Genomic DNA, 72,089 nt, shown 5'->3' on the forward strand with positions numbered 1-72,089 from the left:
CTCTCTGCCTCACAACTCCAAATCCTGTTCCTCATCTTCACCATGATTTCCAGTTCCTTAATACCTTAGTTCTTTCCCTGGCCATCACCGCTGCATTGACTGTACTTTTTTCCCTTCCCCATGAAAACCAGTTCAACTCTATACTATTCTCCTCTCTTAAATTCCTCATTCCCTAATCCCATTCAAGGTCTTTCCCTGACAAGCATTAGACCTGGATTACTCCCACCACTCCAACTCATGTGATGCTAAATAAAGGTGCAACAAAACCATGCTGAGTAGATCGATTGCAAATTTATGTAACACAATCTGAACTGGGCCCTCACTATATCAAGGCAATCTTTTTACAATCTCATCAACTCACTATCCCACTCACTGCAAAGGCTTTTCCAAGCCTTTTTATCCCTTCTTAGGCCTCCCACAACTTCCCTTTTCCTCACTCAGTTGAGAAGTGTCATATTTACCTGGGGGAAAAAATGAAGCTGTTCTCTGAGAACTCCTTCTTCTTCTGCTCATCTCACATCACTCAAATGCCTTCTGCCACTATTTATGCCTTCACCTCTATCTTACATAAAGAGGTGGCCCTTTTCCTTGTTAAAAAAAGCAAACTCCTTTATATGCACATAACCACATTTCATTCTACCTCGCCAGAAAATTATCCTCTCAACCTTCCCTGCTCTCTCGCCTATCTCCAATATCTCTCTGTCGGTCTGTCTGTCTATTTGTCTGTCTCTTTCTGTCTCTGTCTTTCTGCCTCTCTGTGTCTCTCTGTCTCTTTCTGTCTCTCTGTCTGTCTGTCTCTCCCTCTCTTTTTCTCTCTCTCCTAACTACTTCCTTACTACCTACACACATACCCATGTCTCCCTCATCCTCAAAAAAAACCTCTCACTTGATCCACCCATCTTCACTAGCTATTATCCTATATTTCTCCTCTCTTTTGAAGCTAAACTCCTTAAGAAGGCAATCTACAATGAATTCCTCCCATTGCTTTCCTGCTGTCCTAAAGAGCTCTTTCCTGAGCCCTCTTTTCTTCTACCTTTAGATTGTTTCACTTGGTGATCTCACCAGCTCACATGTATTCAGTTAGAATCTGTATGCCGATTATTCTCAAATTTATTTATTCAGTGCTAACTTTTCTACTAACTTCTAGCATTATCTCCAACAGCCTATTGGACATCCTGAACTGGGTGTCCTACAGACATCTTAAACTCAACATATCCCAAACTGATCTTTCCCAGCAACCTTTCCTCTTTCTCTAACTTCTCCATTACTGTCAAAGGTACCAGCCTCTTCTTAGATACCCAGGCTTGCAACCTAAGTGTGAACCTTGACTAATCACTTTCTTTCTCACCTCATCTCCAATCTGTTGCCAAGTCCTATTGATTTTATCCCCATCATGTCTTTGTATATTTCCTCTGCTATCCTCTGACACTGCTACTACCATGATGTGAGCCCTTATCACCTCACATTTAGACTTTTGCAATGGCCTACTGGTTGATTTCCCTGCATCTTCTCTCTGCATCTAATATATTCTCTACTCAGTTGTAAAAGATCTTCCTAAAGCCCAAATTATAACCTGTGCTTTATATTCTAGATATAATTTTATTTTCTATATTTATCTTGTTTATCTGTAAATTTCTAAGGCTTATATCTGGTATATAGTATGTGTTATATAAATACTACCTACTTATCATCATCATGATCCTCAATCTTATTTGAACATTCTTTCAATTGTTTCAGTCATATCCAATTCTTTATGACTTTATTTGGGGTTCATTGGAGTAGCTTGCCATTTCCTTCTCCAGCTCATTTTACAGAAGAGAGAAGTGAAGCAAACAGGGTTAAGTGACTTGCCCAGAGTAAGTGATTTGCCCAGTTAGGGAGTGTCTAAGGCCAAATTTGAACTCAGGCCTTTCTGACTCCAGACCTGGGACTTTATCTATTGTGCTACCTAGCTGGTCCTGTTTGAACACAGTTGCCTGCATATTGTCTTGCACACTAGACTGTGAGCTCCTTGAGAATAGGGACTTTTGGGGGGGCTTATAAAAATAAATTTTTATTGACTGACTTTATGTTAAAAATTCTTTTCCCTATTTCTTCCTTTAAAAAAAAACTATTCATCCTTCAGGGTTTAGCACAAATGTTACCTCCACTTGGTGTATCTCTGATGAATTTTGCCAGGTTTATACCTTCTCCTGCCTCTGGTTTCCTAAGAATCAAGATCTCTGATGTATGCAAGTTCCTTTCATTTTAAGCTCTCTAGTATTTCTGTACACAGTAGGTAGTTGAAGAAACTTGAAATTGAATTGAACTAAATTGTGCTTGAAGACGCTATGATTGTGAAGCCATTAAAATACTTTGTGTAGTCACTATAAGAGATGTACCCTTTGAGAACTTTAGGACCTTTTCAGAGAACATCAGTTCCAAATGTGTGGCAATGGTGACTAGGGCCTTGTTGGCAGAGCAGTATCATTTGCTTAAGTCTTTCCTCCACTTGTCGAGAAGTGAAGTCATCTCTTCTAGGACAGATCCTTTGCAGTGGAAGAATGAAGGATAAAAAGAAGCAATTTTTTTTGCTTGTTTTGCCATTTTTGCAGTTTCAGATTTGAGGGAGCTTTAAAGGAGCTTCACTTTGGCACAATGCATACTCCACCACCGTGCCTTCATTCTTTGCTAACTTGACTTATGGAAACCTACTTCAAATGAATCTGCCCTCTCTGGTTATGTTGGGAGGGCAAATTAAAGCCCAGTTAAACAACAGTTAGACTAACCTTGAATTTTGATATGATGACTGTAACTTCATGAGTATGCTGCTATATAGGAGACCTAAAGAATTAGTCATAAACTATATTGTAATCCCCTCCTTGCTTAAATTCTGTTCCAAAAGCAAGAAGACTTTGAGTTACCTTTGCTATATAAAGTTATATATGTGTATGAGATGAGAAGCCCTACAAGATCTAGGTGTTGTAAAACCCCAAAGAACCAAACATGAGTAGGTTCAGTCTGGTCTATCCAACTGAAATGCTGAGAAACCCCAAAGGGAAGATCAGTAGCAAGGAAATGGAGATACCACTTTATCTTCTCATCACAAGATATAGGGACAGAAATACATCAACTTGATATGTGGACTCTGTCTATGCCCTACCTAACCTTTGAGTAAAACAAATTTAATAGTGGCCTTCTGGGGACAATCTGGCTCAGCCACTATCCCTAGATAACATATGGAATATTTCTGTCTTACACTAAGATAATTGGAATAGAGTCTTAATCATCCATGTGTCCTTTTAAATAAAAGTCTTCCTCCAATAATATGGAACCCCTCCATGACTAAGCTCTTTAACAAAGAGGACTACCAATTCGTTCTAAATCAACTTTTTTGTTGTTGTTTTTCCTAAATTTTAGAGCTATGATTTTAGGATCCTTGCTCCTTAAACACAAGGGCCATTTAGTTTTAGGGTGTTTTTTTTGTCTTTTTACGCCCAGGGCCTATCACACCGCTTTGCACATAGTAGGCACTTGAGTACTTTTAAAATTAAATTTAAATGAACCATAATAGTTAGAGGTGAAGATCACCATATCAATCATCTACCAACACTTTCATTTTATAAGTGCAGAATTGACACTATTAGAAGAGAAAAGATATGTCCAGGGTCACACAAGCAAGAAGTAGAACTAGAATTTGAATCCAAGTTTTCTCCTTACTTCCTATCCAGTGCTCTTTGGGGGAAAAATAGGATTCTGGCAATTTCTGAAGTAACTAGATTCCAATATTCTATTTGATTCTATTTATCCCTCAATGTTTCTATATCCTCTTCATGGGAATGGAATAGTTGCCAATCATCTCTACAATATCATGAAGTCACTATACCTTATTTTTATTAATATAAATCTAGAGAGAATGTAGTAGAATAAATGAATCGACATAACAAATGAATGTTGAGAGATTTTGTTTCTTTTTTCAGTACAATTTTTTATCACAAGGCACAACCATATACACAATGCATAATTTATCACCATTTTAGAATATAAGTATGTACATGATATATGTATATATTTCTATCAGAGCTTGGAAAAGAAACAAGAAAATACTTTTGTTTTGAAGACTAGAAGAATTCATTAGGGCCAAACAAGCTTCTTTTTTTAGACATTGTTTTCAAGTTTCTGCTAAATCAAATAATTCTCATGAAAAGACTACACAGCCCAGTCACAATTCTCTCCTTGAGAAAGTGCTAGTAGAAATCCAGCCACATGTATTCCCTTTACTGCAATTATATATCCTATCATGCTACACTATACATAATAAACAACTATAGAGGGGATGAGTGTCACTATAAGAGATGAAGGCCAAGTTTTGCTCAGAGATACAGTCCTAGATAGCACTTGATTCTTCAGAATTAAGCGACTGTCCTTTGAAATTTTCCGACATTGCTTTTTAGTTACTACTATAAATCAATAGACTAGAGGGCTAGAGATTATACCTATGATTTCATTAGGATAGGATATCCCCAGGTGAAGAAATTCCCTTTGACAATTTAGGATGGCACCTTGTCTGTAATGTATAAGAGTTGTCTAGAGCACTGAGAAGTTGTTATTTGCTCAGTCACATGGATAGGATGCGTCAAAAGGAGGCCTTTAAACTAGATTTTCTAGTAATCCATTACACCATGGCTGCCTCTCAGTTTCAATAATTGTAATTTTTTAAAAACACTATTTATGAAGGGCTATTCTAGACAGGGTCACAATAATGATTTTGGACACTCAAGAAGACTTCTGTTCATTTTTCTATCTATCCTCTATCTATCCTGACTGATTTATCTCACTATACCTCTCTCCAAATCCTTAATCCTCTGTAACAAACCCATGTGACAGAAAAGATCACTGGGAAAACTAGGAGGAATTGAAACTGAAAAAAAACTGGGGTCGCAGTCCCTAAGGTTGGACAGTCTAGTTCTGACCTAAGAGAGACACTCATGTATTTTGCTATGCTTTCTTGTTGAGATTAGAGGGGTGGAGCATCAAAATATTACATGAAGCGGATTAATAGAAGAAGACCCTTGGTAATGCCATTATCTGACAGTATGTACTTAGCACAATTATTATTTCTTCTGCCACACATCAAAAAATATTTCTGGGAGAGAAGCATAAAAATCCAGGCTATGTTTTTGACAAAGAGGTTTTTATGCATCATACCCTTCTTTTATTATTATATCCCTAAGCTTCACATCTTTCTACATACTTTGTTTCTTCCTACTGTTATTCTTATTGCAGAAATCCCCTAGAAGTTTTGGGGGGAAATATTGTCAGCACTAGCAAGGGAACATCCATAGCCCTAATGAGTGCCATAAGAATTCTCTGAGCATCCCTGACACAAGAGAAGGGCAGATGTCCTACATTCACACACAAGGCTCAGATAACCCTAGTGCCGATGAAAGCATTAGCGTGAGAATGCTTCATGTGCACTTCATAGAATCTCATCCCATGTTTGTTGTTCAAGTTTGCATTTGCTCCCAAGGGTAAAAACAGCAATGGGGAGCCTGGAATATGAACAGGGGAGTTTAGTGCTCCAGGAAATAAGAGATTACTTGGATATTTATAAATATTATGTATAATATGCTTAAGAAAGGAACATACCACTTTACCACTTCCTTAGTGTTAGTTCCTCAAGCCACTGTGTACATACATATATGTATATGTGTATATATATGTGTGTGCATACACATATCCATCTAGTTCTGCAGCTGAGGTATTGGAGTATATCACACTATGGTCAATAAATATTAAAACTGCCTATGTATATATGTCTATAAAAGCACAAATGCGCTTAAATATTTCCTTGAAATATGATATAAAAATTTCTTAATTTTCAGTTAGAAATATATCCAGTCACAGAGTCCAAAGAATTTAGGAACACTATGTTAGGTACTGTGCAGATCTAAGATACAGACAAGCTAATATATTTGAGGTAAACCTTGAAAATATTTGTTTAACTCCTTAAGTGCCAAGTTTTAGTTTCAACAAAGCACAGACAGAAGATGATAGGAGAAAGAGAATATCCCCATAAGAATTAAAATACCTTAGAGTTTCAGAGATGTGTATATGTCCATGTCTCTGTAAACCCTAGATGGGTCTCATCTGGTACCTACCTGGAAAAAAAAGCCTTAGTCCCAAATTTACCCCTTGGCCCAATGCATATGTCAAAACAATGAACAAGGGAGAGGAAAGTACCATAGCTTTTGGAGATGAGAGAATGAACAAATGAGGTACAACTCCCATTACACCTATACTATTTTGAAATTTTCCTCACTTTAGAGCCTTGAGTCCAAATGGCAAGATCATAATGCATGGAATGCTAAGGCTCTACCTCAACTACTCCTTTAAGTGGTGTCTGATCCAAGCTAAGGCATAATAAAACAAAACGATATCATTTCCATTCTCTGCCTGGGGATGAAATTTCATTGACTGTCTGTCCCACCACAAGAAGAGTGAAGCTGGGCTCTACATGTAGATAATTGCTGGAGTATACTGATGATGGGATCAATCCAGGTACTTTATAGGGCTGAATCCCAAGGGTGAGTTAAGCTTTTCAGGAAGCTTTAAAAATTGACTCTTTGGGAGTAAGCAGGTATACTTGTGCTTCCAAAAGTCCTATGATTAATTCCCAGGAAATACCTTAATGACTAGAGAAATGTTTCAACTACTATAATGATTGCCAGCAATGTCATCACTCCAAGTGAATGAATTAGCTGGTTGACTTATTTTCAAATTAGGCACACATGTCAAGAAGAGCTAGTGATAGGGCAGCCCATTCTTTATCTACATATACAAAATATTTCAAGATGAAGATCTGGTATATTTTAATCAACGAAAGGCTTTCTGACTCCAGTTCTCTTGTTGTACACAAATGATCAAGGGAAGATTTTCCTAACATATTTTCCAAGGCATGACTTAACATCTAATCATTTGTCAGCTTAAATACCAGAGAATCATAGCTAAAAGCAGTAAGCATCATCTGTAGGTGCCAAATACACTAAAATATATTAGAAACTATATTCCTGGCATCCTAAGAATTTATTTTTATTTTTAAAATATTAAAAGACTTTCACAATACACAGAAACAATGCACACTTTAGGTGTAAATTCAGGCCATGCTTAAGCTGAAATTTTTGCCACACAACCAAAGGAAATGCTTATTATTCATGAAGAGTAAAGGGAAATAGGGTGAGAAACTTTACAGTGGCCATCATTTTTCAAGCTACCACTGTGCAAGAATCTGGATTTACAATATTCACTTTCATTCTGAAGCAAATGCTTTTTCTTTTTTAAAAAACACAACTATAGGAACAATATCTCTCCATATAAGGCCATAGCAAATGTTGGGAAGCATAGTCTAAGCCTCAGAAGATCGAAATCTGACTTTCTTTTCCCTAGCAACACAGTCAGATAGTCTGACCTCCTAGGTTTAAAGAAGGTACCTTCCTACTTAGATTTTTTTTTGTCCTCAAACCCTGTCTTAAACTTTGGTGAGAACTGAGCTTGCCTGCCATAGCAGCTTGCCCTTGCCATAACTCCACAACATTAGAACTTCTAAAAGTCTTTCCAAAAATAAAATTCTATGTTTCCAGGCTCAGACTGCTGTGGTAATCTGAGTTAATCCTAGATCATTGAACTCCTCTCTTCCTGGAGAACTATAGGACGACATTTCCACGACTAGTCATACAGGTTTATTTATCCCATCAACATCTCTCATGTAGGGAGTGTCCTGAACTGTGTTTTGGACTCTAGTAGTGCTCTGTCGCTCCATCCTGGCCTTAAATGGGAAACAAAAGTCCCTAAAACACCTTTTGAAGTTTTCATCCAAGAAAGCATAAAGAATGGGGTTTAAGCTACTATTGGTGTACCCTAAAGCAATGCAGAAATAATAGCTAGAAAGGACTGCTGTGCTATGGGAGGTGCTCCCCAGGGCCTCAACCAGTACAAATATGTGGATGGGGGTCCAACAGATGATAAATACTGCCACCACTACCAGAACAAGCCTGGTGATTCGGCGGAGGTTGCGATCTTTCTCTCGAGAGCCCGAAAGTAGCCTCACACTCTTTAAGCGTAAGATCATCAAAGTGTAGCAAACGATGATGATGAGAACTGGGATCACAAATGCAAAAACAAAGACACAGATTTTCATGAAGAGATCCCACCAGGAATAATCAACATCTGGGAATTGCAAAGAGCACTCGATGGCATCTATATCTGAAAGAAATAACAGAAAAAAATAATGAAGAGAAGGTTAGAACATCCCATAAATTATTTTAGATACATGGCTGTGATTATTTAAAATGTGCCCAGTAGCCTCTCTATTTACATAAACGAATTATGCTAAAATATTATCACACAAAGTAAGCCAGCAAAGTACAAATAAAAGCGATACCCTATGGTGGCAATTATCTTTCAGTAGAGACCAAGAGTACCAAATAGCCAATTATACACAGGTCACATAATGTACTTTAGTTACAGTGTAAGTCAATATATAAGATTAATAAGCCTTGTTAATTTCCTCAGAATATATAAAGCTTTTAATTACAAAAATGGATTTTTCTTTACTAATTTTCATATGGAACTGAAGTGATATTTTTCTAATGGAAAGCTGCCTTTATAAAGTTCTTTTAAGGTATTTTTTTCCAATTTTTAAACCACAGACAGTATGAGATAATATCCACTTGTGTTAAGTAATAGAACTTTGAACCCTGCCATGCAACTTTGCAAAGACTTACAAATGTGAAAGAAACTCGACTAGGTTACAAGACATCTGGTAATGAATCAAATATAAATGTAATCTATGGCTCAAAGTCCACTTATATGGGACTCTCCTTATTGGTGAAAATCAATGTTCTTCAACTGAATGAGGAAAGAAGAAAATGAGAGCTTGAAGGAGAAGAAAGATCCTGGTTTTCTGGCTTCCAGGCTTCCAGATTTGAAAGAGAAGACACTCAATTCCAGCTTCTCTCCAGGGAGAGGCCCCTGAAGGGGAAAAAAGACTCCAAAAAGAAGCTAGCTTTTAAGCTATGACTTACATTTTTTTATAAAAATAATTTTCAGCAACTAGGATCCCATATGATATATTTGGGTTGTTGCCTAAAATGCAAACAAAATAATTTGGGCTTAACTAAAAATTTAGGAAATTATCTGAATAATGGTGGCAATTTTTTTTTTACTTTTTTACTACAGTATGTGACAAGAAGGCTATGGTGAATTTTCTTCTTTTAACATAGAAAATTACTTCTATTTCCCTGTTTCATTTTGGTTAAATAGATTTGGTTCAATATTGGAAGAAGCAGAAACCTAGTCCTATCCTTAATAAGGTTATATTTAGAGGGTGTTTGCCCAGCTCCCTTCTTTCTCAGCCCTATCTGCTAATCCTTTTCCTTTGGTATATGAGAAAACAGTTGAGATAGTACAGAGAGGGACTCTTTTCTTTACATTTTCAAAACAAAATCTTACTAATGAACAAAGGAATTGTTAACAATAATGTCATGGAATGATTTTTTTATCTTTTCTGACATAAGAAAATTTTATTCCTTAAAAAGTTTCTTAAAAATATCAAAATACTTTCTACAACAAATAACTCACAAGAAAGTAAAGCATGCTATGTTCAGCATGCTATTAGTCATCCCATAAATTACAAAGCATGGTATTATTGTGAATACTAATAAGGATAAATATTTTGGAGGCAATCCCTTTTGCTGACTCAGAAACAAGTCAAAGAGTAGTAGATGAAAAGCCAATAGAGTAAATTGTAATTTTTGGCCTCTAAAGAGAGTTGGCACAGTGAATAGAGTACCAGGACTGGAGTATGGAAGACTCATCTTCTTGAGTTCAAATCCAGCCTCAGACACTAACTAATTGGGTGACCAAAGTCAGCTAACTCACTTAACTCTGATTGCCTTGCCTCAGCTAAAAATGAGCTGAGGAAGAAAATGGCAAACTCCTCCAATATCTTTGCCAAGAAAACCTCAAAATGGGGTCACAAAGAGTCAGATACAACTGAATAACAACAAATATACTTTAACATTAAAACTTATAAACACTAAATGGAATAATCTCATCTGATTGTGAAAGGAAATTGCTTTTTCCCCCCCTCTTAAATAGAAGCAATTATCATAGACAAGATAGATTTGCCTCACTTTATAAAAATAATTTCTGAAATATATGAATGAAGTTAATATAATTAAATGAAAAAAGTGGCAAATATCCATAAAACCATTAAAATTTACAAGGGCAACTCTCAGTCCATAATGTATAAATGGTCAAAGGAAATGAATAGATATTTTTTTCAAAAGGAGGAAGCTGAATTCTTCATAATCACTAAAAATATATTAATCTCCCTATTAATTGCAGAGGTACAAATAAGTATATAAACAAAAAAACCTCAATGTATGTAGGGGTGTAGAGAGACAGGCAGACTCATTGGCTGCTGGTAGGATTTCAAGCATGGACACTTTGTAGGAAAAACCTTGTAGTACATAGTGAAAGTTAAAAAAAAATCAACATACTTTTGACTCAATAATTCTCCTACTTGAAATATATACTGAAAGTGTTATCAAAAACAATGACAAAAAATAGCTGATTGCTCAAAGATTTTCATAGTGCTATTAGTTGCATTTAGAATAATAATAATTTTAAAAAAGAACTGGTAACAACCTAAATTTCTAACAATAGAAGATGATTAAATAAAATTTTAGTGCACTAATATTATATAAAACTATAATCCAACTAATATAGTCAAGTATAAGGAAAATGAAGAAATATGGAAATAATTTTATTAAATAATGCAAGGGGGAAAAGGTCAAACTAGAACAAACATACACATTTAATTATAATCATATAATAGGAAAAGTAAATAAAATGAATACAAAAATGATCCTTTTGGGAGACTTAGGTGAAGTGACTGAAAAGTTATATTTCATATATTAAAATTCATCTTTTTAGGCATAAATAGTATTTAAAAGAGTTTAATTAGTTGTATTGAAGTGTCACATTAAATCATGAATCATATATCAAATAATTTTAACAGGAAGAGAAAACTAAGGCAATTACTATGAAAATTAAAGCTAAAACATGCATTCATTTGTCTGAACATTTTAGGCATAAATATTTTAGCCAGATATTTGTCTACATTCTAGTTTAGATTGTCTACATTTTTCTTAATCTCCAGAAGGAGCTTCAAAGCCTTCCTTCATAATCTGTTGTCTTGTCTTGTAATTTTAAACCTCATGTCTAAAGGTTTTTTCTTAATTGTCAAATTTAACCTTTTAGTCTATTCTCGGATTTTTGTTTTAACATAATTCCATCTATGTAAGGAATACATTGTGTGAAAACTCCTAAAAATTGCCTTGAATGTTGAGAGGTTAAAAAACTCATCTAGATTCACTCATTAAACTAAGTCTTCTTGTCTCCAAGGCTGGTCGTCTACTCATTACACTAAACTGCCTCTGTTCTTTGTTACTACACATATAATATGTCATTTCTTTGTTACTACACAAATAATATGTCAGTTCTATAAAGGCCCTTCTGAGGTTCATCATTGGTGGCACTCCCTCCACCAATTTTCTTCAATAATCAATAGATTACCTTGTCCTCTTCCTCCCTTCTTTCTTTTTCTTTCTTTCTTTCTTTCTTTCTTTCTTTCTTTCTTTCTTTCTTTCTTTCTTTCTTTCTTTCTTTCTTTCTTTCTTTCTTTCTTTCTTTCTTTCTTCCTTCCTTCCTTCCTTCCTTCCTTCCTTCCTTCCTTTCTTTCTTTCTCTCTCTTTCTTTTTTTTCTTTCTTTCTTGTCAAATGGGGATAAGTGACTTGTCCAGGGTCACACATCTAATAAGCGTCTGAGGCCAGATTTGAATTCTGATCCCCCTAACTCCAGAGCCAGTTGCCCTATCCACTGCGCCACCTACTTGTCCCTTGCCTGGACACAGCAGCCAAAGTGGAATTCCTAAAGCATGAGTCTAACTGTGTCACTCCCTATTTAAAGGAGCTCCCTTATTTCCAGGACAGGTTCATAAATTGTTTTGTGTCATGAAGCTCTTCGAAAATATGATTGATAATATTTAGGGACACCTCAAAATATTTTAAAATGAATAAATACATAGGATCACAAAGGAAACTAACTATGATTAAGCACAGTTAAATTTTTTACTTAGGTTCACAAACACCAGGTTAAGAACTCCTGGTCTTGGATAAATATAAGTCCTCTATTTGGCATTTAAAGCCCTTCAGAATTGGCTCCAGCCTACCTTTCTAGAGACAACAGGCTATCTCTCATACTTGAAATACTTTTCCTCTTTACCTCAACCCCTTGGAACCCCTAAAGTTCAGCTCAAATGTCCCCTCTTTGAAGAGATTCTTCCCGAAACCCCCAGTTGCTGGTGCTCTCCCTGAAATCATTTTCTATCTGTTTTGAATATCTCCTGTATTTACTTATCTGTAAACTTTTTTTATCCTACTGCAGCCCCTTGAGGGAATACTTTTGTATTTCTATATCTCATGCCTACAGGTATTTGGGAAAGGGACTGAACCTATGATTTCATTGATTTAGGAAACTCCCTCTGCCAGTGAAGACTGCTACCTTCTCGGCAACTTTAGAACAAAGTTGCCTAGAGCACCAAGAGTTTAAGTGATTTACCCAGGGTGACTCAATCAATAAGTGTCAGAAATATTACTTGAACCTAGGACTTTCTGGTCCCTAGGCTGGCTCTCTACCCACTACACCAAGTTGCCTCTAACCTACTAGCCAGGTAATAAATGATTTTTAAATGGCTAAAGCATTCCCATGCCCCAGGAGATTATTTTCACAAGTTTCTGAAACCAAGAAAGTCAATGACCTTTGTCGACTCTTTATTAACGATCTCTTCCAAACCTGTCTAGTTCAATACTCAGACAGCAGACACACAAGTTCATCACAAAGCCCACACCTGAAAACATTCCAACTGAGTAGTTAACCTGAGTTCAAGACCTGCTGTCATAACTTTTGGTACAATCCTATCCATGCCATGATGAGTCATAGTTGTAAGATTCCAGTGCAAGTACACTAATCTTTGTAGTAATTATTATTTTTGTTCAGTATCTGACTCTTTGTGACCCCATTTGGAGTTTTCTTGGCAAAGATACTAGAGTGGTTTGTCATTTCCTTCTCCAGCTTATTTTACAGATGAAGACCTGAGACAAATAGGGTTAAGTGACTTGCCCAGGGTCATCCAGTTAGTAAATGTCTGAGGTCAGATTTAAATATAGGTCTTCCTGACTCCAGTTCCAGTGCCCTATCTCCTGTACCACCTAGCTGCCAATCATAGTAATAAAGGGTACTTTAAAGAGTTTAGTAGGGGAAAGCCTATGAGTTGTGGAAATACATAATTTTAATATATCATAATAACTTGTTATAACGCCGTATGATTTTTGAAGCCACTGAGTCTACCCTGCATCTAAGCAAGCACTATCTCTATACAACCTTTCACCCAAGTGGTCATCTGGCCTTAATTTTAAAACCTCTAGGGAGAAAGAAGCTTCTACCACCCAAAACAGGTTGTACCACTTTTGTAAAACTCTCACTGTTTGGAAGATTTTTTTTCCTCCTACCAGGTCTTAATCTGTCTCAGAAATATCCACTAGTTGCTCTTAGACCAAGCAGTATAATCCTGCTCACATATGACAGTCCTTCAGGCACCTGAAAGATGCCTATGAAATCTCAAGTAATTTATTTTCCAAGCTAAACACCCACCATTTCTTAATCCATCCTCATTTAGCATTAATTAGAGTGCGTTCATCATTGTGGGTGCTCACCAGCATATCCCTAACATTCCCAAAACATGTTGTCAAGAACTTAATACAAACCTCTAGTTGTAATCTGACCATGGGAGAATCAAGATAGTGAAATTATTAACTCCCTGCCCCTAGATACTGTACCTCTAAATGCAATCTGAGTGTTCATTACCAATCTTAGTTTGATGAATTGCCTTGATTTACACAGATAGTAAGTATGAGAGCCAGGATTCAAACCCAGGTCTTCTGACTATTTTTCCAGGACTTTTTCTACCACATCTTGTTGTCAATTTCCAAAACTTTCTAACAGGCTTAATATTCAATGCAATGTATAAAAACTCTTTTCTTAGAAAATTTTTATAAAGGAAAATTTCTTATGGACTGCCCTACAAAAGCAATATTTTTTTTCTGTGCTGATTTGGTGTCCAGTAAAAGTATATTCTTCTCCTATCACTTAGCCCATTTCTTCACACACTATAGGAAATTTCTATCTGTAATTCCTTACCTTGACTCTGACTTCTAATTATACACAAAGATCTAAGATTTAAAATAGACTCTTAACGAGTTTGTTTCTCTGAGGACATAAGAAACAAATGTCAAATATGTTTGAGCCTATAATATGTCTTCTTTTTAAGAAAGAGTTAGGACTAGATGTGGTTGTGCACATCTGTAATGCCTGCTAATGGAGTGGCTAAAGCTGGTGGACCTCTTAAGCTTGAGATTTCCATCTGAGCTTCAGTGGGTTGAGTCTATCAGGTACCCACACTAATGTCCAGCATTAATATGATAACCTCCAAGGAGCAGGGGACCAGCAAGTTTTCTAAGGAGGGGCAAACTGGCATAGGTAGAAAGAAAGAGGAGAGATAGGAGATAGGAAATAAGGAGAGAGAGAGAGAGATTGAGATTATTTGGATATCTTGAAATAGCTATCAATTATAACTTCTGCGACTATGTTGGAAATTCAGTTCACGGTTTTATAAGAGAAAAACATCATGTGCTTTATTAAATTACTTTTACTATATTAGATATGTTATTATTTCAGGACATGTACCGGAGCCATGACCTTGGAAGTATTTTACAGCCATATGTAGTCAATTATCTGTGCCCACAGGTATTCATGAACTATATCACTTACACAATTGCTGGGGAGAGAAACATCATCTATAATTTTCAAAGTGATTGTTCTGCCAGCAAAAATGAAATTCTATTAAGAGCAGAGTTCTTTTCATAACTGTACCTTTTACCCTAGAGATGCAAAAACCTAGAAATAGAGTGAAAAGAATAATGATCCAGTTTGGCTAGGGATATGAGCTAATGACCTAAACCTGAACAGTTTGTCTATCTCTCACTTCACGAATTCTATTACTGTGATTATGAGTGGACTGGACCTTTACATGCAGGAAACTAAATAAATGGTGCTGCTGAAGAGGTGCGGACTTGTTACTGAGGAGGGAAGGGGAAAGCCCCAGTCTATCTTATGAGGGGTTTAGCATTTGGACTTGTTCTGTGGGGCACCAAACATTCAGCATGGCCTTTGGGTAAGCACTCCAAGTAATTATGTTGTGTTTGTCAAATCCATTTCCTTTTGTCTTTTATGTGTAGAGCAGAAAATCAGTGTGTGTAAGAATGATCCTTCTCACTCCTGGGGGGGATAAAAAGGATTTCTTATCTTTACCTATTTAGGTGCTATTTTTCTTCCTATCTTCTGTTGTTACTGGTTTTTTTTTTCTTATTGTATCTATTTGGTACTCAACAAAATATCATTCTAAGGATTCACTTTCCTCTTGTTCTCTTCTAGTAATCAAATGGTTTAATATAAACTGAATTTTCATGTAAACTGAATAGAATAATGACTAGTCATGAATTAGTTTAGTGCAAGCCGCTTGTCCGAATTACTTGTTCTTAAAAAAAAAATCTAAAGTGATCATGATTGATTAAAACTTATTTTGTGTCTTAAGAGTCTTTTCCATCAATATCTCCACATATGCAGTATCTAAATGTATTTGCCTTAGATACTAGGTGTATGACCTCTAACTGACCCAGTTTCTTCATCTGTAAAAATAGTGATAATAATAGCACCTACTTCTCAGGGTTGCTGTGAGGATAAAATATAATAATATTTGTAAAGTGTTTTGCAAGCCTACAAGTGTTATCTAAATGCTATTTTTATTATTACTTTACTCATTTTATATTATATTTGATTTATACATTATTTATAAAGTATAAATAAATTATATATAAATATATATAATTTAATAATAAATATATAATTTTATATAATAAATTTATATAAAATTTGAATAAATTATAAATTATATTTTCAGATCAAATCTATTGTACAAAGTTAAAATAAAGCATGTAAACAAATATCATTTCAAATACCCTTTATTCCAGCCAATGGCATGCTATCCTATATTTTATCTCCTCTATTAAGGCAGTATATTATAGTAAGAAGAATGCTGGATTCAGAAAAAGGATTTCTCTGGATTCAAAGTCCATCTCCATTCTGTGACAATGGGTAAACAAAACCTCTCTGAGGCTTATTTTTCTCATCTATAAAATAGGATAATATCTGCAACACCTACTTCCCAGGGCTGTGATAGATAATATAAGTAAACTGAAACCTTAAATTGCTATAGATAAATTTCAGTTACTTTTTCTAAAGCATACTTCATGTCTACCTGCACTTAAGTCTTATTCTGATGTCTTATTCATTCAGTCAATTAACATTCATTAAAAGTATTCTATGTGCCTGCCAGACTGTGCTGAGTGCTGGGAACACAAAGAAAGGCAAAAGACAGCCTCTGTTCCCAAGAACTTTACAGTCTAATGGTAGAGAAAACTTGCAAACAGCCATGTACAAACAATCTATATACAGGATAAATTGGCAATAATCATAGTGGAGTTGACCCTAGATTTTCAAGGGTTATATCAGAGGAGTATAAGGTCTATCAGATCCTACCAAGCAGAAGAGGTTTTGAGTCTAAATCAAGCTGGTAACAGAACGGATATTTAGCATCAGAGGACACATCTAGATAAATTCAAAAGGACTTGGCAACAAAAGTATGGCTGCTGGATAATGTTTTGTTATTGTCATTGTTTGGGTTTTTTTATTAGAGCAATTCATGACAGCAACCAGTTGAAGAACTGTAGGAGTGTCCACACTGAGGAATCATGGATGTTTTGAAATAATGAAATAGCTTAAACTTAAATATTTTTTGTTTAATGACAATAAGTAGCAGATATAGATTTAAATAGCACTCCAAGGTTTGCAAAGTACTTTACATCCCCATTTTACATATAAGGAAACTGAGTATGAAAGAGATTAAATGACTTGCCGAGGGTCACATAGCTAAGCAGGTTTCGAATTCAGGTCTTCCTGACTTACAAATGCAGCTCTCTATCTAATACAACACCTTGCTGTCCCAACTAGTCAGTGGTACCCCTTACTACAGGTTATGCTGAATACTGAAATAAAAGAAAGTCACTATCTCCCATGTCTGGAACTGTCTCCCTCCATATCCCTATCTCTTGGTTTCCTTCAAATCCCAGCTAAAATTCTACCTTCTACAAGAACCTTTTTCCTGATTCCCATGAATTCAAGTTTGTTCCCTCAGTCAATTATGTCTGATTGTAATCTGTACCAGAATTTTCTGTTGATGGAGGAGGAGGAAGGGAAGCTTCGGTAAGACTGAAAGAGTTAAACACTGAACACACTTACCTTCTCTGACCTTGGTGCCCCCTAGGACTATAGCAGATATACCAACAGAGGAAGATAATAACCAGATACATATGTTGATAATCTTTGCCTTCAAGGGAGTACGGAAGTCCAAAGCCTTGACAGGGTGACACACTGCAATGTAACGGTCAACACTCATCATGGTCAATGTGAATATGCTGGTAAACATATTGTAGTAGTCAATAGAAATCACAATTTTACACAGCATATCTCCAAAGGGCCAAGAATTCATCAGATATTCAGTGCTTTGGAAAGGTATAGTGGTAGTAACCAAAGCATCTGCCATAGCCAAGTTAAATATATAGATGTTGGTTGCTGTCTTCATCTTTGTATACCTGCAATACAAAAGAAAATTCAATTTTTCAGTGTATATGTCAGATTTATGTATTAAATCATAGAACAATAGAATTTTAGAGCTAGAAGGAACCAGAAAGACTAACTCCTTAGAGCTGTGGAAGCTAAAAATTCTGGGACAGATTTAACATAGTACTTTATTCTGAAGTTGAGCTAGTCCTGAGTCATTAACATGAAGATAACTATATAAATATATACCCACACATATTCATATGTATATGTGTATTCCAAGTGTTCTTCCAATAAATAAATTTTTAGGCTGCATTTTTTTTTGCTTTTTGGCAGGGCAATTGGTGTTAAGTGATTTGCCCAAGGTCACACAGCTAGTACACGTGTCAAGTGTCTGAGGCCGGATTTGAACTCAGGTTCTCCTGACTGCAGGGCCAGTGCTCTACTGACTGTGCCACCTAGCTGCCCTGAGGTTGCATATTTTACAAAAAAAAGTAACATATCTTTTTTGACTATTTCATAAATTCCTTCTTCCAAAGGGAAGCTACCAAAGCCTCAATCAACCAAAGATTATCATTTAATGATAAAACTAGTTTACTATGACTAATAGTTTTAGGGGCTCTTAAGTCTTAGAACATGAGTCAAAAGCAAATTATAATATAGGAAGTAACAGCAAATTGGCACATCCCTTACATAAAGCTGGGCAAACTGTTCATGAGAGATGGAGGAAATATTATAGAAGTTGAAAAGAACCTAAGAGACTATCTAATTCAATTACTTCATTTTATAGCTAAGAAAAGTGAGCTTAAATGACTTGTCATGAGTCAATAATGAGTCCCTACCATGCTAGCTAGGGATAGAGGCAGAACTGGATTCCAGATTTCTCGATTCCCTGGTCAGCAGTAGATAAAGTGCTAGACTTGGAGTCAGTAAACTCTGAGTTCAAATCCTAACTCAGACACCAAAATGTGGTCCTGGGTAAGTCACTTAACCACTACCTGCCTTAGTTTCCTTATCTGTGAAATGTGGATAAGACTAGCACCCATCCCCCCAGATTATTGTGAGGATGAAATGAAATATTTGTAAAGTGCTTTGCGAATCTTAAAGTGTTATATAAATGCTATTTGTTATTATCACTATTATTACATCATTAAGCCTTTGGTTTTTATCCTATGAAGCAACGGTGATATGGGAACGACATGACATATTGGTAATATACTTGTTTAATTAAGATAATTTTATTAAAATATAACTGGTCACATAAATAGAGGGATGTAAGAGGTAGGAGATTCCTGGTGAAGGTTAAAAAAAACCTCCTTTAAAACTTCTAATAAATCCATTTCATAAGAGTAGAATGAAACCTCAGCGATCCTTTTGAGAAGGATAAAATGTAGCACACAGAGAACAAAAGGAGGCAGCGTGGAACAGGAGAAAGAGCCCTGGAGTCAAAGGACCCGGGTTTACATCCCACTGTGTGGTTTGGGGCAAGTCGCTTAACCTCTCTTGGGCTTCTATTTCCTCATCTGTAAAATGAGGCAGTTAAGCTAGATGGCCTCTGATCTTCTTTCTGATGGTAGATCTAAGGTACTAAAGAGGAGCAGAGGGAAATATAAAGCAATATTTCTGAATACTATTAGGATCCTATAGGATGAAGGCATATCTCTCCTTATTGCTTCTCTCTGTCTCTCCATCTCTGCTTCTGTGTGTGTGCCTGTCTGTCTCTCTGTGTATCTCTGTCCCTCTGTGTCTTTTTGTCTCTCTGTCTCTGTCTATCTCTTTCTCTCTGTCTCTCCCCTCTCTCTCACTCTCTTTTCTCTGTGTGCATCTTTGTCTCTGTGTCTTTTTCTGTCTCCATCTCTCTCCCTGTCTCTCTGTCTCTCTCCATCCCTGTCTCACTCTCTATCTCCATCTCTGTCTCTTTCTGTCTCTGTCTCTCTGTGTCTCTCTATCTCAATGTCTATGTCTCTCTGTCTTTGTATTTATGCATATATGTCTACATAAAATGAATGGTCAGTATATTCAACCTCTCCATCTTCTATTTCCCCAGTCCCTCAATCTACTTTGTTGTTCTCTCTCTCCAATTCAATATATGAGAACATTTAATAAATAACTACTGTAAATAATCATCCTATCAAGACTTGGCCTGGCTGCCTTATAAAAGGCACCTAACTAGCTAAAGTATTGCACAAGGTGTCTCAAAAGTCGAGCTGAAGCTTAAGCTTAAGACTGCACTAAGATTTTGGGGACAACCTGTATTTCTTCCCAACCTGGGATGAAAAGAAGCTAGAGAAGGCAAGATAAAGACTGAAAAGCAGAATTTTCTACTACAGTGGCAGCTTTGAAATTTCTCTGTAGAGGAATGTAGACAGTGAACAGCAGCAAGAGCTATAAAAGTAACAGCAGAAAGAATATGTTTTCCAGGAGACTCACTCTAAGCAGCTGGAGCCTTTTCCTTCCCCTGGATCAACACTACGCTTATTAACAGTATCCAGCAGAGAGTGACTGAATTATGCCACTTCAGAGAAACCACTGAAACAATGGCAAAATTACTTTATTCTCTGTGTCTCCCTTCAGTTTTATTGCCACAAGCAATGAGTGGCAAGATACATTATTAAGTATATGTATGTTATTTCAAATTGTGCTTAATGGTCTTTTGAATTTTAAATGGTTTTCTAAATAAAGAATTTTATTTACCTTCTGAGTTGATATTTTTACTATAGTGTGACAAAGAGATGTGGAAGGGGAAGGGAGGACTTGCAAATAATTGATTTTACTAAAGTCATCTGTCTAGGAGACCACCAACATAGCTTGTCAATCAACAGATTTCCAAGGTATTCAGAGTATGTATGAATTTTATTTATTATCTGTGCATTTAAGATATCTCTATTGTCAAAGAAAAGAAGCCACATGAAACCAAGGCCTCCCATTTCACCTCTAAGTAGGCCCATCACTCAGCCCTAGGGGCCTTTGGGTTTTCTCCTCCTCACTAGTGGCAAGAGAGAGGTTGGAGAATGAGTAACTATGCTGAGAACTCTGGAGAAGTCAGCTTACATATTGGAGCCAGGTGAAAGAAATTATTATTTTTCTCTTATATTAATAGCCAATTATTGAATTAGGACCAAGGATTTTCCCCATTTCTATTTCCTCATTCAGAAATCAGCCCCTGTAGGTTATTCAGGCAGCCTTTGAAGTACAGAGCTGATAATGAGAGGGAAAACTAAGATCTGTTCAAAAGGTAAATACATTTTAGTTTAGGTAAATTGATGGATGCTGGGGCACTGCATTTTACACAGACAGGCCTGGGGAAAAGTGGATTATCCCTTTTGTCTAGATTACCACAGGTAGGGCGATATGGCTATAGGTAACTCTCTTTGACCAAGACTGAGTGATTGGACTAGAGTCCCCCAGACCCTCATTAGAATAAGCCCATCTGGCATTATAATATTCATTCTCTCATTACTTGTTAACCAATCAGAGTTGAATGCCACCCTCAGAAGCATCCACTCTTCCAAGGGCATATAAACGTTGAGTGGGTTCCATTAGGGATCTTTGGCATTTGGGAGTGCCACGGACCTTTTTATTAATTATATGCTAGCATGATTAACAAAATGATTAATTATCCAGAAACTATGTCTCTCAAAATTTTTACAAGTCACACGGGCATACTTAGAGAGAGTGAAACCCACCCATTCCTCCTCATCCAAAATGCCTTCCACAATGACAATTGCTAGCTGAGCATCATTACTATCTGCAAAGGCCTCTGAAAGGTATTGAGGGAGATATAGAGATAAATGAGTTGTAATACCTACTCCAAAAGGGCCTACAAGATGAAAATGGACATGCATAAAAGTAAGCAGAGCAAATATAGGCAGTGAACAAAAGCACAAATTACCGGCAAAGTTCGAAGAAGAAAATGGTCAGTATCGTCTCTAGTTATTCATTTCAGTTGAACTGGGATTACTGCCTTAGAGCTAGAAGGGACCTTAGACATCATCTAATACAACAGCACCCCCCTTATGGACAAGGAGACAGGGGCTCAGAGAAGTTGAGAGACTTGCCCAAGGTCACACAGCTGGTAACTAACAGCTGGAATTTGATGCCAGGTCTTAACTCCAAGTCCAGTATTCTACCCACTACAGGGTTAGGTATGCATTATTAATATTCCTTTAAAAATAAATAACATCTTGGTCACGGATGCGGCATAGAGCAAGAAATAGGATTCATGTAATTAAAAAAAAGCTAAAAACACAAGAAATATGAGTGTGGCATATGGGAAATACAAGGAAATAAGATTAATGAGATTAAAACAGTAAAATACGTAACACAGGTGAAAAAAATGGATCCATTCATTTGTCTCTTTAAACATAAATATCAGTGGATACCACAGGACATAAAGTGGAATTTTTTTTCCATTGCTCTTACAGTACTTGAATACACATCACACTAAAGATAGAGGTTAAAAACTTTAGAATTAAACAATAAAAACTAGAAGAATAACGATCCTGTTTTATGCCATCTAAAAGAGATTATTCCTTTATCTAAGAAGAATAGCTGTGAATGAAGTGCTACATACTTAACTTGATAGAGAAGAGTAAAGACTTATGAAACTGCATAAAAGACTGACAGGCTGCTTGGGATAGTGGATGGTGAGGTGGCATGGTAATCAGGAAGATCTGAATTCTAATCTCGCTTCTGACATGTGCTGATGGTGTCACCCAGGGTAAATAACTTAACCTCTCAGGACCCCCCAACCAACTTTAAGACTATAAGTTTCTGATCAGGTCCTACGGCAATATGCTTTGGATGGCTAGGTAGCATAGTGGATAGAGCTCTGGGCCTGGAATCAGAAAGACCCAAGTTCAATTATAGCCTCAAACACTAGCTGTGTGTGCCTGGGCAACCCTGTTTGACTCAGTTTCCTCACCTGTAAGATGAGGTAGAGAAGGAAATGGCAAACCACTCCAGCATCTTTGCCAAGAAAACTCCAAATTTGGTCTCAAAGAGTAAGACATGACTGAAGAAGACTAAACAAGAACAAAATGTGTTTGTAGAGTTTCTTCACTGGAAGCTCCCTATGCTAATGAAATCATAGGTATGGTAAAAAAAAAAAGACCAAAATCCTTCTGTAGTTCTTTATATCAGTGATCAGCCATCAGAACAAGACACACTATTGGATGGAATATGAGGAGAATATCTACAATGCTAATAAATTTCATAAACTTGAATTACAAAGGCTGACATTTTTGTGCACCAATTAAATTCAATTATACCACACACACACACACACACACACACACACACACACACACATACACAAAAAAACTTAATTCTAAGAGTGTCAAAAGCTCCCTAAGGGCTGATAAGAACTACTTTCGCTAGGTCTGCTATTATAACCCCAGGGGACAAAAAGGCATTTACAATCACCTGTGGGGTAAGCTGAACCTCTCCTCTAGTGTGGAAAAAAGACACCTGTTAAACCTAAATGTGATTGGCCACCCATTTAGCTGTATTATATAGTCTGAGCACTATTTGTTTTTCATCCACTTTTTGGTTTTTTCCCAATAAAGGATAATTTCTCCAATAAAGATAATTAGATTGATGCCTGATCCATTGCTATATATTTCAATAAGGAAGCTGTTTAGTATTATGAGATTCGAAGCAAAGTACTATAGGATTCAGGACAGCTAGGTGGCACAGTGGGTAGACTGCCAGGCCTAGAGTCAGGAAGATTCATGTTCCTGAGTTCAAATCTGGCCTCAGACACTAGCTGTGTGACCCTGGGCAAATCACTTAACCCTCTTTGCCTCAGTTTCCTCATCTGCAAAATGAGCTAGAGAAGGAAATGACAAACCACTCCAGTATCTTTGCCCAGAAAATCCCAAATGGGGCCATGACGAGTCAGGCATGACTGAGACAACTGAACAACAACAAATTATGAGATTCAGTTGCTTACTGTTCAGCATATTTGGAAAACTTTACCATCAGTAGGGAATTCTTCCTTTGTACTCTGCACAAGATATTTCCCATGGAGAGAATGCCTGCTTTCATGGTTTCAACAAGGATACCCTCAGTGCCTACATAGACCAAAGATGACCATGAAGATTTTATAGAAATAAGAAAATCGGCATATAGGTAAGTAATTGCTGCTAATCATCCTGGTCATCTTTTCTTGGTTAAAAGCACCATCTGTGATCTCTTCTATTATAGGCAGCTAGGTAAATAGTAGATAGAGTTTTGGATCTGGCCTCAGGAAGACCCTGAGTTCTAATCTGGCCTCAGCTCCTTAACCAGATATGTGACCCTAAGCAAGTCACTTAACCTGTATCTACTTCAGATTCTTTACATCTGTAAAATGGGGATTATAACAGCACTTACCTCCCAGGGTTGTCGTGAAGATCAAATGAGAAAATACTTGAAAAGAACTTTGGAAACCTTAAAGTGCTATATAAATGCTAGCTATTATTTCAAATCTTCCCTTCTTTGAGATAACTTAAGGATCTGTTGCATAGTACCTGAAAAGCTTAAAGACTTCTTGTGTATGTATTAAGTGACACTTAGCCCTTCTCTTGCCTTCATTTTCTCAAGTGCCATTGGGTACTTCTTTGCCTAGTACATCATATATGGAGGTGGCATAGTCCAGATGTGAGAGTTCTACTACATCAATGATAAAAATAAATTCCTTCAAAAAGTTGAAAGGTGTATTCCATTTCACATATATGTGTTTGCTATCTGCACTATTTTTAGTGTCAGCAATATGCCTTAGCTGGTTTGTTAAACTTTCTTCAGTCTCATTTTCTTCTCATTCATTTCACGAGATTAATTTCATTTCCAGGCTCACTTTGATACTTTCTCCCATCAAAAAAAAACATCCTCTGATAGTCAACCTTCTGGCAATGAGCCTCTCCTTGCTTAACTAAGCAGATTCTCAGACATATGGTCTGATATAAATTTCTTGACCTCTATATAAAGACTTTCCTGCTAGATAGACCCTCCTAAACTTCACCTTCCACCCACATAACTTTCAAGAACCAAAGGTACCTCTACAACAAGATGAGACTTTGGAGTCTCTTGTGGAGGTGGCATCATGGTAATTTTTCCATGTTAATTTGATAGTCATTCAACTCCAAATCCAGCCACCTCAGAATCTCAGAGGCACATGGAAGAATATGATTCTCCCTTCCTCTTTCTATTACTACATATTTACAAATCTAGAAGAGGAGAATTGAGAAAATACTGAGTTTGAGAATAAATAATACTTTTATCTATAAATTTGTATCATATAAAAGCTGAATAGGGCCTACAATTGATCTTATTTTTCCTTGTCTTTTCCCTTTCAGGAAAATTGTGTTTACCCTCCATAATCACTCCTTTCCCTGACCCCCACTTTTTATAGGAAAAAGGTGGTATTAATACCGTATAAGGAGTGCTAACTCCATATATTCAAAGATGGCAAAGGGACAGGCTGCCATAAGGTCAGTGATAGAAAGACAGGAGGGTATAGCAGAGAAACACTGAATCTGAAGTCAGTGTAGATTCGAATCCTGCCTCCAACACTCATTAGCTCCAGGACCCTGGAAAAATCATTTAACATTTTGGAGCCTTAGTTTTATAATCTGTAAAAATGAAAATAATACTAGTAGTGCCCATACAGATAGATAAAGCATTTACTAAGCAGTTGCTCTCAGTCAGGCACTATGCTAAGCATCGGGGATACAAAATAAGCAAGAGAAACAATTCCTGGCCTCAAGGAGCTTAAATTCTAATGGGTAAAGAAAACCCAGAAATGGTACTTTGGCAGTTGGGAGTGGAGGGGACAGAGAGCAAGCTGGTACCACACTCTGTGGTGCAGCCTGCTTTGGAGCCAACAGCCAGGAAGCAAGGTGAAACCTAGGTTGGTACAATTTAAATCAAAAGCTCACCTGTCAGAGCCCAAGGCATTTCAGAATCGGAGTACAATTTTCCACTAGGAAGGAAGTTGGGATGATGGTCAAAGTGTAGTAGATGTAGGTATACATGTAGGTGTATATGTATATGTGTATGTATATGTGTATGCATATGCATGTGTATGTGTATGTGTGTTTGTGCGTCTATATGCATATTCACCTATATGTATGTATGCACATCTATAATGTGTTATATTTAAATGAGTATGCAAACAAATATAAATGGGCATATGCCAATGAGTATATGTAAGGCACTGTGTTAGTGTCACCTGCTATTCTTTTAAGTACATACTCTATATACTGGAGGAGGCTATATGAGGAAAAACAAGGATCTGTGGTAACTCAAAAACCATAAAATGAAAATGTTCTATGACAGCACTAGACCCAGTGTCAACTGCTATGGGAGATGCCAAGAAATACAAGAGACCATGCCTTTGAGGAGGTTAGAACGTAGTTGAGCACCCAGGGAACACTTGCCTAGCAAATATCTCTCTGATTTACTAGATCTTTATGTGACAGGGCTGTACAGTGCTGTTTTTCTGGGGAAAATCTGTAAGTAGTTTATTCACCCTGGTTGCCCTTCTCCATGTTATTCAAACCAAACATGCTTTTTATTCCATAGATGGGGCTTTTTTTGTAGGTCTATTTTTGTTTCAAGTAAACTGGTGGGCATCCCAGAGAAAATGTTTGGCTCATGTAGAAAGCCTGGAGGTGGATCAATAGCAAGTTGCTTTATTTGCTCATTGCACACACCACAGTAACATATGGCCCTAAAAAATGCAATCTGTGACCTAAGCCCTCTGTTACACTTGACAATGTCAAAAGCTATGGAATTGCCATAGGATGTGCCATGTGGGAATGCTAGGGAAGGAAGCTGAGAAGCATTAAAACAGAAAGGGGACATCAGCCATTCCACTTCTGGATTTCGATTAACAGCAGGACAGCCATTGTTTTTTACACCTGAGCTCTGATTCAAGCAGTAGAGAGCATTTATCCCCTGCTTTCTTTGACCCAGAGAATAGGAAATTATTTCCCATGGCGTTTGGCTAAAGGCCATTCAAACATATAGCAACCTAAAAACAAAAGTAGATAGTTCTTTGCAGATAAAATTAACGAGTTGGCATCTCTAAGAAGACAGCTGTATTGCTTTATGCAAATCAGAAAGGGAGCTAAATTATTCATGGAGACGCCAAGAATCAAGGTCCTCAAACAGAGTTTTGGTGAAAACACAGCCCTCTCCAGTTGAAAAACAGGCATAGGGTCGGGCAAGGCCAGAAAGCAGGGGCTGTCCTTAAAATGAGTGGCCTGTTCTCCCAGCTATTTCCTTCTCTGTCTAGTGTTCCTGCTGAGTGTTGGGCAGCAGGTGAGCACTAGGGCTGACCCTAACATTCAGGGGACCGTTGCCTAATTGCCTCTAAATACAAGTCATATCTCCTTATTCAGGAACTATTTTAAAGACCACATCACAACAATGGTTATACATAACCTTATGCACCTTGACTTCATACTATAAGTATCACATAAACATCTCAAATTTTTCTTAAAAAAATAAAAAAGGGATTGGGGAGAGATGAAGCGACCTACCCAAGGTACATATGGAGCTTGTGAAAGAACCAAGACTTGAACCCTGATCGACTGACCCATCATGAAATGAACAGCTTTGAGCACCTTTGAGGATCAATTAAAGAAACTAGGGGTGTTTAGATGACAGAAAAGAAGACTTAGGGAAAACAAGATAATTGTGTTCAAGTTTGAAGGGTTTTCACAAGCAAAAGGAATTGTATTTGCTTTGCTTGGCTAATAGAGCCTGACTTAGTAGTAGTTGGTAGAAGTCACAGACAGGTGAATTTTAGCTCAATTTAAGGAATAAAATATCTAGAGCTCAAAAGCAGCATGGAACAATGAAAGAAGCATTAACTTGGAGTTACAGAATCTCAATTCAAATCAAAGCTATGCCATTTACTCCATATGTTACCTTAGTCAAGTCATTCCACCTCTATAGGTCTCAGTTTCTTCATCTGTAAAAAGGGTTTGAAATTGATGACCTTTAAGTGCCCTTTTACTTCTTGATCTATAATCCTGTGAACAGTGGAATGAGTTTCTATGAGAGAAAATGAGTTTCTCCACACTAAAGATGTAAATGGAACTCTTGCTCTGAAGTCTCTCCTTACTCCAAGACTGTGATTTGTTTTTACCAAACAACCCTATTTCCCTAAGTATAATCATTTCATTAATGCCATCTTGTTTGCAGAAGGTCAAGTGGAGGAGGTAAGTTTTCCACTGGATCTTGAAGGAATGAAGGAGTAAGAAAAATTGGAAGTCCAGGTAGCCAGAGTCACACAAAAGGAGACTTAAAGTTACCAATGATCTTAGGGCTAGCGGGAAATCATGGAACATGGGAATTGTGAAGTGAAATAGTAGAAGGTAAACAGGGATATGTTGGAGACAGTTCATACTGGCTGGAGAGAACCAACTGTTACATTTTCAATGTGAGCGTTTTCACCTCTGAAGCAGCAAATATTACAATTTCGGTCTTGGGCTTTTTTTAATTAAGAAAGTGACAGAGAATGTGCTGATAATGCAGATTAAACTTAAAAGTGTGTCATGGTTACATTTTTTTCTTTTTATCAGCGAGCCACTTGACATGGCTAGATGTATAGACTATGACTTAAGGACCAAGTAAAAGTTCAGGCAATGGGGACCCTTAAGAATGTTGGGACAAGGAACTGGCATAATTAATAGGAGTTGTACAACCTCCTTCAATACTGTTCTTCCTACTCTATATGACAACAGAATTCCTGTATGATGAGGGTGGGAGTGGAAGGCAGTGAGGGCCCAAACAGAGACAGATGAGGCTCAGAAGACCAACCCTCTGTGGATAGGTGTATATACAAAGTATGATGACTTTGGACATGAAACTGAAACTATTAATATAAAGACCAAATAGTGCTGGGGAGAGTCTAAGAAGGAATATGCTCAAAAGGACTACCTTGGTATAATGTGTCATGAATTTAGAGCCAGAAGGAATCTTTGACTTATAAGTCACCTAGTACAAATCCCTCATTTTAGAGACGAGGCAACTGAGGCCCAGAGAGCTTAAGACACTTGGCCAAGATCAAAGAGGTGGCAGGGTCAGGATTCAAATTCAGGTCCTCTGATACCAAGTCTAAAGCTTTTCTTTCTTTTCTTTTTCATTTTACCATGTTTCTACCTATCCTTGGGGGCTTATAGAAAGATATCTCTGGGGTGAAAAAAAGGCCAAAAAATAATACTTTTTCTTTACAGGCCCCTAAAGGGCCCAACTGATTTTAGGCACAGTTTCTTATGCCAGAAGACATTGTCATACTGCAAGGTAGCACTAATCAATCAATAAACCACTAAGTAGTATCCTGGGATTTGAAAGGTTAGTATAATTATCTAAGTACCTAATTATTTCAAAAGAATGGCAACCATTAGGGAGAATGTAACCCTGTATTTTTCAGAAATGGAATAGACATACCAAGTTAGGCAAAATTGGGAGCACTGATTTATCAGCACACATAATTACTCCTTTCCCTTAGCCCTGTCTTTCGACTATGTAGTATCCATGGTTTTATGCTCAAAAATATCTAAAATAATCAGCATTAATGGATGCTACATCTGAGTTGCCAAAGTAACTAATTTGAAAACGTAATCAGAATCCAATTCTCTAAATTCTTCAAACACCTTCAAAGAATCTCAGTGAAATTTGCTAAATGTCCATTTAAATGCTTTGTCGCTGCAATTTGTTTCTTTATTAAGGGAAAGTAATATGACATTTAAAAACATCTTGATTTCACTTCGATGAAATTCAGTAAATGAAAATTGATAATGCCTATCTGCAAAAGTAGTAACTTCATATGCAACTAACTTAGTCAAGCTGCATAAATTATGTCCAATTATTTCCAATTACCTTACTTTTATTGCTCATTTATTACAAAACAGCCAGATTCACATACCCTCCAAATCTTTTCTCTCTTGCCTTTATTAACTCCATGTGTGCAAAATAAAAGATAAAGGGGGCCAGGCTGCAATCAGGAAGGTGGTGGAACATTTATCCTGAATATTATAGCAGACAGATGTTGCTGTTGCCACAGTTGCCAAAATTAGAGTTTTAATATGTTTGTTGACCAGTAAGAGTGTAGCTACACCTGTGCCTATACAATCCCAAATGAGAGAGACAGAGACATACAGAGAGACAGACAGACGGAGAGGAGAGAGACAGAGAGGAGGGAGACAGAGACTGAGAGATAGAGGAGGGACAGAGACAGAGAAAGAGAGACAGAGACAGAGGAAAGAGAGAAAAGAAGAGAGAGAGAGAGAGAGAGAGAGAGAGAATTATTATTCACGAATCTGTCTTCTGCTCAACTACATTGCAATCCATGGTTCTACTATGTCTACTATTTGTTTTTGTAATACCCAAGATCCAGTTGAAAACTGGAAGTTGCAAACAACTTGATTCTTTTCGTCTACAAAACGTTGAACATCTGGATTGTTTTGAATGTGCATATATGTTTTATGAAATTCTTCAGGTTTCATAGAGATAGTAGCATGTTATGATACAATCACACTTATGCAAACACCATTCGAGTATATCCTTACATTCAGGCAACCTACTTCTTTCTTCGTAGTTTGTCCCCAGTAAGAATCCTAAATTGAGTGCGAGGTTACCCTAGATTAGATGATTATGAAGGTCTCTTCTAAACCTAATACTTTATTATTCTAAATCTGACCCAGGTGTGAGTTTCTTTTGGGGGTCAATCAAATTTTAAAACATCATTCAGACTCCTGGATTTCCATAATAATTAAGCTATTTTTATTATTACTTCTATTGTATATAAATATCTGTTATATCAAAACGATTCCTTATAATTCATCTGATTCTTTACTCATCAAACACATTAAACAACCACTACCACCTCCAACCAAAAACTGATATCCCCTTGAGGAATAAGTCTCTATCACTGTGAAGCCAACTTTTGGTGATGATATATTCAAGTCTGTAAAATTATTTGTACCACCGATTTGGCTCACAAGCTAGATCACAGAAGAAACTGGAACAGCATGATAGAAATTGTAGTCAAGGAGGTAAACTCCTGAGGCAAGATACTAAATGCACCCAAAAATCAAATCAGTAATGTAGGAAATGACAGCCACAGAGTATGCTCTAGTCTGCTATTGCTCAAGAAAGCAAGAGAATGATTGATTGGAGGGACACTATTCTCAGTTGGAAATAAATTCCTATGGAAAACCAATCCTGAACCATGGGAAAAATTAAATGTTGGCATGCTCCCCAAGGTATTTTTGAAGTAGAATTCATGACTTGATTTTAAAACTCCAGCTTGACAACCACTGAACTACTGGTTCATCAGTTTGCTAAATCAAACTTTTGCAACTTCAGATGTGATTATGTATTTTAAAGGGAAGTATATTAAACTGATTAACTAATCAATATAGACAGCTGCAATGACACCAAGCCTCCATTCACAAACTTTGTAGTTGGCTTTTGTTTGTTTTTAAATGCTCTCTTAAAACACTCTTAAGGAAGATAAAATGGCCCTTTTGGAACACAACTTCTTCAGTAGGGGAATAGAAGGAAATGAGACAGCCTGATTTAAACCTGATAATGTATCTGCCAAAGCTAAGGAAAGACTTTACTGTTTTCTTATAAGATAAGACTCATGAGAGGTTTGGAAGAATTACTTTAAAAACACTATGGAAAATGACAAGAGTGAAGGATGAGTCAATCAATTAACCAATAAACTCTTACCATAGTGTCAGGCACTATGGGAAGGACAAAAAAAATGAAACAATTTTCTCAGATAAGATTTTTGTATTCAAGTTAGATAAACAACTAACAGATATCTATCCATATCTCCATCTATTTGCATTTAGATATGTATCTGTATCTCTAGACACATGGATATAGATATAAAGACCAAAAGCCATTCCCCAATACATAAGGTGTGGAAGGATGTAAACAAACAGTTCTCAAGAGAATTTCAAACAATTTATTATGTTAAAGAAGGCTCAAAATCACTAATAATTAGAAAAATACATATTAAAATAGCCCTTAGGTTTCACTTCACATTCTGCAATTTGGCACAGAAGACAATGTTGGGGAGGTTGTGGAAAGATAGGCTCACCAGTGTACTGTTGGCACATCTGGTAATTATAACAAATGTTTCGGAAAACAATTTGGCATTAGTGAAATTAAATGACTGAAATATCCATACCCTTTGACCAGAGATTACACTACTTATACCCCAGAGAGCTCATAGATGTGAAGAAAGCTTCTACATACACCAAAACATTTGTAACAACATTTTTCTGATAGCAAAGTATTGGAAATAAAGTAGATATCCATCAATTTGGGAAATGGATAAACAAATTTCAATACATGAAAGTGATGGAATATTACTGTTCTATAAGAAACTTATAATGAGCTTAGAGTCTAATGAGAAAAAATGAAAACATATAATATATGTAGCATAAATATAAACATATTTATGCTATATGTATTATATATTTACATTTAAATAATAATGGTTAAATAATATAAGGTAATTTGGGAGAGTGGCCACTAACTATTGGAGAGATCAAGAAAGGCTTCTTTAAGAGTAGAAGTAAAGAGTGAGTGCATTCCAGACTTGGGCGGGGGGGGTGGGGGGTGGGGGGTGAATAGCCAATGGAAAGGCATGGAAAGGGGAAAGTGATGGTGGGAAAGAATAAGTATTTATATAATGCCTAGTATGTATCAAGTAATGTCAAGTAATCACTCATACAAATATTATCACATTTAATCCTCACAATAACCTTGGGAAATAGGAGCTTGTTATTATTCTCGTTTTAGAGTTGAAGAAACTGAGGCAACCAAAGGTTAAGTGACTTGTCTAGGGTCACACAGACAGGAAGTGTGAGGTCATATTTGAACTCAGGTCTTCCTGGGTCTAAGTCCAGCTATCCACTGTGCCACCAATCTCATGGAGAGAGAAAATACGTGTTGTGTATGATGAACAGAAAGAAAGTAAGTTTGGCTGGATCACAGAGTTTGAGAGAAAGAATAACATCTGTGCATACTAGAAAGGCCAAGTTGTATAGGGTTATAAAAGCAATATAGGAGATTATCTTTTATACCAAAGACAATAGAAAGCCACCGGAGTTGGTTGAGGAGAAGAGCCATATAGTCAGAGTTACTCTTAAGGAAAATTACTTTGGCAACAGTATGTAGGGTGGACAGGAGTATTGAAGAGACAAATTATGAGGCTATTGAATCGATCTAGGCAAAAAGTAATGAGGGTCTTGATTAAGGTGACTTGGGTGGAGAAAAGGGTTGGATACAAGAGATTATAAGATAGAAATAGCAAGATTATACAACTGATTGGATATGTGGAGTGAGGTAGGGTAAGGGGTGCAGGATGATGCTGAGATTATGAACTAGGGGTTCTGGGATGATGAGCAGAATTTATTTCAACAGAAATAAAGAAGTATGGAAGGGAAAAGAAGAGTTTAGGGGAAAAAATGAATTCCATTTTAGACATGTTGAGTTTAAGATGTCTCTAGGTTACACAGTTTGAAATATCCAATAGGCAATTGGTGACGGGACTGAAACTCAGGAGGTAAAATGGGGCTGGCTATATAAATCTCGGAATTATCTGACTAGGGATGATAATTAAACCCATGGAAGATGATGAAGTCATCAAGAGAGAGTATATAGAATGGGAAGAGAAGTGGGCCCTTGAAAGAACTTTGGGTAAGACATAGAGGGATGTGATAGATGAGCCACTAAAGGAGAACAATGATTAATGAGAAAGGTACTAGATTATCCTTTGAATTATTTTCATTAAAGCTTACTCTAAATATACTAAATCTACCTCATAACATTAAGTTTAGCTGCATAGCTGAGAGCAGCATGATGCAATGGAGCCCCAAAAAAATAGAAAACAGATTTGGGATCAGGACCTTGGGTTTAATTTGACTCTGCAGCAACCTGTGTGATCCTGGGAAAGTCACTTACCATCTCTAGGTCTCGGGTTTCTCACCTACAAAATGATGAGATTGGATTAGATAGTTTACGAGGTCCTTTTACACCTTTAAAGCTATCATCTTATATGATAACCCTTGAGTCAATCCAAGAACCCATGACCAAGGTATCACTATCCTCTAGTGACAATATACTGTAATTTCAGAAAAAAAGTACCTAAGAGAAGGAAAAAAGATAGCCTAGCCAATCAATTGTTTAAAAAAGCTTTGAGGTTACAAAAAAAGATCAAAAGTGGTTGATCTGAGTGATTGAGGCATGAAAGCATATATTTATAATCTTTATTCATCAAGTTAATTTCTATCTTTCTAGTCTAATTATGTTACCCTTTTCTATACTTTCTATGGTCCCACCACACTGGTCTACTTGTTATTCTGTACACATGCTTCTTCACCTTCCATCTTTACAACTTTGTACCAGCCATCCCCCAAGTCTTGGATACTGTCCCTTGTCACCTCCACCTCAGGGAGTCTCTTATTTCCTTCAAGATTCCTATCAAGTCCCACTGCTATGTTCACCTATAGTAGTAAGCTAATAGGCACAATTAGATTGATGCAAAGAGGTACCTATGAGCACAAAAGTAGTAGAACACTGGTCTCATAAACTTGGCTTATACTGGCACCACAACTAAGTGGGAAGAGTGGGCATCCACGAAGAATACAATAGTGGAGAGGTACACATACAAAGAACAAACAAAACCTCGGTAACACACTGCCAGTGTCTCCCTCCTTGTAGTATCTTCATGCTGTTCCTCTTGTGTGCATTATCTCTTCTAAGAAGAAATGAACTGGATCCTTTGGGCCCATTCCCCTCACAGTTCAGCTCCCAAAAGCCAAGGTTGGCTGGTGCACAGAGCCCTCATTCCTCTGAGTCCTGCTGCAACCTACATTTTCAAAGTGTTCCTGGCTTTTTAAAGGGCCAGCAGAGGGGCAACTGATCATTTGGCCAATTAATGCCTTATTTCTTTCTTAATTCCATTAAGCTTGAATGATGAACTTTTTCATGTCTTGTAAAGAAGTAATAGTTGGCACTTTCTCATTTCAGCCATCTTGCCTAAAGAACATCATAACTTATAAGAAAGTAGTACGTTGTAAACACTTTTGGAACTTCATTTAAGATCTTAACACCTTGATTTTGTTATCTATCTTAGATTCTGTAATTTCATCAACTGGTCTCATTGGGGAAGTCCATTGATAAGGAATCTCTTGATTAAATCCTCCTCACTCCACACTAAACTCTACCTCTAGATAAACATTTGCTTTCCCTAGCAAATGAACTTGATTGCTTTGGGTACATTTGTACATAGTTCAAATTCTAGATAGACTTAATAGTAACTTGGGGATGTTCAAACACTGTCTTTTTCCATTGTGTTTCCCTAGTGCCTTGCACTAAAGAGTCTCAGCAAAATGAACATGGTGCAGTCTTAGACAATCCAAAAATTAAGTCTTCTATGAAGGCCCTGACCTGCCTTTGTCTCTTATATTTTATAATTTATCAGCTGGACTGCAGGCAAAGTAATTGTGCAACTCATATAAATATATGTAGATATGCAAGGTGGGAGAAATTTGATGACTATATGTATATAGACACAAATATATGTGTGCATTAGACATGTGTGTATACATATGTAGTTTGGGGAGATATTTGCATGTGTACATATATACATATATATAGTATATGTATATATACACACATAGAGATAAACACAGATATATGATACATATTGGTATATATTATTTATATATCATATGTAGCTCCAGGATTTAGCACAGTGCCTGACACATAGTAGGCACTTAAAAATGTGATTGATACATATTTATACACACAGTTGTTTAGTTGTTTCAGTCATGTCCAACTTTTTATGACCCTATTCAGGGTTTTCTGGACAAAGATATTGAAGCAGTTTGCCATTTCCTTCTCCAGTTCATTTTACAGATGAGGAAACTGAGGCAAATAGGGGTTGATGACTTGCCTAGAGTCACACAGCTAGCAAGTATCTGAGGCTGGATTTAAACTCAGGACTTTCCAACTTCAGGGCTAGCACTCTATCCACTGTGCCACTTAGCTGCCCATATATACATATACACACCTTTCTATAAATACTTACATAAACATACATAAATACCTAAGTAATATAAGCTTTTATGTGTTTACATGTGCGTGCATGCGCACGCACACACACACACACACACACACACACACACACACACATATCCAGGAGTATGATTTCATTGAGGTAGGAAACTCCTTGTAAAGAAAAGATTGGCAGGTAATAGTCTTAGAGAATTCCCTGGGGCACTGAGAAGTTAAATGATTTACGGAGGGTCATATAATCAATATGTGTCAGAAGCAGGATTTGAACCCAGATTTTCCTTACTCTCAAGCCAGGTTGCCAGCAATTATGCCACATGGCCTTTCATATTTGGGATAACCTATTATTTACTAGACTGAAGTGAGACATTTTAGATAGTCAAGTTTCCATGGAATTTTTAGTTTTAGGTTTGGGGTTTTTTTTGTTTGGTTGGTTGTTTTGGGGCTTTTTTGTGGGGTTGGGGAGAATTTGAACCCTTCACAGAGATTACTTTTCTCTAGAAAAACATTCCATTATTTACCAGATTCAATGTCACTACTCCTATATATCAAACTCAATCACTGTTGCTGCATATAGATAGAAATTCACACACATGCATACATACATACAGCAACAATATATATATACATATATATATATCTGTGAGTGCATATGTATGTTTATATATACATATACACAAACATGAAATGATGCACATATATGTGATATATACATGTATGTACAAATATAATAGAGAGTACTCTAATTCTTTCATCCAAGAAGATGGAAAATAACTGACCTTATAACATCTATTATTTTAGCTTCCTTTCATTCTTTAGTGTATTTTTTTAATCTAAATATTCCTAGTTTTTAACCTTTGCACAAAGGTTATACTTTCTAACTCCTTGATTGTCTGTCACTCAGATCCATTTTTAGCATTTCCACATACTCTTAAACTATAAGGCTCAGGCTTTACCACCATTTCAAGAATATTTTCAAAGAACAAACTCTCTATTTATTATTATATTTAATCCCCAAGGATCTTAAGAAAAATTTTTCTTTTGCCGAGAATCTCACTTAGTTAATCTTGATTTGAGGTTAAACCTATCTGTAACTAGTATATTTTATTTTTTATTGCCTTGGATTTTATATGCATATTTACCATTCAATCTTTAAGTGACTCATGAACAATTTTTGCATAGTATTTTTTGCTTGCTTCTGACATTTAGAATTCTCAAGTGACAGGCATCTTGGAATACCACCACTAAGGGTATTTTTTAATATCTCCTAGGATTCTTTCATACCTTTCAGCCAAGATTGAAGAAGGCATTCGCCCTAGAACCACTCTACACAAAGGATAGGGAAACTAAAGATTTCAACAAATCACTTAGTAAAACTATAATAATGTTGTCTATTTCTCAATAAACATTCATATTTTATGAAGTAGAAATACATGTTGATTTACTATTAATAACTTTAACTTGTGTGCATTTTCAAATTTTTAAAACATCCCATACCAAAATTATATAAGTAATTTCATTTAAAATCACAAATTTCATTCTCCCTTCTGTCACATAATCTTTTTCATGGAGACTAACAGTAAAATTTTAAAAAGACTGAGATAGATTTTGTTCTTATAGTAGGTTCTCTGTTTTTTAACCCTTTCCATCACACTAATTGAACTCCTGCAACATGAAATAAACTACAAGAAACATGCATACTGAGGTCATTTAACAAATCCCAGTTGTGAGTGAAGTAAGTTTTAAAAGATGCCTTTGGAAGATTAACTGACAGACTGTGTTTTTTAAAAACTTGATCATATATATGTATATTTGCAAAAATACAACCTAACACCTGGAAGCAGAAATACAATTCACTGATCAAGTAACTTTCTTACTGTGATTTCTGTTCTTCTTAAGGAACAGGATAAATAAATACCCTGTGTTTAAATCCAATTAGTGACTAAAAGAGAAACCAGTGTATTGCCATTTCCTCTTCTTCCTTAAATTGGATAAGCCACATCTTTATCATTTTTTTGCCATATTATTTGCCATTTGGTCTCAGAAATGTATGTCTAACTTATAAAGATTCCATATCAGGACACAAGGGAAGCTTTTTTGAATGTGGGCAAAGCTTTGCTAAATGATCTCAGCAGTCAGAATGCCAGCATACTCATATGTCACCCAGGGGCATTTCTAAACCTAGAATGATTCTCATCAAAGTACAACAAAAGAATGGTGATCTTCATTTTTTATGGTTGAAAACATCAAAGCGATATTGTAAAATCTCACAAATCCATAATTCCCTCCCTCAAAATACATAATTAAGTTAAATCGCTTACTAACTGAACCTATTAATATTGCAACAGAACAATCTTGTTCTCTCCCCCCACCCCCACCCCCACCCCCGTAATTTACAGAGTGGAATTTAAGTTATTAGGAAGGCTTATGTGGATATCGTAAGACTTTAATAGAATATTGCATTTTAACTCCACAATGGACATCACTAATTTGAGGACTCATAGAAAACCTTGAATTGTATGTGCGTGTTTGTCAGAGGGATTTTGAAAATTTATTTCCCTGAAACCTTTCCAAAAGGGAAAAAAAAAGCCCCACATGTGCAGCATCTACCTAAAGGGGACTGACTTCCCCCGCCCAAGAGGCAGAATCTTGTACTGTTGTTTCTCTGACCACGTTAAGAGTTTTATGTCTCCGGGGGGCGCTCCAGATCGCCTAGTCTGAGTGGCCCAACCATCCCTTCCCGGTTTTCTGGTTTCCCTAAAAAGTAGACAGGGCATCCATTTCCCTTCCTTCGCACCTGTCTTCTCTCATTCTTCTTACCTGATGATCACAAACATGACCAATGAGTTGCCCACCAAGCCCACCACAAACACCACGGAGTAGACCGCTGTGATGATGATGGGGATGGCAGGGGAGATGCGCGTATGGTTCAACTGCTGGTCCTCATAGTTGTCACTCTCGTTGCTATCCTGGTCGGCCCATCCTGGAAACCAGTTGCTGCTGTTGGGCAGCAGGCAGGAACCTGGAGGGCAGGTCGGGCCCAGATCCCCGCGGAAGATCTGCACGGGGGACTCCATCTCATGAGAGGCAGACGGGAGCAGAATGAAGGGGACAAGGAGGCCGGAAGCCAGGAGAAGCTACGAAGCCTGAGGGAGGGAGAAGAGAAAGAGTGTTTATGGGTGCTGGCGAAAACGCGAGGCAAACTTTTTCCTTGCGCAAATCTCAAGTTTCATGAAGCATAAAGGAACATAGTACCATAGATTTGGAGCTGGAAAAGACCTTAGAGAGCTAGTCCAAGCCCTTTCTTTCTCAGATGCACAGACGAGTCAATTGAAGCCTGGAGAAGGCAAATGATTGCTCAAGGGCACCCAAGTGTTTTAAGTCGCAGTGCCAGGATGAAAACTCTCACTCCAAATCCACAACTCTCTTATACGCACCACAGGGCTACCTTATAGGAGAGAGTCTTTTTACACTGATCCAGGTCCGCACGCTCCACCCCACCCCCAGGGTGAAACATCAGCTCGCCACCCCCACCCCCCGAAAGTGTCTAGACAGAGCTTTGGGATCCAAATGAGAAGGGTAAGAGTACAGATCTAGTACCCAAATCTTTGCAAATACACACACACACACACACACACGCACACGCACACACACACACACACACTTGGCAGACTGTGGGTGAATTGGGTGCTGTGCTGTTAAGCTATAGGGGAGTGGACCCTTCCTCCCGTGTTATGTTTCAAGCGCTCCCTGACCCTGAATTCTTCCCACGCCGGTGTAATCGTGGAAGAGGGCCGAGGAAGGATGGACTCAGCATCCCCAAGGACAACGAAGTGTAAAAACACCCCCGTAGCCCCACGAAGCTTACCTTTGTCGCCTCGCAGGATAGCCCCTGTACAGTGCCTCTTCAAAGTCCAGGCGAGCTCCTTTGCGTCCCCCAGGTACTCGCTGGACTGACAGTCTTAGCGCTGCTTATGCTGGCCCATCTGCGCCACGAGGTGAACCGCGAGTGTAGCAAAGAAATGGGGTTCTGTTATTGTTGTGAGTTAGCGGCTGCAGCTACAGCTGCAGCAACCGCTGCCGACTCTCCTTTTCCCCCCTGTAGTTCTCTTGGCTCCGACTCCTGCTAACGCCGCCAGCTCTCTGCCAGCCTCTCCAGCCAACAGCGCTCTGGACTAATGGGCACACACTCTCGTTTAGCTCCGTCTCCGCTGCAGCTCGCAGGCTGTCAGGCTCACATGACTTCTAACTCAACTCCAAGGCAGAGAGACACGGAAAAGCAAGGTAGACAAGGGAGAAAGGGTGACCCTGCTGCAAACCGTACATATTTTTACACACTTGGCAAACTTCCTGTCCCCATCGCCAAGTCTTCAAGACAAAGCTAGTTAGAGTCCCTGCTGAGGATGTTGATACAGCAACATTCAGTGTTCTCTGCCTGCAAAACACTGACCTTAATGGCCCAATCTAGGCATGCCCCCTTAAATTCATAAAAATCACCCCCAAAGTACTCACTTCTTTGAAAGGTGAATGTGCTTCAACATGGCTTTCCTGTTTTGTTCTCATAACCCAGAATCTGGGGATTGCTGTGTCTGTTTCCCTTAATTTGGAAATGACTAGTAGATATGAGATTCTTTCAGTATTTATACAAGTAAGGAGGTTGCTACTGAGGAAAAAAATGTTGGAAGATACTGTGCATGGCATATCTTTAACTGCATAAAGAAAGAGCCACTGAGAGGCTCTGGGTTCAAATTCTAGCTTTCTACCTAGTGACACTGCACAAGGCACCTAACCTGTCTAAGTCTCCTTCTGTTCATCTGTGAAATGGAGATGTGGAACTGAACAATCTTTCAGATTCTAAATTTGTAATCTTGTATTTGTAGGGACAACTTGTAGGAAATAATTTCTTTGGGTCAGAAGAAAAGTTAGAGCTAGTTTACCTCTTCCTAAGGTAAGCTGAGGAAGGATTGGGTGAAAAAGATTGTTATAATGAGAACAGATCACAAAATCTGATTTAAGACTTAAATAAAATACTTTTGTTTATTCAATTCCTTTTCATTCAGTCATCCTGACTGCAACAATAGCTTTGCTCACTGCACATACATTCACCCTCTCCATCACTAGTATTGTGACACTTGACTCAGTCTTGTAGATGTATAAATAATAGTGAAGATAAACTGTTTGCTTTAGTTACATATACACACACATATATACATATACACATATATAGAATGTCTTTACATCTATATATTGCTGATGAGTATTAATTTATGGAAAGAGAAAAATATAGGGTATCTCAAAGTGCATGAAGAATTTTGGGACATCATATATAAATATATATGCCTATATGCACATACATACATATGCATATACACATACAAATATGCACATGCATATATATACATATGAATGTATACATAAAATATACAAACCTTTATCTATCTGTCTGTCTACACTCTTTGCCAAATTAGTAATTAGAATAAAATGAAACCTTAAATGGGGGGAGCATTTAAAAAGCCTTCAGGTGGATCTTGTTGCTAAGGGAAACTAGAGTGTCTCTCTGTACACACTCAGACCAGACGCTTCTGTAGAGTCTGGCTCTCAAGCATATAAGATTTAATCATAGGATTGGATAAAGCTTATAAAGGCAAGAAACCTTTTAAAACATTATGTACAGCATAGGGATTTAGACCATGCATATACACATGTATACACACATGTGTGTACATGTATGTATATACAAATACATACACAGTTATATTCACACACACCTATATGCACTCACACAACTACATGCCTGTATATATGTATGCTATATATATATTTTTCACCCTGGGTGGCATGCTAACATAAAGCAAATTCGAGACTGTCTTCATTAATTGGTGTAGTAGAGGAAAGAAGACTAGGTGAGAAAAACGGCTGAGTTAAAATACTGATTCTGCTACTACAGTCTGATCTTCGGTAAGTAATTTTGCCCTTTGGTTCCTCACATTCTTTGTTTTTAAATTGAAGGAATTGTACTAGATGGTGTTTACGGTTCCTTCCAGCTCTAAGCCAATGAAAAAGGGCTTTGAAAAAGCCAAAAGCACGATGCAAATATAAGATAGCCTTCACTCAATTATTTAAGAAAGATTTATTAAGCATCCATCATTGGGAGAAATATACAGATATACGTCACATTCTATGTCCTCAGGATACTTGCAGTCAACTACTATCACTTTAATTTTATAAATTAATACAATTGGAAGAGATAATTACAATTTATGTCCAGTTCACAAAGTTGGTCTTAGGTCACTGACCTCAGCCACATGAAAGTAAACTTGCCACAGAACTTTGGACATGGCTATGTATTATGCTAAGGGACAGGAAGGACAGGAAGGTGTTGAAGTGGATAGAGCAAGAGGCCTGGAGTCAGGAAGACAAGTTCAAACCTGGCCATAGACACTTACTAGCTGTGTGACCCTGGGCAAGTCACTTAACCCTGTTGGCTTCATTTCCTCATCTGTAAAATGAGCTAGAGAAGGAAATGGCAAAACCACTTCAGTATCTCTGCTAAGAAAACCCCAAATGGGACCACAAAGAGTCAAACATGACTCAAATGACTAAACAAAAATTGTGGGGAACGGGCTAAGTTGGAATTATGGAGGCTGGAACAAGATATTTTCATTACCTAGCTTGGATACAGTCATTTCCTCATCGTGTGCCACAAATATGTGAAAGAAGGAAGTGTAAAATACCCATCTGATTTGGATAGAAAAGAACCTTACCAAAAGAGAACTGCATACTCTAGGGTAGGCTTTATTGCCCTATGTCAAGGCCACAGTTTCATTCCCTGAAAACTATGACATCTAGGCTAAAACACATCTTTCCCAAGGAATTAGCAACATCTCCAGTACTATTTCGTTAGCCTACTATGTGTTTGGTAACACTATCCCTGCCTCCTAACAAGTTTTCCTTGCTTCAATGAGTGAGCCTCTAAGCAATGCTAGAGTGGAAGTAACTCCCTTTTTGTTGTTGTTGTTCAGTCATTTCAGTCTTGTCTGACTCTTCATGACCCCAATTGGGGGTTCTGTTGACAAAGAAAGGCTCATATAGTCCATTTATGGATAATAGGAAGTTATTTGCATGTGATCATAAAACTCATCTCCAACACTGAGACTGGATTTAACCTGCTATCTTCCTCTGAACATTTATGCTGACTTGATTTTTATTAAATGTGTTTCAGTGCATTGTCTTTATCTAAAGTAGTAGGGCTCTCCTTCACAGGGTCTTAGAAATTAATAAATTTCAGTTGCCTTTTAGAAACAAGCCGTTAGTGCAAATTAACATGGTTATTTCATAGCAATGAAGAACACTAGCTCAAACTCTATTCTGATTCTTAAGAATTTTTTTCCATTGAGGAAAAAAAACGAAATCACAACTGAATGTATTATAATAGATGGGCTATGCCTACAGTATGTGGAATTTTAAAAAATTAAAGAAACAGAATATTATATATAACTTCTGAAAATAACATAACTTTAAAGAATAATGTGGCCCCCTCAATACCAGGCAACCAGTATCAGACAACCTGACTGTACCTCCCCTCAGGATCTCAGGGAAGAACCTGCTAATCAGTCTTTGCTGTGCCCCTGCATGGGTAGTTCCCAGGTGTCTGTCATCTTCCATCAGTCTAGAGAGCATCTATTTCCTTCTAATCATTTTATTCAGTTTATTGCCTCTCTTTCCACCTACTTAGCAACTCCCATTATTATGTCCCTGGCTGTGTTTCTCATTTATTTAGTCCTTTTTAGGTAATTACTTTTTATGCATTTACTAAGAGTAGAGAAAATGTAATAAAAGCAGAAGCATTGTTCACATGTAACATAGACATGGATTCGAAATTCCAATTGGTGTCTGGATCCAACCCTTTCAAAGGCAAGTTGAAGTCCATGTCATGCTGACGGGCATTGTGATGAGAGAGGGAAGAACTCAGTTCAAATTCCACATCAGACATTATCTGTGTGACCTCGAGTAAGTCTCATAATCAATAATAATAATAATAGCTAGAATTTATATAGAATTTAACATTTACAAAGTAGTTTACAAATACTCTCTCACAAATTTTATCCTCACAATAACCTCAGAAGGTAGGTGATTTTATCTTCATTTTACATTTGAGGAAACTGAGGTATGCAGAGGTTAAATAACTTGCCTGGGGTCAAACAGCTAATTATGTGTCTGAGGCTGGATTTAAATTTGGTTCTGGTTCCCGGTCTAGTACTCTAGCTACTTCACCACCTAGCTACCTTAACATCTATGTGCCTCAGTTTCCTTACTCATAAAATGAAGGAGCTGGACTCCATGGCCTTAAAGTCTCTTCTGGATCTATATCTATGATTTAATAATTCCCCAGTACCAGCTGTGCTAGTCCCTGGGCCAAGCCCTTGGGTTCTAATAAAATAGAGACTATGAATAATCACGCTGGCTACTAACAGAATTGAAGCTGGATGCACGTGTTGAACTCACTTGCCTTAGTGCTCTGAAGGAAATCTGAAGTGCTTCACCTGTCTACAACTACTAAGCAAGCAGGACAGAGGTTATTTCAGGTCCCAATTCCCTCTTTTTATATTGGTTTCCCTTTACTTTTGTTTCTTTAGTGCTGGAACAAAGTCTATTAGGTTGTTCTCCAGGGAGTTAGCTGTTTCTTGCTTTCCGGGTCCCTTCAAAGCCAAATAGCACGGGGGAGGAGGGAGCTGAGTTCTTATATTCTTGTCTCTCATTGTTCCTCTTCCAATCTCCTTGAAAAGCCCATGGACCAAGCTTGTCTTTTGCCCAGACACGTTGTGTTCGAGCAAATGTGTCCCCTTCTGGCTATGATACATGTTTCAGAAGTAAATGCTTTCTGAAAACCCTTTAGCAACTGACATTCTATTTTGTGCGCTCGATAACTTAATCTTGGTTTCCTAATCAAAACACCAAATTAATGCTCATTGTCATCTCCAAAATGCTTGGCCATTCATGCTCCTCCAACTCAGACCTATGAAATGATGCAATGACACTCGATATCTAAGGTCCCTTGTAGCTCTAAACCCTATGATTCTCTTTGCCACCAGATTGGCCCATGTTTCGTTGAGGGGAGGGAGGACAAATGTTGACAGGTGAGATCATTTTCCTGATCCAGTAATTGCCCCAATCAGTATAATCTTTCCCTGTCATAGCTCCTGCTCCCCTAAAGAGTTGCTGGGATCCATGTCTCATGCATTTGGTTGTTCAGAATTGACTAGAACTAATTTTCCCTGCAACAGTATTAATATGTTTCTTTTACCACTGAATGCATTCACTGATAATAAGGAGTTCATGCTGCTGTGACTCTTAGCAGTCAAAAATCACAAGCCAACACAGCATCTGTTTCTTCCATGGCTGTCATGAGATGGTGGATGCAAAACCCTGGTAGGACAAGAAGTAGCTTCATATGATTATACTTCACTGGTGTACAAAGTTGAGATCTCTTTCTATGAATATTCATCAGCCGTACAAATAAAATTCCTTGAGGTGAAATTAAATGTAGCAAACATTAAGTTCAGATGACATACAAAGCACTGTGTTAGGCACAGAGAAAACAAAGGTAAAAACAATGACATAATCCATTTCCCTAAGCAGCAAAGATTCTACTGGGGGTTTATCACCTGAACACAGACATACATCATATAAAGAAGAATATAATGGATGCAAAGAAGGGACCCAAGTAAGGTGCTAAAAATTTGAGGAGGAATAGAATCCTTTCAGCTGTGGTCCTCAGGTTTCATGGAGAAGATTGTACCTTAGAAGAAAGTTAAAGGAAAAGGAAAATTCAGAAAGGAAGAAATGGTCTAGGCATGAGGGAAACTGTATACAAATGTTTAGAGGCTGGAAATGTTACACCAACTTTGTGAAACAACTAGTAATTCATTCTGACTGGAAATATCAAGGGCATGAAGGGGGAAATGTGAAATTTAACTGGAAAGGGTCACAAGTGGGAAAGTGTCCCAGATATAGGCAATCTAATTCAGACTTCATCAAGACTGAAATTTTAAAAGCGTTTTGAAAAGCCATCTCAAACCACCAGACCACTTAGGTCACTGTATTACAGTTTTCTAATTTTCCATTTTGTTTTGTGGTAGCTATTAGTTTTAAGGAAGAAAGTCAGCATCTGAATGCTTTTTGTTTTATGAATAACTATAATCCCTGAGGATACAGTGCCATAAACCAGGACTTTTAGGTCATGTCTACAAAATCAAAGTAAAATGAGAATATGTGCTTACAAAGTGCCCCTCTGTGACTGGTGAACTTCTCAGGCCACCCAGATAGCATTTTCCAACTTCACTTGAAAAGTGGCACCATCATTGGGAATGGAGTAACAGTTCAATGTGCCCAGAAAAAAAGCCAGATGGAAACAGTACCAGCCCAACCCCTTCCCCACACAGCCAGATTCCATGAAACAGCTTTGCATGGGACTGCTCCATTACTTCACTGATTAGGAAGAAATTCCTTCCTATATTGGTCCCTATTTCTTATAACAGCTCTTTACATAGTTGAAGAGAGCCATCATGTCCTTCCCCACCCCAAGTGCCTACCAAAGAAGTAGACATATCAATGAAGGGGGAAAGAAATCAGTCAAACCAGTTATTTGACTAAAATAAGTGGTAATTTGCTCAAAATGACTAGAATAGTCAATTTGGTAGTCTTGGGGTAGATGAAGGCTTCATATCTAATTTGTTATTATCATAGAAGTGGCTCCATTTACTAGCAATAACCTAGCAGCTAGGTGCTAGGTAGAATACTTATCTACCTTTGCCCTCACCTATGTCACACAAACAGGGTAAAGAAATGTAGGGTATATTCTAAAAAATCTGTTTATCGGTCCACTCACTCTAGGTAGACAGAGTGGTAAGGATAAAGACTGTAACTGTTATTTCACTGGTGTAGGGACATTCTTAATTTTATAACCTCCCCGACCCACGATGGTTAGCACTTTTTCTAAAACACTTAGTTGTTAAGAGTGCTGAGGGGTTAAGTAACAGCCCAGAGTTATAGTAAGTATTTTTCAGAGGTAGCCCTTCTGGCTTCAAGGCTGGCTCTTTATCGACTGCACTATACTGCCTTTCATGGATCTGCAAGGAGTAAAGAACAGTATCTATTTTCTGGTTTTATTGTTTTGTTTTGCTTTTCTGATACCCCTCAAGGACCAGGATGGGGGCATGGAAGGGAAAATTGATGGAATGTTTTGCACATTATGATAATTTGGGTCAGTTAATAACAAGTCAATTTACTAACTAACTGTACTACCTTTCCATTCATTTGTGTATAGGTATATTTGTTGAAGAGGCTTGAAAAAAAGAGGATCAAAGAATACCCTTGGGGTAAGCTAAAAACACAAACAAAATCTAAGAGTTGAGAGACTTGTTTTGGCATAACAGTATGCTAATAGCATTCTATGCATCAGAGAAAAGGAGGCAAACAGAAGGTGACATAAAACTGTAAAAATGACAGTAAACAGTTTAAAGCTCATTGCAAGCCTTCCCCTGATGACATTGTTTGTTGAACATGCTCCTGGTGCTAGAAAGCAAACAGCTATTTAGATAGCTCTCAGAATCTAAAAACCAGGTTCCTCCCAAAGCATGGTAACCACAATAGCTGAGAGCAGATAATCATATAAGCTCTGCCTGATTCCTCTTTCTTATGACAATGATCTGCTTCAAACTCCAGCTACACTTAGCTTGTTATTTAAATAGAAAGCCAGAAACTGCGGCCTGACTCTGGTGGTCTTAGAACAGGATTAAAATTTGCTTCTGGAAAATACAGAAAAGAGGAAAAAACATTGAAATGATCTACCTTAAGAGGAACTGGACCAATAAGAACATTTTGCAACTGTCAGGGTACCATCCACATAGTAGGCCCTCAAGAAATAGATATTAAACTGAATTGAGACAACTGCAAGCATATTTGAAGATTGAGTGCTACGGAGATGGATTTTGCTTTTCCTTTTTTTTTTATGTTCACAAATTCAATAAAATATAAGAATCAGGGGATATGAACAGCAGAGGGAGTAAGTGTGATAAAATATTGCTTTTGGGGAGATGATAAAAAATAAACAAGGACAGGATTGGCACATGCATGTTATATAATGGTGTAGATAATTTTGAATTTGGCATGTTTTGGTAAACTCAAAATCTGTTCTGTACTCTATAAACAACGTTTTGGAGATAATGGCAACACCTTACATTTACAGGGCATTAAATTTTTAATTATAAAGATGCTTTCACATGAAGTAGTATTTTATTTGAACTTCATAACAGTCCTACGAGATAGATGCAACATGTATAATAACCTCCATTTTTACTGAAGAAAAACATGGGATTCAGAAAAGTTAACATTAGCCAGCATTTAAATGAAGCTTTAAGGCTTATGTAAGTACTTTCTGTATTGTTTTATTTTACTAGACCCTCACTACTCTTTGAGATAGACACTAGACAGTGTTATCCCCATTTTACAAATCAGTAAACTGAGGCTCAGAATAACTTACTCAGGAACGAAAATCTGCTAAGTGGCTCAGCTAAGACTAGAACCCAAGTCATTTGATTCCCAGTTCAATGTTCCTTTTATTCCACCACATTGTATAGCCATATTACAGAGAAGTAAGGCAAATGTGAGTCATGAGACAAACAAAAAAATAGCAAGTCAACTGCATAAATAAATAGGAAGTAAACAACAGTAGGAAGAGAAAAGCATTTATCATCAGAGGACCAGGGTAAAATACAAGTTCTATCACTCCCTGTTTTACTTTGGACTAGTTTCTTAAAATTCTAGATTTCAGTTTTTCTATCTGTAAAATGATAAATTCTGTAAATATCTGTAAAATGTAAAATTATAAATCTTTGATCTTATTAAACAGGCACTGGCACCATCTTGCTATATAAGAACTAGTTAATATATTGCTTGATATTGAGATTAATTTATGGAGATGATTATGAAAAGCTACAGGAATATTTTGCACAAATGTAAATTTGACCTGTGACAGACATTTAACTAGATCAATAAAGTGAGAAGAAAATAAGAAGGCAATCAATTTTCCAAAACACTTCAAAGAAGATTGTATATTGAATTTCTGAATGCTGCCTTATTGTGCATATTAAGCAGAAATTAGCTATGTAAGTAGAATAGCAGAAAACACTTGAGTAATGGGTCAGGGCAATAAGTGTTGTGTATTACAACTGTAGAAATCCCAAGGCTGCCTCACTATCAGAATTCTCTTTCCTGAAAAATAGGTTGTAGATGGGAAGTCATAATTTGCTTCATAAAATGCAGGAGAAAAATATATATGCATATGTACACACACATACATACTCTCTATATATGTATATGTGTGTATGTGTATATATATATATATATATATATATTTACATAGAGAAAGAGATATTCGCATATATAGAGAGTATGTGTGTGGGGGTGTACATACATACATACATACCATGTATGTGTGTTTATACATACATATGTATTATACATATACATATATATATATATATACACACACATACTTACAATAGTCTAATCTAGTATTTATAGGGATAGAGGCAGACTAACTTACTTGGTCAAACTATAGCATTCAACAATAGCATACAAATCACAGGTGCTAATAATACATCCTAAAAGGAGACTTGTCCTAGGATCCTTCACCATCACTTTGGTCTCAATGCCAGTTCTGGTCTATAAATATGAAGAAAAAGAAATAGTAAACACAAAGCTATTGACTCCAGTGTTAATGGATATGGAAATAAAATAAGACTATAAACTCTATGCCATTAGGATTAATAACCAAATAAGGAAACAAAATAAATTGGGAATAGAGAGAGCCAACTGGAAAGCAGTGAGGCATTCATTATTCATTTAGTGTTGAGACTTAATGACACCATGTCATTTGTCACTGCACTGTATTGGGAACTATACTGAATGTTAATTAACTGTAATTCAAGCTATTCCTTGTTGCTAGATAATCAAAAGTTACATGACAATGATTAAGTTCTGAAGCTATGTCTACCCAACACTAAAATGAGGCATTTTACAAAATTAGAATCCCAAAATGTCAAAAGTTCAAAGGGACCTCAGTGACCAACTAACTAGTTCGAGTTATAAACAAAGAATTTCCTCTACAACGTATACAACAAATGGTCATTCAACCTTTACTTGAAGGCCTCCAGTGAGAAGGAACCCATTGCTCCTTGAAGGTGCCCATTTCACTTTTGGTTATTGCTGATAAGTAGTTTCTCCAGACATCAAGCCTAAATTTGTCTTTTTTCAACTTCCACCTGTTGCTACTAGTTTTGCCTTCTAGTACCAAATAGAGCATGTCAAATCCTTTGTCTTGGTAGTTATAGTCCTTCAAATACTTAAAGACAACAATCATGTTCCTTCATCTGCTAAGTGTTTGTCAAACAATGAGGCAATTCAGTTTTTTAAAAAATCAATTGAGTCATTTGACTAAAATGAGTGGTGATTTGGTCAAAATGGCTAAAATGGTCAATTTAGTGGTCATGTGATGTGTCTGAATGCTTAATCAGCAGTTTTCAGGAAAAACAAGGATATAATTTTTGAATGGTCATACTTCCTACCTAACAAGCTACATGAGCATTAAGGTTGTTAAGATAATTGATAAAGTATAATTATAATGTCAGCTACCCAAGTACAACTGGAAATAATTGAGGCAATGATTTGAAGCAGGCACTAAGAAACTGTCCAGAGGCAATATGGAGTGATAGACAAAACAATGATTCTGGAGCTAAAAATCCTAAATTACAATTGCTGGTCTGTTGCTCATGAGGCCCTGGACAAATCGTAGATTATAAGATCATAGAGTGAAAAATGCAAAGATCATTAGATGTCATCTCGTGACACTTCCTCAGAGAAGGAAACTGAGGTCCAGAGGGAGTAAGTAACTTACCTATGGTCACGTTGGTGTATCAGAGCTGAGGTCTGAATCCAGGTCCTCTTCCTTGAGAGCCAATGAGCTTTCCACCCTAACATGTAGTCTTTGCCTCATGGTACCTTTCAGGATTTCAGTTTTCTCCTTGTCATTAAAAAAATGAACAGAATAGAAGTATCTCAGAGGTGTCTTCCAGTCCCGGATCCTACACTTTAATGAAATTTTATTCATTCAATACCCACTTCTCTTCTCTTATGCTATAAGCCTCCTCAATTTTCTTTCCCTGGACACAAAATCTCCTATTACCTATTCCTTTGTGCGCTGTTGCCCTTCTTAGTCAAGCTTTATAAGATCCCAGACAAATTGGATGGGAATTAAATATTTGATTCACACAGTTTGTTTGCAGTTGAGTGAACAAATGTTTCTGAAACCTCTTAGTGAAGCTCAGTCTTATGTAAAATGCTAGAGGATAATAATAGCTAGAATTTATAGATTGTTTTAAGGTTTACAAGGTGTTTTATATTCATTATCTCATTTGCTGCTCACAACAATTCTGTGAGGTAGGTGCTATTATCATCCCCATTTTACAGATGAGGGAATTGAAACTGACAAAAGTGAAGTGATTCACCCCAACCCAGGTTAAACAGATAAAAGCATTTTAGGCAGCATTTGAAAACAGAACTTCCTGATCCTAGGTATAACATGTTAGCCATTGTACAACCTAGCTGAACAAAACAGAGATAGCTCAAGGTTGTTGTTGTGTTTGTCCTTCGTTTTCCAAGAGGACCATGGCATCAGGGAAATGATGACATAACTTGCAGTTGACTTTGAGTGAGGGAGGGCTGTGCAAAGTCACCAGCCTCACTTTCTCCTCCAGAGCCATCTGGATCTAGTGACCAGATATTCATCAGGATGATTGGAGATGACCCAGAATGCAATGAGAGAACCTGGCCCTTTTAGGATCAGGCCTTTCTATGTACTCACTTAGAGTGAAGTAATTAGAAAAAAAATCAAGCTGGGAGGGGAAGACTCTCAGGGTTGCTATTCCAAAGAGAAACAATTACCATAGACATTCACTCTAAGCCTGGAGGGCCCAAAATATAGCCATTAAGTGGAGCTTGGGCAGGGACCTACTGTGATCTGAGGCTGGTGACCTTGCACACCCTCCCTCACTCAAATCAAAGTTAACTGCAAGTCAAGTTGTCATTTCCCTGATGCCATGGTCCTCTTCGAAAATGAAGGACAGACACAACCTGTGAGTAGACTGAGCTGCCCAAATGCGGATGCAGCTCGTTGGGCAACTCAGCTAGTCCTCTCCCTCTCCTTCTCCTCTCCAAGAAGGTAAGTTTTGATGGCCAGAAGCTGCTCACTTAACTTAGAGTTTACTGGCTAGATTCCGTCGTTCCCAGAGCTACACCCAAAGGGCTATAAAAATGTGCATTCCTTTTGACCCAGCAATACCACTTCTAGGATTGTATCCCAAAGAGATCATACTAGTGGGAAAAGGATCCATATGTACAAAAATATTTAAAGCAGCTCGTTTTGTGGTGGCAAAAAATTGGAAATCAAGTGGATGCCCATCAATTGGGGAATGGCTAAACAACTTGTGGTATATGAATGTAATGGAATGCTATTGTGCTATAAGAAATGAGGTACAGACAGACTTCATAATGACCTAGAAAGCCATATGATCTGATGCTGACTGAGGGGAGCAGAACCAGAAGAACATTATACACCATTACAGACACACGGTATCTGTGATGACTAACTTTGATAGACTTGGCTCTTAGCAATGCAAGGTTCTAAGAGAGCTCCAAGAGACTCATGATGGAAAAGGTTGTCCATATCCAGAGAAAGAATTATGGATCTGAATGTAGATTGAAGCAGACTATTTACTCTCTCTCTCTTCTTGTTTTTGGTTTTGTTTCTTCTTTCCCATGGTTCATTACATTGGTTATAATTCTTCTTTATAACTTGATTATTGTGAAAATAAGTTTAATGTGAAGGTATATGTAGAACCTATATCGGATTCTGTGCCATCTTGGGGGGGGGAGGGAAGGGGAAGGAGAGGGAGGAGGAGAAAATTTGGAACTCAAAAACTTGTGGAACTGAGTGTTGTAAACTAAAAATAAAAAATAAATTAAAAAAAAAGAATGGGTAGTCATGAAAATGACCATCATCATTCCAGTGGGAATGAAGGCCATCCTTCAAGAATGGGAACTGATGGTTCACCAAGGCCCTCTATCAACTGTACTGAAACTAAGAGGTCAGAGGATGCTGGTGGTCTAAGTGAGGCATCCACCAGCTCAAGATTTAACTGCAGGCCTATACAAGTAAGTCTGAATGCTTCTAATCAGTCTGGTCCTAGATCACCTATCATCATCATCATCATCATCATCATCATCATCAATGAACATTCATTAAGTTATTGCATAAAAAAGTGATATTCCCTATTCTAGATCCCATGTTTCAGAAGGCAGTCATGTGTACAATTCATTCCAAGATTTGTATCAAAAGTTCTAAGTACAGGGAAGAGGGGGAGGGGAGGAAGAGAGGGAGGGATGGAATTGGTTTAAATAAAAATGTTTAAAATTACAAAAAAAAAAGTTGGCTCCTTAAAAAAAGTTCTAAGTAAACAAAGAATAAATTAATTTTCAGTTATCTGGAAAATTCATTAATGGTGGCACACTATTGGGAGGCAGGGCAATGCAATACTAAGAGTTTAGAATTTGGAGAGCCTAATTGAATTATGGGATCTGTGTTCAAATCCTACCCATGCAACGTAATGTCTTGTCACTTTGAGCAAGTCACACTTCTGGGCTTAACTTTTGTATTTTGAGGGGACTGGACCAAATAACCTATAAGGCCTCTTATAGCTCTAGATCTTTTATCCTATAATCTAAATTCTGAAGACATTGAATAAATGAGGAATCTTTGCAAAGTCTTAGCTTCAGCAGATGCTTCTACATGTGGGTCCTTAGGGCACAGATGTTGCTCATTTTTACATAATTCTGGAGAAACACAGATATGAATAGATTTTTGTTCAAATATGCGAGCTAGATATAAATCCAACAGCCATCTTTTAAAAATGAAACAATTCCTTAAAGAAACATGAAGTACCAACTATAAGCAAAGCAAAGTGCTAGGCACTGAGAGTGGTGCAATGATCAAGACATATGGTTTTGGGCTTCCAAAAACAAGCTAATGGATCAGAACCAACTTTAAAAAAAACCAGAAACATCCATGTGTATTTCCAGGGGGAAAAGGAAATAGAATAAAAAGGAGGGAGGGGAGGGGAAGATATGACTGGGAGCCAAAATACTATTACCTGAATTTAATTTGATATGTTCACAGTTATAGCTCGAGTAAGTTGTTGAAAAGAAGCAATATTATGTGATAATCCCATCTCTCAAGAGAGCATAATATGAGAAATCTTTCACCTGTTTAAGTAATATAGTGCTTATAAAAGCCAAGAGGCAGTGAATAAATTAGAAAATAGCACTGAGCTAAGTAATAGAGCCCCAATAAAAGACATTAAAGCCCAGAATGCTGTCTTACTAGATGACTACCATAATGGAAATGTGACCAGAGAATGCTATGGCATTAGATCCAGAAATGGATTGTTTTCATCTTAAGCAATTATTTCCTAAAAATAAGTTATTTCAATGTGCTATCACAGTTCTTTAGAGATCCATAATTTTGTCCAAATGACTACATCCTTTCCTGACACAGATCATCATCTGTTCATACGTGGACGGAAGGAGAGCTAAACTTGATTTCCATGACCTGAGTTCAAATCCTGAATCCATTACTTACTACGTTTGTGACCTTAGGCAGGTCAGTCTCTCTAGGACTTACTTTCCTCATCTGGAACAACCATGTCTTTGGAAGACTGTTGCTTCCTCTGGCACAACAAATAACTCAAAGATCAAATGTTCAGGCAAACAATATGTTTTACTGAACAGAACTACAAGTGAGTATCCCTCACCTCTACCTTCTTCTATCAAGGAATGCTTGACAGACCCTAAGTAAAAAGCAGCCCATATGAAAGTTCTATATAATCTGAGGCTGTCCAGAGCCAATTAAGAGGGTGATAACTTATGTAGTCCTTATCCCAAAGGGGCTACACCTGGGTTTCAGGCCAATCCACCAGGGGAAGGGGTGGAATTTAACTCTATCTGATTCACAGATTCATATCCCACAACAGGGAGGTAAGGTAAGTGACATGTAAGATTATTTCCAGCTTTAGAGAAATGTTCCTATTAGCTATGATCCTATGAAGTTTCTGTGGCACCTCCCCCTAAAAATATATTGTCATCACTCCCTGGTTATTTAATATGTACATGATAGTCAGAATTTCTCAAGGTAGGAGTTTTAACCTCAGGACTGTGAACCATTTTTTGTTTGTTTTTCTTTTTGATAACTATAATTCGATATAATTATTTTCCTTTGTAATCTTGGTCATTTTATTTTCTTCATTTAAAAAATTATTCTAAGGAAAGGTTCCTAAGCTTCACCAGACTTTCAAAAGCATCACTTAATATACACGAAAAGGTTATGAACCCCTGATCTAAGGCATGGCTTAGACTAAGGTGTTTTCCAATTCTCAAATTCTGTGCTTTTCCAACTCTGGTGATGAGCCTCTTTGAACTTAGTTAGATTGCTCCTCAGATAGTCACTCAGATCCACAGAGCAGTCATTCATCTGATCTATATTTCAAGTCATTCCCACTTGATAGGACCTTCCAGATAAGCGTGTGCTCAATTGATGAAGTCTTTGGTAACCCAGAGTCTCTTCTCTTCCAAGATGAGGCTTCAGAATAAGATTTCACTTTGTGTTAATTGTCTGGTCATTCCTGCCGCAGCATCCTACTCATGGCCAGAATTCCAGTCCAGGAAGCAGCAGGAACGTAATCTTTAAACTAGTTAGGATAATAACCATAATTATAAAAATAACAAGTAGTATCTATATAGCGCTTTGAATTTTGCAACGTACTTTACAAATATTATTTCCCTTTATCTCTACAACAGCCCTGGGAGGGAGGTGTTATTTTTATTTTCATTTTACAGATGAGGAAACTAAGGCAGAGAGAGGTCAACTGACTTACAAGGGGCACAGAACAACTAAGGATTTGAAGCTGGATTTAAACTCAGGTTTTCCTGACCCCAGATTCAGTACTCTATCCATTGCACCACCTATCTGGAAAGATCACTCTTACATATATGAATTATCAGCACATATAATATAGGTGCATCATCACAAAGAAAGCAAAACTAAATTGACAGTTTTCTTTTACAGAGTTCTTTAGGGAAACAAGTTTCTGATCATGGATGTTTCCATAAAATATTCTACTCATATTCTTTTTCATATATTTTAACTCTAATATTGGAAGATCATATTTTAGAATGTCACTGGGTTAGGGCCAAAAGTAACATCAATTTTCATTTTTATTTTAAAAATTAAATATTTTGTTGATTTAAAAATATTGCCATTACTTCTCAATGACTGGTTACAACGAACCCTCCCTTTTTATTGTTTTAAAATTTTTAGTCTTGTAGCTTTTATTAATGCTTTCTGTTTTTACATCACAGTCATTTCCCACCCACCTCCAGTCTGAACCTTCCCCTATAACATAGAAAAACAATTAAGCAAAAATATTCAGAAACCATTTACAATGTCAAACAAGTGGTCTTCTACCTCTTTGCTAGAAACAACCTCCCGCATTTTACAAATAAAGAAACAGGAGCCCCAAGAGCTTAAGTGAGTTATCTGAGGACACTCAGGTAATAAGTAACCAGGTCGAGACTTGAATCCAAATCCTCTAGCTCTGAATCTAATTACGTTGCCATTGTACCACATTTCAAGCTGTGTTCAGGCTATAGGATAGGTGATATTTGCTAAACTGCCTACCTCATAAAATTTGAAGTACTTTCTCATAGGGATTTTTACTCAGAAAGATGAGTTGCAAAAATGCCATGATGGAAACCAGGTCAGCCACTATTCATTTTTCATTTCTATAATAATGACAACCTGTTTTATGCAGGACTTTGATTTGGCTTATAAGTGCAGTTCTTTCTCCAAGAGAAGTCTAAGATTTGATTACTCACACCAGTGTTCAACTTCAGAAATTACATTATGTTTAAAGTTATATTTTCCCTCTAATTATTACCTTGGGAGCTTTCCACTGAATTAAGTCTCTGATGAGTCCATTGTTGTATAATTGCAAACTTTCTCTGAGAAGTGATGTTACCTGAAGGCCATAGGCCCCAGAGTCCCTCTGTGTGCTTTGACAGCATAATAGCTAACACAATGGGAAGAACAATACTCTGGGAGTCAGAAGACCTGAGTTCTAGTCCAGTCTCTCTCATTTACTAGTTGTTTGACCTTAAGAAAGTCACTTTCCTTCCACAGTCTTCTAAAAATGAGCTTTAATTTCTGTGGGTCAATGTTATTGACACTGTCCTAACAATACTGGCTTTCACTTGAAATCCATGGGCCACAATCACTGACATTTAAGTAATTTCACTGTTTCTCAGCAATTGAGATTTTTTTATTCATCTCATTAGAAAATAGTTTCCCCTGAATAGAATCAGTTCCATACAAAAATTCTCAAAAAATAAACATGCAAATGATTACTAGAATGCAATTTAATAACAAAGAGGATATAGCCAGCATGAGGAATGATCATGATATTCTCCTCATCTCTTCATTTTTTTACAGGATTATTGACAGTTTAACATCTGATTTCCAAATATCCTAAACCAATCTCTGAATAGTACCGTACAAAGGGTAGGCACTTCATAAATGTTGCTTGAGTTGAGCCAAATGAAGACCCTCAGTGTGTTGAGTGGAGTTTCTACTGAGGCTTTACCGTAGTCGTGGATGAGAATCAGAAAGGATGGAAATATGAAGAAGAATTGTGGTCTATAATGGAGAGTATCCACACTAAAGAGATCACTGAGCCATTGAAGTATTTCATTTTTGGCATGACAAAGTTCTGATTTTCCATTTTGCAGAATTTATGCCTGATGATATGCTTTCATATTCCAAACTCCAGTGTCAAATTTACTGCTTATTATTTGACAGGTCTGTCAACTTAAAAACATAAGTATTATTCCCAATTTGCTTGCTAGATTTATTAGCTTGCATTTGTCTCAGCTGAATTGTGTTTATTCCTTCTCTATATTCCTACTATCTCTTGGATCTATTCTCATTACTATTATTCCATTTGCCAATTTGGTATCATTTGAGGATGCAATTAGTAGGCCTCATACTACTCCTTCAAGATTACTAATGATTGAAAGATATGTTCATAAAACCAGTGTTAATGCTGACCCCTGAAGTGTTCTTTCATTTGGGAAATCTACCATCAATTGCCTATGTAAGGAATTAAATGCTTTCATATTATTGACTATAAATTCCTTTTTTAATGAGAAGATGAATTCCATGATAATAATCCTAAAGGAAATGGTAAGTTCACTACCTCACAAAGATGCAGTAGAACACTAAACATGAACTAAACAGAATTTTGGCCAGCGTGGACAACCAACAAAACACATTTTTTTTCTTCAACTGGAGATATCTCAAATAATCATGTTGCTCCCATCACCTTCCATTTCACTTTATGTACAAAGGTATGGACAGTACCATATAATATGACTCATGACAATATCTATGCTATTTCTGTGGAATTTTCATATTTCATGTGAAGTATATTTGACATATTTAAAGGAATAGGATGAATGGTTTTCAAATATAGTAGCTAAGTTTGATGACTGAAACTGCTAATGAATGTCTATTCTATTCTAGCCCAAAGATACCAGAGTAACACCCTCCTTGGGCCTCTTTTTCTCTTTCTCTGCTCCTCAGAAATTACCTGTTCTTTGATCTTTCTCTCAAGCATAAATAATCTTAAGAGTAGAGAAAGCAAGCAGGCCTCAGGGGAGTGATTTGAAGGATACCAGAAAGGTCTGGCTGCCCTCCTTCACTGGATGAACATGGCGATGAGAATAGTATCATTAAGGTAACATTCCTTTGAGTTAGATTTGGATTTTGTTTGGTTAATTCTCCTTGGTCCCTTATTGACTAGCAGATACCTATAGGACTAATAATTCTTTAAATCATTACTGGCTAACACCTTAGCAAGGATTAGTTTTGGAGATATTTTCCACATAGGAGAAATCCTATGGTAATGACTCTAGGGTAGGTACCTGGCAAGAAAGATGAAGGCAAAATAGGAAATCATCCAGTCAATAAGCAATTATTAATCACCTACTATGTGTCAAGCACTGTGCTAAGAGCTGGGGGTAGAAAGAAAGGAAAAATAGACCTTACTCTCAAAGAGCTCACAGTCTAATGGGAAAGACGATATGCAAATAACTATGCAAAAAACATTGCATGCAGAATAATCTGGAGATGAAAATCAAAGGGAAGCACTAGTTAAGGGAGATTAGGAAAGGTTTCCTGTAGAAGGTGAGACTTTAGCTAGCACTTGAAGAAAGCCAGGAGGCATAGATGAGGAGAGAGAGCATGCAAAGTATGGGGGAGAGTCAGTGAGGTAGAGCAAAAAGAGCAAGAATCACAGATTTATGGGGGAGGTAGTGTAAGGTCAAAGATGACCGGAATGGTAGGTGAGTACATTACGTAGGGCTTTGAACTTCAAAAAGGACTTTATATTTGATCCTGGACATGATAGGAAGCCACTGGAGTTGACTAATCAAGAGGTCAGGGGGAAGAGGAGGGAAGTGAAATGGTCAGTCCTGAGCTTTAGGAGGATCTCTTTGATAGCTGAATAGAAGATAGAGAGATTTGTAGAGAGAGATTTGTGTCAGAGAGATGAACTAAATGGTTGTTGCAATAGTATAAAAGCATATCTTGTTAGGTACTGAGCCTGTACCAGGGTGGCAGTATCAGAAAAGAGAAGGGGACTTATGAGAGAAAAATTACAAAGATAAGATTGACAGGCCTTAGTAACAGATTGGATAAGGGGTAAGGGGGTCGAGAGAGATTGAAGAGTCAAAGATAAAATGTAAATTGCCTGGGAAAGTAGTGGTAACTTTCACAGTAATAAGGAAGTTCAGAAGAGGAGAAAGAGACAATGCACAAGATTTCTAATATGAGATGTCTAGTAGGCAGTTGAAGATGCACGACAGACTTATGGGATACGTAAGGTTATCAGGTGTGACCCAGATGAAGATACAGCAAAGAAGACAAAGAAAGGATAGAGTAGTGTCATGAGAAATTAGAGGAAAGGGTATTGGAAAAGTACCAAAATCAAGTTTTTAGGTTTTATTAAGTTACAATTTATATAATTTGATCATCTCCTTTACAATAAGCTGTTAATGAGAAATAATAGCTTAATCAGTTATTTTTCAAAGCAACATTGCTATTGAAATAAGCTTTTAATGTTTGAACCCTGAAATGTGACTAATGTAGGAACATTCAGGGACCTCAGAGGAGATTTTTTCAGTACTCTGCTCATGTTCTTTGGGCCTTCCCTGGGTGTATAATAGACCTCCATGGTCCTGAAAAAGGATGACCCAAGCAATTTGTAAGGAAAAATCTTCCTTTTGTAACACTTCATTACCCCAACCCCTGATGCAATAGATATGCATATACATACATATATATGTGTATGTATATATATACACATGTATATACAGGGTTGGTTGATTGTTGTCCTTCATTGTCAAAGAGGACCAAAATGACATCACTATGTTAGAGTCAAGTTACATGGTGTCCGACTGTGGCTATCAAGTCCATATGAGCTTGGGATGCTCTACTACAGGTTAGGCACAAGTAGTCCATGTGAACATTTGGGGTGGATTCTCTAAGTTTGTACATCTCATGTTTCTTTTGAGTCACTTCAATTTTGCTTTGCCCATACAGCAGGGCACCTTCTTTGATGAGGGCATGCCATGCTGGGCAGTCCTGTGCCAGTGTCTGCCATTTTGTGCAATCACTTCTTCAACTTTGGGAAGCTGGCCTTCATTTGCCAACTTTGTTTCTCTCAGGGCTATTATTTGGATGCTATACTTGTTGAGTTCTCTTGCAACAAGAGAGTCTTTCAGGTCTACTGGATTTTGTAGTGTCTATAAATATGTGTACATTCCATGTACCAACGATAAGTGGAATCATCTTTGCAGAAGTTTTTGTACATTTTTTGTGTTTTGACTGCAGGGTGGGGTTCACACCTACCATGATAAACAGGCCAGGGTTGGGCAAGAAGACAATTTTAGGGCACCTTTTCTAGCCCCTTCCTCATACCAGGGGGTAGGCAGCATGACCCTTAAAAGGTTGCTTAGATACTCAGGGGGTGGCAAAATCCCACTGCTACTTCTGGTGAGAAGACGACCCTATGGCCTGGGCTGCCTGTGTGCAGAGACATGACTACAGATCCCAGTGTATATACACCTGCTGCTTCATCACTTACCTGTCACCATAGGACTTCAGAATAGGTAAAAATGGCCAAGTGATATGGGTGATGTCTTTTGATTCATGCATAAATTGCATTTAAGTGAGGTAGAGTTGCACGAAGTCTTCGGCTTCACTCTCTCTTCCAAAGTTGTCACTGCCCAGGGTCCAGATAGGGTCAAGAAGACTGATGATGGCTCAAGACGCAGTGGATGACCTTGGTGTCTTTGATGTCTAAACAAGCTCTAAGCACTCCACAGCGTATGCTTCAGCTGTCTTCATGGCCTTTGGAACAAATTGTTTTCATCTGCCCATTCCTCCAGGGGAACTCTTCACGTGCTTGTGGTAGACAGATTCCTCAGTTACCCTTAGCCTGGTTTAGCCCATCTGCTGAAACACTTTAGGGTGTGGCCACTGTGCATGCTACAGTTTCTTGGAGCCACAGGTGAGAGTTAGGTGGATCAGGTGGAAATCAAAGGCGGAAAGCAGCCCTGAAAAGGGCTCAGCAACCTTCACACCAGAGGTACTAGTCTTCCCTGAACACAACCTACACCCGTGTATATACATATATATGTATGTGTGTGTATATATATATGTATATATATATATATACACATATATATATATATTTAAATAACCGATGTGTATGTAAATGCAAGCCCACCAGTACAGTAATTCATTAAACTGGGTTTTATGTAAATTATCCCAGTTTCAGCTTTGACCATATATATAAATTATTCAAACTTCATCTGAATACTTCCTACTTGCCCTTAATCCTTTTGTCAGGTCTTAAAACCATCTGGTGTCTTAAATACAAACATTTCCCACTCTATTAACTTTGGTGGTTCTCCATTTGTCAGAAAAAAAATCTGTAGAACAAAAGACATAAAGGAAAAGCTAATTCAAAGAAAGGCTTTAGAATGGAATTATGACTCACATTTTTTAAAAGTTTGGCCAGTATCAAGCTAGGTGATCTTGATAAACATCTTGAGCCTCAGTTTCTCCATCTCTAAATGATTTTGTTCAAATAGATGATTTCTAAGACCCTTCTAGCTAAAACATACTATATTTTTTCTCAACCTAAGCATATATTTACTCTTGTGGCTTTTTTACTTTTGTAAAATCATGAAAGATAAGCAACTAAAAAGGTCACCATTTTATTAAAGTTTTTATTGAATTAAATAATTTCAAGAGGTTTACTTAAAAATAATTGACTAATGGTTCACTATTTAACTATTTGTGACTTGCCAGTTTTTTAGAGTGGGTGAACTCACTTGACAAAATATAAAGCCAGCATAAGTAGCTATTGAATCCACCATTGCCCTTTTCTCTTTTCCTCTCATTACTTCCCCTTCCTTGGGTTGCTGTCTTCTAATCCTTCCACTTCTGCTGCTTTACTACTCCCTCTAGGAAATGGCTACAGATTTTCTTTTAATTTCTTTCCTTTCTTCCTCCTAGTCTTCCCATTTCCCTTGTGATATTAGGGTTGTGCACATGAGTTATTCTGCCTAAACTCACCACTCCTACTAACTTCTTTATTGCTACCAAGGCCACTGTCATTCATTCAGACACCCAGGTTTACTACCTAAAAAGCCATCTGCAGCTTTCCATTCTCACTCATCCTACATATCATATCAATTGCCCTGTCTACTTCCTTAAAATCTGTTCTATCCTCCCTTTCTTTCTGCTCACATGACAATCACTCTAATTCAAAGTCTCATCACCTCTCACCTGAACTATTGCAGTAACCTCCTATATAGTGTCAAGCTGGTATTCTTAAATCAGAAGTGTGACCAAGGCATTTCCTCCATCAAGACATTTTAATGACTCTGTCTTGCAATTTTAATCCTTCGAAGTCTGACTTTAACGTATCTTTGTATGCCGATTACACATTACTTACACACACACACACACACACACACACACACACACACATATCTACCACACCAAATTAGTCTACTTTATTTCCTCATCATGATCATCCTCCTCCCATCTTAGTACCTTTAGGCCATCCTTCATGTCTGGAAGGTTCTCTTTCTTCAATCTCTTGGAAATTGTGTTGCCCCCTTCAAAACGTAGCTCAAAATCCACCTCCTACAATAAGCTTTTCCTGATTCCCTTAGTTCTTAGTGTTCTGCTCCCTCCTACCATGCTGTAATTACTTCATATTTATTTTGTCTTTGACTTTATTTGTATTTAATTGCAAAGGCAGCCTTGATGCAATGGATAAAGAGCTCGGCTCAAAGCAAGGAAGAGCTGGGTTTAAATGTCTCCCCTGACACATACTTGCTTTGTGACCATGAACAAGGAATTTAACCTCTAAGTGCTAGGTGACTCACAAAGAGAGAAGATATAGAGGTACCTGTATCAGTAGAGAGCCTTTCCACACCTTAGAATAGAAGATGAGCTTCTTGAGGACAGATGGACTCATGTTTGTTACCACACAGATGCCTGGAATGTAGTAGTCACTTATTAATATCATCTTTATAGTTGGTCTTATTCTTTGTTAAGGATATACGGAGAAAAACCTAATGTACTTCCAAATAAAACTATTCCTTATGAGAGGCTTGAGAGGAGAAGCAAGACCAAAGAAGGCCTTGATAGATTCCTACTGAGCAAGAAGTGATAATGTTAGTACTGAATATGGAACCCTTTCCTGAACAAATACAGGATAAACATAGTAATGTCATTAGATGTTGTCCTTAAGGTACCTCTATTATTCCTTCTTTTAGGTTCATTGAATATTTAGGGGAAAACCACCTAATCTCTGATTTTTTGATCAAAAGATTTGAATTTGAAGGATTATAAGCAAGAGAATACAGCTACATAAGTTTACTTGCAAATAAAATTTTGGCTTAGCTGCATATTTCCACTTACATGTAAGTATATTAAAATATTTTTGAATACTTTTGTTTTTCTTAGATTTTCTAAAATTAGAGAAATATAGGGAAGGAAATATATTTAGATATATTTATATATAATGCACATAGAACCTTTTTAAACATATGATGTATCAGTTATTAAGAAGCACAATAGTTAGCTACATGATGAGATTAGAGGACTCTTTTTGTTTGATTTATATATTAATACACAGGAATGCAGGCTGACTTAAAGAAGAGACTAAAAGAAATCTATAAAATGATATCTACACTTATGAACAAAAAAATGTCAATCACCATGTAAATAGGTCATGAGCTTATTGTACAGCTCTGTGTGTCAATATTCAAACAATCCCCAAACACTGAAGGGAGCCAGTAACTGGGTCATTTAGAATTCTATAGCAACAAATTTCCTCAACCATTTTCTCTGTTCTTGTTACACTCTCTAAAATGTAATACTGTGCCCTGGTTAGGGCAGCTGATATTTTTACATTTCCCAAGTGAATAGAGCCAGGACTATGGACTTCCAATGAACTTCATGTGTCCTACCTGGAGGCTAGAGAGTATAGAATCACTTAATTCCTCTGAAAACCACTAATACTCTTCTATGAGTATTATGAAAATGAGAACTGACAATAGAAGCACGCCTTGACTTGGGCTATAATGCTCCTGGAAATGATGCCAAAATGTGACTCCTACTTTTTCATAGGAACAGTATCTTATTTAGAGATACATGCCTGATGGAAGACTGCTACAATGAACATTACAGAAGCAAAAATACTATTACAAACCTCTGTAATAATTTAGATAAGAAGTTAATGTTGACATATCCTACATAGACCTAAATGTACCATGCATGTTAATAATGCAAATGACCCGAAAGAGGGGGGCGGAGCCAAGATGGCGGCTGGAAAGCAGGGACCAGCCTGAGCTCCCTGCCGAGCCCCTCCAAAAACCTATAAAAAATGGCTCTGAACCAATTCTAGAATGGCAGAACCCACAGAACAGCAGAGGGAAGCAGGGCTCCAGCCCAGGACAGCCTGGATAGTCTCTGGGTGAGGTCTATCCCGCACAGAGCCAGGAGCTGGGAACAGAGTGGAGCAGAGCCCAGCCTGAGTGGAGTGAACCAACAAGACCAGCAACCGGGCAGAGCATGCCCTAGCGCCCTGAGAAGGTTAGTGGGAAAAGCTGCAGGAGCGGAAGGAGTTCGCAGTTCAGCTTCCAGCCCCGGGGGCAGCGGAGGTGGGGCAGCTATGGCTGCTGCTGCTTCCGGCTCCAGGCCCACCTGGTGGGAGGAATTAAGTGGCGGATCAGAGCAGGGGTGCACAGCCTGCCAAAGATCTAAGCCCAGTTCGGGTTGGGGGTTGGGGAAGGAGCAGTGCGGGTCTGACAGAGCTGGCACCTCCCCCCCAAACGTGGAACATAGAACTCTGTAGTCTACAAGCAGTCTTACCCCACTGAAAAACTCAAAGGTCAAGTTAGTTGGCTGGGAATATGGCCAGGCAGCGAAAACGCACCGAGATTCAGTCTCAGACTTTGCATTCTTTCTTTGCTGACAAAGAAGACCAAAACATACAGACAGAAGAAATTAATAAAGTCAAAGAGCCTACAACAGAAACCTCCAAGAAAAACATGAACTGGTCCCAGGCCATGGAAGAGCTCAAAAAGAATTTGGAAAAGCAAGTTAGAGTAGTAGAGGAAAAATTGGGAAGAGAAATGAGAAGGATGCGAGAAAACCATGAAAAACAAGTCAATGACTTTCTAAAGGAGACCCAAAAAAATACTGAAAAATACACTGAAGAAAACAACACCTTAAAAAATAGATTAACTCAAATGGCAAAAGAGCTCCAAAAAGCCAATGAGGAGAAGAATGCCTTGAAAGGCAGAATTAGCCAAATGGAAAAGGAGGTCCAAAAGACCACTGAAGAAAATACTACTTTAAAAATTAGATTGGAGCAAGTGGAAGCTAGTGACTTGATGAGAAATCAGGATATTATAAAACAGAACCAAAGGAATGAAAAAATGGAAGCCAATGTGAAATATCTCCTTGGAAAAACCACTGACCTGGAAAATAGATCCAGGAGAGATAATTTAAAAATAATTGGACTACCTGAAAGCCATGATCAAAAAAAGAGCCTAGATATCATCTTGCAAGAAATTACCAAGGAGAACTGCCCTGATATTCTAGAGCCACGGGGCAAAATAGAAATTGAAAGAATCCATCGATCGCCTCCTCAAATAGATCCCAAAAAGAAATCTCCTAGGAATATTGTCGCCAAATTCCAGAGCTCCCAGATCAAGGAGAAAATACTGCAAGCAGCCAGAAAGAAACAATTGGAGTATTGTGGAAACCCAATCAGAATAACCCAGCATCTGGCAGCTTCTACATTAAGAGATCGAAGGGCTTGGAATGCGATATTCCGGAGGTCAATGGAGCTAGGATTAAAACCTAGAATCACCTACCCAGCAAAACTGAGTATCATGTTCCAAGGCAAAATATGGATTTTCAATAAAATAGAGGACTTTTAAGCTTTCTCAGTGAAAAGACCAGAACTGAATAGAAAATTTGACTTTCAAACATAAGAATCAAGAGAAGCATGAAAAGGTAATTAAGAAACAGAAATTGCAAGGGACTTACTAAGGTTGAACTGTTTTGTTTACATTCCTACATGGAAAGATGATGTGTACGATTCATGAGACCTCAGTATTAGGGTAGATGAAGGGAATATGCATATATATGTTTATGTATATATGTATGTGAATGTGTATGTATGTATGTATCTATGTGTATATATATGTGTGACACAGGGTGAGTTGAAGATGAAGGGAAGATATCTAAAAGAAATAAAATGAAATTAAGGGATGAGAGAGCAACATACTGAGAGAGGGAGATAGGGAGAGATAGAATGGGGTGGATTATCTCGCATAAAGGTGGCAAGAGGAAGCAGTTCTGTGGGAGGAGGGGAGAGGGCAGGTGAGGGGGGAATGAGTGAACCTTGCTCTCATCAGATTTGGCCTGAGGGGGAATACCATACATACTCAGTTGGGTATCTTACCCCACAGGAAAGAAGAGGGAGGAAGATAAGAAAAAGGGGGGGGGGGAGGATGGAGGGGAGGGCTGATGGGGGGGGAGGTAATCCAAAACAAACACTTTTGAAAGGGGACAGAGTCAAGGGAGAAAATTCAATAAAGCGGGATGGGTTGGAAAGGAGCAAAATATAGTTAGTCTTTCACATCATGAGTATTGTGGAAGGGTTATACATAATATTACACATGTGGCCTATGTTGAATTGCTTGACTTCTTAGGGAGGGTGGGTGAGAAGGGAAGAGGGAAGAGAATTTGCAACTCAAAGTTTTAAAAACAGATGTTCAAAAACAACAAAAAATACGCTTTTACATGCAATTAAAAAATAAGATACACAGGCAATGGGGCGTAGAAATTTATCTTGCCCTACAAGAAAGGAAGGGAAAAGGGGATGAGAGGGGAGGGGGGTGATAGAGGGGAGGGCTGACTGGAGAACAGGGCAACCAGAATATACGCCATCTTGGAGTGGGGGGGAGGGTAGAAATGGGGAGAAAATTTGTAATTCAAACTATTGTGAAAATCAATGCTGAAAACTAAATATGTCAAATAAATAAATTTAAAGAAAAAAATAATGCAAATGACCCAAATGTATTATTCAGAATAGAAAAGAATGAAGCCCTGTGACATACATTTGATCTATTCAAGATTACTGTGTTAGCTATGATAAACATTAAGTAAGTAATTAATTAACAATAATTTTATTTGCCTTCTTTAGTTGGTGTTATCTACTAATGTACATTGGAGAGATAAAGGCAAGATCCAAAATAGATATCAAAATTTTATGTGTAAGAATACTTAGGAGAGAAACACGCATTTATTCAGTGACTTCTATGTATCAGGTACTGCAGTTACTTACAAATATCTCATTCGATCTTCACATCCCTGGGAGGTAGATATTATTACTGTCCGCTTTTTACAGTTGAAGAAACTGAGGCGAATGGCGATTAAGAGATTTGCCCAGTATGATATAGCTAGTAAGTATCTAAGGTCAAATTTGAACCCAGGTCTCTCTGTCTGTGCGGTGCTCTATCCACTGTGCCACCAAGCTGCTGAAGTTTTCCTGACTCTACCAAAGCTGCCTTCTTTCCATTTGGCATACCATGTTGCCTCTCATGTTTTCTTAAGCTGTCAAATATAAAATACCAACTTAAATGGAGAGAATTACTTATATACTGCCCATAAACTTCAATGAGAAAGACATAAAATTTTATTATGTTCCCATAAAATTAAAATGTTGCAAGCTATCAAATATTTAGCTACTTTTGGAATAAAAAAGGATAAAGGCAAAAACACCCATTCCATGGGCTTTTCTGAGCCAGTTTTATACTACTAACATGAACTTCAGCACTGAAGCAACTGGTCAAAGAATTCAACACAAAAATAGGCTTTCACAAGTGATGTATTTCATAATGTATTATCATAGGCACAGTTATCATCTATATATTATACATATCATAGGCATATTTGTATGATTTTTTAAAAAATATTTAAACACTTTCACCTATACTTTTTCATTTGATCTTTACAACAATCCTGCAAGGTAGGCAGGATGGGCATCATTTGTTTTTGTTTTACAGACAAGAAAATTGAAACAAAGAATTTCTGCAGATAACTGAGGCCATGATGTATAGGGCTTCCCAATTCATTTACCTGTTCAATTGTCTCAATTGTCCACTTCATTTTGTGAGAATAGACCTAATCACTAATGAATAGATAAAAGTTACAAGTCAGAGAAAATGAAGACAGTTCCATAATTTTCAAAATTTCCAAATTATTATTTATGTGATAAAATCATTTCCAATCAATTAAACACCAGTGAACAATTAATGAGAAAAATATTAATCTGGAAGGAATGTAATAGCTTCCCAGAGTCAATAAGCATATTATAAATAAGTACCAGGCCAGAACATAAGCAGATGCAAGCAGAATATAAAACTAGAAAAGATATCATCATTGCCAAGTAGAAGAAACCACATTTATTTTTTTAAATAATATCTTATTTTTCCCCAATTACATGTAAAAACAATTTTTAACATTTGTTCTTGTGTTTTTTCAGTTTTGAGTTCCAAACTGTATCCTTCCCTCTCTCCCCTCCTCCTCCCTGAGATGGTAAGCAATCTGACATAGGTTATACAAATGCAATCATGTAAAACATTTCCATATCAGTCATTTTGTGGAAAGAAAGAAAGAAAAGGAAGAAAGGAAGGAAGGAAGGAAGGAAGGAAGGAAGGAAGGAAGGAAGGAAGGAAGGAAGGAAGGAAGGAAGGAAGGAAAAAAGGAACAGTTAGATCCATATTCAAATGCCATTAGTTCTTTCTCTGGAGGCCAATAGCATTTTTCAGCATAAGTCCCTTAGGATTTTCTTGGATCATTGTATTGCTGAGAATAAGTCATTCACAGCTGATGAAACCACATTTACTACTAATTTTCAATTATCTATGAGATGATAATATTTAAGTATCTAGTATGTACAGGGTCCTCAGCTAGGTTCCTGAGAGATATATAAAATTAAATAGCACACAGTCTATAACTTCATGCAGCACACAGTCTAGTTACCAGATTAAAGTAGGATTTGCTCAATGGATTAAAACCCAAATCCTCCTTTCCATGCATCAATCAAATAAGTCCTAAATTCACTATTAATAGAGGAGAAATGTGAAAGTCTAGAAGTTAGGCATGGAAAGAAATAAGTGTATAAGCATTTGGTTGGTTTTTTTTTTTTGGCCAGTCTTCCTGATTGACCATTTCTGCATTACCAAACCAGATGTAAATGACTTCTGAAGGTCCACTAAAATGATAGCTAGATGTTAGCAAGCTAGATGGATATATTTGTTTCCCCTCACTGAGCCTGGATAATTGAGAGATAAATAAATAAAAGGTAAAAATGAAGCACTTTGGAAAGGTCAGCTAATGTAATGGTCACCTAATGTAACATAATGTAACATTTACTTAGAATAAGAAGATTTGGGTTTGAATTCTGGTCCCATCACTGACTAACCTTAGTCGTCACTTAAGTTCAGAGACAAGGTTTTCTAATATACAAAATGAGGATAAAATTTCATGCATTACCTTAAGTAGTGATTCTCAACCTTTTCTGTGTCATGGACTCCTTTGGTAGGCTGCTGAAGCTACAGTGGCTTGTTATTAATGTTCATAGTTGAAGAAAATGCTAAATTTCAGTTTGAGAAAATTGAAATGTATTTTTCCCATCCAACTTCATAGTACCTTTTAATTCAAGGGGTCTATAGATCCCAAATTAAGAAACACTGATTTATGTTGTCATTATGTGAATCAAAAGGAATAGTATAATAAAGTATTGAATAAAATGAGTTTTTGTTTCAATGTCCATAAGGGGAATCATAAATATTTTCTTACCCAATTTCCTCATTTAATAGGTGAGAGAACTGAAGCCCCAATGGTTCCCAAATTCATAGAGCTAGAAAGTGGCAGATCAAAGATTAAACCCAAACCTTCTGACTCCAAGTCCAATGGACTTCCCTTTATTACCGTACTGCCTCCATTAAACAAGCCTAGCTCTCAGTCTTGTATGAGTATCTATTACAGGCCGCCCTACCACCATATGTTTAACTTATTCAATACTACTGGAGGACAAGGAGTTCTCATGCTTCTTTGTATTTGTAAAAACCCTTAATATAGTACTTTGTACATAGCAGGCACTCAACATTTGCTCCCTGTCCAATGCAAACAAAAGGAAGCATTCTCACTAGTCTTGCCAAAGACTAGCTGCAGTAGCTCATTTCTGGGGAGTCTTTGAAGCCCTTACCATAGCCCCTGGTCTTTTTTTACACATGTGTACTATTGTTTCTGCTGGTAGATATTTGAGAGCACCCTGCCATGCCCTTCCTCTGAGTGTGGGAGGGCATGGCAGGATGCTAAAAGATCAAGGAGCCAGAGTAATGGTCAAATAAAATTACTTGTAAGCCAGAGGTAGCCCCCGAGGACACCTCCCCAACTCAGAGGCCAGGTCCTTCAGGGAAGGACTATCTCAAGTTCAAGATAGAGCCACATCCCTGAAAACCCATAGCTCATGAGCACCCACCCATGTGTCTACCTTTAATGATCAGCCAGAGGACATAATTTCAAAGCATACACACTTAATTAAATGGCATAATTAAGAAAAACAGCAACAAAATATCTCCCTCCTAACTCTGACAGCATAGTGCCCCAGATATGCATAATCTTAATGAGAAAACTGGTTATGTGTGAGATGCACTCACAAATGGGTTCACACATAAGGAAAAACAGTACAAGACACACAGAGGGGTACACATGTAAGGAGTGTGTGTGGCCATGGCAAAATGCATAGAGGAACAATTTATTCCTATGATGCAGTATGACTTCTAATGTCTTGCAGTGATTCTACTGCTCCAGCTGGGCCCAATCCATAGCAGTTTCAAAGTCTGCTGGACCAGTCTTGTACTGTCTACTTAAAACTGCTCAGCTGAATGTGTAGGCTGTCCTGGGCACTGCTCACTGTAATCCCCTCCAGACCCTCCTCCAAAGGCTGCCCAGTAAATCACTGCTGCCCTGAAGTCTTTTCCAGTGTTGGTAATCTATAGTCTGCACTGTTTTTAGCTTCTGGCTCAGCAGAAATCATTCACTATGTCTTCCACAGGAATGAACAGGTACCAGCATGCTTTTTTCCCACTTTACTTATCTCCTATAAGATTTTTTCACCTCTTCTATAAAAGGCAGAAATCTATGCTCAGGAAACAGCAAAAAAAAAAGCCTTTCATGATGTTCCATCAATCTCAAATTGTGAGGCCCATCATTTCCTCAGGGGAAGATTCTTAGTCCCAGGTATCAAACTCATTAGATTGA

At 37.5% G+C, this 72,089-nt stretch overlaps 1 protein-coding gene across 1 annotated transcript; it reads right to left on the reverse strand.

Annotated features, from left to right (window-relative positions):
* Positions 1–7,708: 7,708 nt before the first annotated feature.
* Positions 7,709–39,024, reverse strand: OPRK1 (opioid receptor kappa 1). The gene is made up of 3 exons (XM_036765177.1): positions 38,753–39,024; positions 17,519–17,871; positions 7,709–8,241 (listed from the first exon to the last, which is right to left on the reverse strand). Exons 1-3 carry the CDS (start codon positions 39,007–39,009, stop codon positions 7,709–7,711), a joined length of 1,143 nt encoding a protein of 380 aa, XP_036621072.1. The 5' UTR covers positions 39,010–39,024.
* Between the last annotated feature and the right edge of the window lie 33,065 nt (positions 39,025–72,089).

This window comes from Trichosurus vulpecula, chromosome 1 (genome assembly GCF_011100635.1).
Source record: "Trichosurus vulpecula isolate mTriVul1 chromosome 1, mTriVul1.pri, whole genome shotgun sequence".
NCBI lineage: Eukaryota > Metazoa > Chordata > Mammalia > Diprotodontia > Phalangeridae > Trichosurus > Trichosurus vulpecula.

Coding starts and splice junctions, on each gene's coding strand:
- OPRK1 (XM_036765177.1), bottom strand. CDS start 39,009: ATGGAGTCCCCCGTGCAGATCTTCCGCGGGGATCTGGGCCCGACCTGC. Junction 17,872..38,752: donor GTCATGTTTGTGATCATCAG/GTAAGAAGAATG, acceptor TTTGTATTGCAG/GTATACAAAGATGAAGACAG. Junction 8,242..17,518: donor GGGCACCAAGGTCAGAGAAG/GTAAGTGTGTTC, acceptor TATTTCTTTCAG/ATATAGATGCCATCGAGTGC.